Source organism: Temnothorax longispinosus, unplaced genomic scaffold (assembly GCF_030848805.1).
Source record: "Temnothorax longispinosus isolate EJ_2023e unplaced genomic scaffold, Tlon_JGU_v1 HiC_scaffold_16, whole genome shotgun sequence".
NCBI classification, from domain to species: Eukaryota; Metazoa; Arthropoda; class Insecta; order Hymenoptera; family Formicidae; genus Temnothorax; species Temnothorax longispinosus.
The window spans coordinates 190,202-262,290 of NW_027269970.1; the positions used below are offsets into that span (position 1 = coordinate 190,202).

General features: G+C 40.1%; 5 pseudogenes; 2 read left to right on the forward strand and 3 right to left on the reverse strand.

The window, feature by feature from the left end:
• The first annotated feature begins 32,890 nt into the window (after nucleotides 1-32,890).
• On the forward strand, nucleotides 32,891-34,561 carry LOC139823702 (uncharacterized; annotated as a pseudogene).
• Nucleotides 34,562-35,451: 890 nt separating this feature from the next.
• Nucleotides 35,452-39,677, reverse strand: LOC139823685 (uncharacterized; annotated as a pseudogene).
• An 8,863-nt stretch (nucleotides 39,678-48,540) lies between these two features.
• On the forward strand, nucleotides 48,541-52,527 carry LOC139823696 (uncharacterized; annotated as a pseudogene).
• A 2,297-nt stretch (nucleotides 52,528-54,824) lies between these two features.
• Nucleotides 54,825-58,131, reverse strand: LOC139823703 (uncharacterized; annotated as a pseudogene).
• A 7,556-nt stretch (nucleotides 58,132-65,687) lies between these two features.
• On the reverse strand, nucleotides 65,688-66,918 carry LOC139823704 (uncharacterized; annotated as a pseudogene).
• Nucleotides 66,919-72,089: the final 5,171 nt, after the last annotated feature.

The window sequence follows — 72,089 nt, forward strand, 5'->3', positions numbered from 1 at the left end:
CGAAGAAAACCTTTGAAAATTTGACGACGCGATTAATGAACGAGGAGGTTCGGCTGCAAAAGCAAGAAAATCCCGAGGAGACGACGGTTGCTTTATTCTCAAAGTCAGGATCGCGAAGAAACACGTCTTCGAAAAACAACAACAAGTCGAGACAAAAGGGACAATCGACAAAAGAAAAAGGTGTTGTGTGTTTTTCATGCGGACAGCGAGGCCATGTAAAAAAGGACTGTACGGGCTGTTATTCTTGTGGATCAAAGGGGCATATAAGGAAAAATTGTCCAAAACAAAGCGAGAAGACAGGGACGCAAAAGGAAGCAAATTCTACGGAACAAGATGGCGGAACGACCAGGCAGGCGTTTCTCGGAAGCAGTGGCGCTGCTGTAAACGATTTCTGGGTAATCGACTCGGGCGCATCAGATCACATGACAAGACGACGTGATTGGTTCAGTTTTTACGAAGAATATGAAAAACCGTTGACGGTAAGAGTTGGAAACGGAGACGAGATTCCAGCCTACGGGAGAGGTAACATTGAAATCGAAACTCTTGTGAATGAACAATGGATTTCGGGTGTCATTCAAGATGTTTTGTATGTACCGTGCTTAAAGCAAAATTTATTTTCTGTAAAAGTCGCAGCTAAGAAAGGCGTAAATTTTTCACTTACGGATCGTGGTTCACGTTTTGAATTAACTCGCGGCAAAAAGATTATAGCGACGGGCTCAGATAACGGTGATTTGTATAAAATCGATCTGCGTGTTTTAATACCGAAAGAATGTAATATTGTCAGTAAGTTTGGTAAAATTGATACTGTAAAATCAAATGCGGATACTTTGCAGTTATGGCATGAAAGGCTGTGTTATCAGGACAAGAGACATGTTAAAACTTTGTTAAAAAACATGGGTATTAATGTTTTAGTTGTAGATGATTTCTGTGACGGCTGTGCTTATGGCAAGCATCATAGGTTAAGTTTTCATGATAGAGTTGAACGTGCGACGAGGGTTCGAGAGGTTGTACACACTGACGTGTGTGGTCCTATGCAGCAGGAATCACTCGGTGGTAAAAGGTATTCACTAATTTTTAAGAATGAAAATTTTCGGGTTTTAGAAAAATTTATTTTTTGCGTGAAAAGTCAGAAGTTTTTGAAAAACTAAAGATGTTTTGTAAAGAACTCGAAAATCAGTTCGGTGAAAATGTAAGGGAAATTCACAGCGATGGTGGTAAGGAATATATAAATAAGAATGTTAACAGTTTCTTAAGTAGTAAAGGTATAAAACACGGTGTGAATGTTTCTTATACTCCACAGCAGAACGGCGTTGCAGAACGGAATAACAGAATAATTGTTGAAGCAGCACGATCGATGATATATGCGAAACCAGATATACCCTTATCTTTGTGGGCGGAGGCCATGAATACGGCAGTATATGTCATTAATAGAACAAGTCCGACTAAGCAATCGGAAGGAACTCCATATGAGTTGTGGTTCGGTAAGACAGCTAATATAAGTAATTTGAAAATTTTTTGAACAGAATGTTTTGTTCACATACCGAATGAGAAACGGAGAAAACTTGATAAAAAGGCAGAGAAAGGATTTGTAGTTGGTTACATTGAGTCTGCAAGGGTTATCGAGTATATATACCAAGTTTAAAAGATATAGTTTTGAGTCGTGATGTTTTGTTCAAAAAGGAAAAGGTAGTTCCTAATCAAATCGAAATAAAGAGCGGGGGAGAGCAAAATGACACATACGATTCTGGGATTCTTTATGATAAAGATTTACAAAAGGACGAAAAAGAAAAAGAGACACAATGTGATTGTGAGACAAAACCTGTGCAGTCTTCAAGTAGTGACAACTCAAATGTAAGACAATTAAGAGATAAAAATAAAATTAAAAAAATAGAGTTTTATGGTTCTCCAGTTTCATATTTTACTGAGATGCTGCCTGAAAATTATAGCAAGGCTATCAATTTTAATGATAAGTGTAACTGGGAAGCAGCTATGCATGACGAGATAGAATCGTTACTCGAAAATAAAACGTGGATGCTCGTAGAAAAACCAGAAACGAAAAAGATTTTAAAGAGTCGTTGGGTGTATACAATTAAATCGAATCCTGATGGTGCGAAGCGACATAAAGCTCGTTTAGTTATAAAGGGCTATTTTCAGACGGAAGGGATAGATTATAAAGAAACGTTTAGCCCAGTAGTACGTTTTGATACGGTAAGAACTTTATTGAGTATAGCGGCCCACGACGGATTAAATCTTGCTCAATTTGATATTAAAACCGCTTTTTTATACGGATCTTTAAAGGAAGATATATACATGTATCAACCCGAGGGTTTTAATGATGGAACGGCACGTGTATGCAAATTATTAAAGAGCCTATATGGGCTAAAGCAAGCACCAAGGTGTTGGATAGAGCATTTCACGAGTTTTCTCGAATCTTTTGGTTTTTCAAGGAGCATAGCACAGATCCATGTTTTTACATTTTTAAAAATGAAATTGGTAAAATGTTATTGGCCGTTTATGTAGACGATGGTCTTTTGGCTGCAACCAACAAACTGCTCTTAGAAGGGCTCTTCCTTGAGTTGCGTAAGCATTTTAAAATAACCGAGACGAAAAATGTAACGAGTTTCCTTGGAGTAGAAATCGTTGAGTTGCCAGATGGATCTATTTTTATTAACCAAGAAAAATTCGTTAGAAAAATGTTAGAGAGATTTAATATGAGTGACGCTAACATAGTTTCTACTCCAATTGAAACTGGTTGGGACTTATCCAGTCCATGTAAAGTAGAAAAAGAGATTCCGTATCGAGAAGCGGTAGGTAACTTATTGTATCTGCAGGTAATTAGCAGACCAGATATTAGTTTTGCGGTTAATATTGCGTCTAGAGCGTTAGAGAATCCTAGTATAGCACATTGGTCGCTTGTAAAGCGTATTATGAGATACCTAAAGGGTACTGCGGATATAGGGTTATTGTATTGTAAAACAGGTGGCTTTGAAGCATATAGCGACGCAGACTTTGCGGGTGATCGAGAGACTCGAAAATCGACGTCTGGTATTCTGTGTAAAAACGCAAACGCAGCGATTGTTTGGCAGAGTAAACGACAACAATGTATCTCTCTGTCTACTACAGAATCCGAATATGTTAGCGCTGCCTCAGCTGTTAAAGAGATAATCTGGTTAAAAGGCTTGTTGGCTGAATGTGGAGATTGCGATAACGAGGGGTTTTGTTTATTTATAGACAACATGAGTGCAATAAGATTGATTAAAAACTCTGAATTCCATCAGAAGAGTAAACATATCGACGTAAAGTTTCATTTTATACGCAAAATGTATGAAAAGGGTGTGATTAATGTAAAGCATGTTAGTAGCGATGAGCAAATCGCAGATATTTTTACTAAGGTTTTAGCAAAACCGAGCTTTATAAATTTACGTTGTAAATTAGGATTAATTAGTAAGAGAAATATTAATAAGTCGTTTTTGTAAAATGTTGAGTTTTAGGGAGAGTGTTGAAGGAAAGACTCCTCATTTCTAAACTCGCGCCTGAGCGCTAGGCTCTACGAGCGCTGCCTGACTTATGGGCGCTATAAGCGCGCTACCGATTGGCTTATAAAAAAGGCCGATAGGGGGTCTTACGACCAGCGTCACCACCAGCGTTACCACTCACTCTCGACCGGCATTCGTTTACATACACATGTGTAGCTTGTGATACTCTTAATAAACTTCTCAAGTATTATCGAGTTAGTTATAACTTATAACCTGAACATTAGTAAATATTGGTTTGCATACAATTGTGACCCCCATTTACTAAAATAAAGAAAATTTTCCTTTTTTACATTATTACACGTGTATTTACTGAGAAAAAAGTATACTAAAATAAAAAGAAAAATTTTCTTTATTTTAATAAATAGAGTAACAGTTGTATGCAAACTAATGTTTACTAAAGTGCAAAAAAATTTTTTCTCAGTGTCATCATTACATTTGAAAACTGATTTCCTCATTGCAATATGTAAATAGTAGGACCGCTCAATTAAACTATTTGTCGATTGATTTCATCCGTATTGTCAATTACTGGCAATATTTTATTTGGTGTATAATTTAGAAATTAACACGTAAAAATGTTTGTTTGCAAAATATCGAAAGACTACAGATAATTCAAAACTTTTAACACGATTGAACGTATTAACTCAATATACTTTTAATTTAATATGATTAAATGTATTAAATGACGTAATTTAATATGTAAAGAAACACATAAAAAGCACTACTGTATAATGTGTCATTTTTAGACGTTTATGCGTGTAAAAATAACACACTTGGATTGGTAGTGTACCAATGACCGGTACCTATTAGAATATATGCTATCATTTAGTCTATCTTCCGAATGTATCTTTAGAGTTTATTTTCTCCGTTTTCACAAACTTTGGGTTAGCCCATTATAACAACAAGCCCTTCAAATATCCTGATATACATCTGACGACTTTCTTCTTGTACAATTTTTAGAATTGTAAAATTTTACAAATAATTTTAAGAATATCTTTATTAGCATATAGGGAAATCTTGGAATGCAATTCACTTGTAATTTCTTTACGTTACGTATCCACAGTTTAGAGAAATAAACTAGAATTTTTACGGTCCCATTAAATTACCATACAAAAGAAACTTTCTTTTTTTGATGTAATGTTTGATATAATGTATACAAACCACAATTAATTACGAAATACAATGTATATGATTATCAAAAACTAACGTATGCGCATTTTGCATTATGTATATCATGCATAATCAGTTTTTAATGCATTTTTTTACTGGTACCGACAATTAACAAATCATATAAGGAAGCTTAATTTTGATATATCTTTGTATTTTGATTATACATATGGAAAATACTTCCGAAATACAAATTAGGATGTCGATGTATATCAACGTATACGTATGTACACATCGCTTATGGTTGGTCCCAACTTATGCCGAACCATAAAGATATATATATACACGACAATGCATCCAATATGATAAACGCTGCAGAAAATCTTCAAAATATAAATGAACATGTTAACTGTGCGGCTGATACCCTACAACTAGCTGTGAATGATGCATTAGCATATGTTATACAGAAAGCACGGAAAATTGTTGGACATTTCAAACATTCTACATTAGCAATGCAAGAGCTACACAAAACTCAAATAAAATTCAATCTGCCGCAAGAGACATTTGTTGGATATTATCTTGGATGTGCGCAGGTGTCGAGAAATATGAAATTAGCCGAATGATAAAGAACACAACTTTAATATAATATAATTGGAATCAGTATTACAATGTCACGCTCGCATGTCTTCTCACGAACGCTAACAAAAGACGAGTGTAATAGGCGGGAGTTTTTGGCGCGCTCTAAAAAGAATACCAACCGAAAAATACTACTACGAGACGTGCACGTATGGTTGTGAGCGCCGCTGCGCCCAAACTAATCTTATTGTATATAATCACTAGAAACGCGCGCTTATTTAAACACGAAAACTAAAATCTATAGAAACTTAACAACATTAATTCAAAGCTGTCCTACAAGACGGGATTCCACTTATTATATGTGTAAACGTTTACAAAAAAATAGAACTCCTATTTTGGCGGTATTAAATGATACATCTATAACAAAACCGAGGCAGGCTCAAAACTTAGAAATCACTGCAATTGAATGGTTGACTATAGAAAAACTGGTGACGCTTCTGCGATGAAACCTCTCCAATGTGCAACCACCGTATTTTGCTCTTCATCCGAAGTCACAATATCTTTGGTTCGTCCGGTAATACGAGGAATCATAGATAATCATCTGATAGAGAACGTTTTGGACGACGACTATATTTCGACATTCAAACAAATATTACGTCAATCACTGATTAGGCGCTTTGATATGGAATTACAATCAAACGAGAAAGTCAGCGTGCGTCAAATTGCAAGCTTCCTCGATCCGCCTCGCTACAAAGACTTAACAGCCGAACAATTCGAAACGGAGAGAATAAAGATAAAAGACTTTATCAAGAAAGAATTACAGGTAATATATAATATATGTGTGTGTGTGTGTGTGTGTGTGTGCGTGTGCGTGTGTGTGTGTGTGTGCGTGTGCGTGTGCGTGTGCGTGTGCGTGTGCGTGTGCGTGCGCGTGTACGCGTGCGCGCGCGCGCGCGCGTGTGTGTGTGTGTGTGTGTGTGTGTGTGCAATTAATTGTTCATTGTTTTATACGTACATTATGTTTGCAATGAGTAAGATAACGAAGAGAAGACTTATTTACTATAAAGAAATAGACTGAATAAAATGAATATTTCACTTTTTACAGACACTAGCTCCAATCGATATACCGGAGGAAAGAACTACACGTGTGGTTGGAAGTGCATTAGATTTTATTTTTAAAAAGAGTACTTCAAGTACACAAACTGACTGGCGAAAGCAACTTGACCATTATCAAATGGAAATAACCATTGATTATAATGACTCACCCCTCGAATGGTGGAAGTCAAGAGTTAATAAATATCCGACACTCGCCGAATTGGCGAGGAAATATTTAGCAATACCTGCAACATCCGCGAGTTCGGAAAGAGCGTTTTCCTCAGCGTGTAATATTGTATCACGAAAACGTAACTGTTTAGCCCCGGAAAATGTAAATATTTTAGTTTTTTTTGTACGAGAATAGGAAATATATATATAAAAAATAAACTTTATAATATTATACAGAGTGCTCCGGATTTTACCCGACAAACTGCGGGAGTATATTCTACAAGTGCAAATAAGAAAAAAATTTTATATGAAGTTTGGCTAGAAATGCTTTATGACAAAGTTGTAAATAATTATTGAAACGGAACGTGAAATAGGTAAAAATTATTATCTATTTTGATGACTCTTATTTTTTAAAGTTCCCCATAAGTAAAAATCAAGAGCGTTAAATTTGGCGATCTCCCCAAATTTAAGTCAGAGAAGGTCAGAGAACCATTATTACCTATTTCATGTTCCGTTTCAATATTTGTTTATAACTTTGTTTATAATAAAGCATTTCTAGCCAAATTTCATATAATATTTTTTTCTTATTTTTACTTGTAGAATATGCTCCCGCAGTTTATCGGGTAAAACCCGGGGCGCTCTGTATAAAATAATGATAGTATTATATCATATATAATTATATTACTGGTTTTAGAAAGATATATATGCATGTAAAATAAGAAAATATATAAAATTACACGTAAAGCAATTTATAAAAATTTCAAATATAATTACACACTGTGACGTTGCGGCTCGCCGCACCGTCGCGGCGCCCCGCCGCCGTCACAAGGCGCGGAATTTCGCGCCCAGGGACGGACCAGGGAGGCAACGACGAGATCTCCAGGGGTCGTATTTAATCGCGTTTCCGCATTTTGTTTACTTTTTTTGTTTCTTTTGCAATGTAATACGCGCGGCACCTCACCCACACCACGGCAAACCTTCGAGGGAGTATTTGGCGAAGGAAATCAAGGACGATCGATAACCCAGGAGGGGTGGCAAACGCGGAAGCAGCAGAGATCGCGGGCTGGCGAGAGCAACGCGGCAGGCGGGCGGCACGTACGGCAGCGACGGACGAGGCCGCCGATAGCGGGGCCCCAAGCGCTTGGGTAAACACCTGGCTTCAGCAAATGATCTCCACAAAACATCGACCTACGGGGTGGCTGGCCACCGCCCCAGGGTCAAACCGGAGGCACACCGGCACGAGCAAAGTTCCGTCCGCCGCTAAGGACAAAAATTTGAGGAGTCGCACGCCGCCGAGGGACCGTTGCCCGCCCCCGAAGGATCTCGTATCGACAGCACTGCGCCGGGACACCGCGGGCTTGCAAGCTCGCGCCCGATTAGCTCGCGCGCCCCTCAGGAAGGGGTACCGTATCGATTCCGCAATCGAGCGGGTTTAGCGTTTCACTCTCTGGTCGTCCGTCGGCAAGATACGTTTTGTAAGATACGCGATAGCCACCCCGAGTCGGGTATTTCGATAATTGTCTGGCGGATCGAGGATCGTTGGAGGAAGGTGACGGCGAGGAGCCCAGGAGGAGGCATATCACCGGTGAGGTTGCCCGTAAATCGCGTTATGTAAAGCCACGACACCGCCCTCCGGTGCACGCTCTCGCTCGGGATAACGCATGTTAAGATCGAGTGTAATTTCGCGATCGATAACGAGAGCGAAGGGCTTCGGGATGGTATCGTGGCCGCGGAACCGTGGTACGAGCGTTATGGCGAATCCCTGGAGATCGCGATAGGCGTTAATGAGTTCGATATCGCGAGTATATTGCGTTGTCCTCGCGACCTTGGGGTACGGCCGCATACGGGCCGGTGTTTCGTCAATTGCGTTACCGTTTCTTCGCGTCGGGAAATTCTTTTGTTCGAGCGTCGGTGTTAGCGTGTCGATTTGTGTTCGGATCTCGTTATTACGGGTGATAATTGTGCTCTCGCGTTGAGAAACTTGCGTCCGGTAGTAATCGCGTTACGTCCTATGGCGTCCCGGCTCGTGATAATCTCGAATTTTGCGTTGGAATGTCGATGGCATTGTTAATCGCGGTCGAATGTCGTTCCCGCCGATTGATTAATTATGTTAGACTTGTATTCGCGTTAAGAAATTACCGGCGTTCACACGCTTCGTGCGTTTAGATGTTACTCGCGTAGTTCTTCCTGGCGATCCGTGGTTATTCGACGCGTACTTCGAGTCAAAGGTGGTGTGGCCTTCTCCACACCTGGCGCCCAACATTATTAGCGATATCGCGACTGGCTTGGTTAAATGACTCGGCGCCTCCCCGTTGCGCCCGAGCCGAATATCTCGCGTTAAGTTAAGATATTGCGACAGAGTTTTCGTACGGTTTTCGACTCGAATTATTCATTGTGTGAGAATAGAGCCTTCAGCGTGTTTATTAGAGACTCAATTTCTTGATTTGTTTATTGAATTTATTTTCTCGACAACCAGTACTCAATAAATGTTATTTTCTTTGTTATCTGACTGAGTATGAAATTACCGTGTCACCCCGCCGAAAATCGCGCTGCCCTTCATTAACCCCGCCCGTGATTAGGTCAAGCTAGCCGATTCCCCGCACCTCCACACTTCGTTTTGCGTCTCGTTTAGGTTTTCGCGATTTCGTGGACGCGAATGTACGCGTCTGGCGCCCAACATTTGGAACATTTCGTGGAGTATCGGAGGTGCGAGGAAATCACTGGAGAGGCCAACCATCCCGCTCTCCTAAGTCCTTTTGATCCGGCACACGTCCCGGAGCGGTCCGGGAGTGTAAAAAGTCGTGACAACACATATAGCTATTTATCCACATAATGTGTAATGCATATTTAACCTTCCGTGTACGTACGGGTCTACGGCGTCCGAGCCAAAATAATATCTGCTCGTAACTGTAAAACTGGCAAGACTGCCTCTATTTCTAAAAAAGTAAGTGAGAAAAGGGACTCAAGAGGGACCCAGAGCTGTTACGAAAGATCAATATATCGCCGAATACCGAGCAAGTCAAGTCTCGCACGGACGTCTCAGACCCATGTATGCACTAGACGTAATATCTTTTTTGTAAGTAATAATTTTGCTAATATTATTGAAAGTTCATTAAAAATCAAATATTAAATAAACAAATGGTTATCAAAAAATTATAAAATTGTCAACTACAATGTAGACAGATGTTTTATAAATTTTTTCAGATTTTTTAAAATACTTTAAGGTAGGGAGCGTTGAACATGACAGACTCACGTATGCACTAAGAAGGTATAAAAAAAACGGAGGGTTAATATAAAAGCATTCTTTCATATATTTAATATATTCTTGAAGCGTGTGAGAATTTATATTTTATTACTTTGTGTGTCGGTCTCCCGACCACACAATCGGAACGGTACGCGCGCCGCGCGCGCGCCAACCGATCACGCGCCGAGCGCGTGGGCCAGACTGCGGCCTGCGAAGCTATACGAGAGAGCCGCCAACAGGTGGCAGACTTTCTCGCGTTTCATTTCCAGTCAGGGCAGAATAAAAGGCCACACGGCGACGGCTAAGCAGCTTTCGACTGCTCTCAGGCTCACAGCCAAGACCAGGAGAAGTCTTTTGAATAAGAGATCTAGCTACATCTCGCCGTCACCTTGCCGCCACCGAAGCTACGGCCACCACCGAGACGAGCTACGCCACTTCGCTTGCCGCCACCGAGACACCCTCAGCCATGGTGTAAGGATTACATGGTGTGCTCAATTGGTGTCTTTCTTTCTCTAAAATTGTTTCTCTCTCTGCCGCTCACGTCGAATTGTGTAAGCAGTGGTACCACCACTAAAAGTAACTAGGAAATAGGAAATTTGAACGGATTATGTTGCAAACTGCCTCCTGAAAATGTATTGCAACGATGAATGATATTTGAAGATACGTTGTATTTATTAGAAATTATTGAAAAGTATTATTGTTTAGGGCTTCAATGATTTCTCAACAAATGGAAAAGTATTAAAGAAGATTAAAAAAAATAATACTTGTAAAGCCTCATTGTACAAAGAATGTAATAGTATTAAAATTGCAATACTTTCTTTTTTCGAATGTTTTAATGCTTCTATTTTTTCCTTTGCTGGTTTTGAATGAATTAACGCAAAAAGACAGAATTATTGTCATCGATTAATGGCATGAATAAAGCCTAACCTTCTGCCCGATGATAATGTATATATTAAGTATAAAAGCACTCTAGTATCTTACTGGCTCAAAGGATGTGGCGATAACTTTCGAATGCAGGGGTCATACGTTCGAATCAATTGTTTTTTTTTTATTAATTATTTGTTGCCCGTAAAAGTAACATAACAATTATTAATTTTATATGAAATTGGCGTTTAAAAATATGTATTGGCGAAGTATAATATAACTAATTATAGGTATACATAATCAACGAAAAATTAAATTATTGAAATTTAATATAATTTATTAATTATTCCAATTTCATGTATTTTTTTATTCATTATTCTTGATTACATTTCTAATTTCTGTTTCAATAATTGTACCTATTTAAAATTAATTTGTTTACAACACAAGGTGGTACATTAATAAACCGCTTAAAAGGAAAGTCGATACACGAAAATCAGATCTTTGAAAAAAAATTTGTCACACCTTTTACATTTAAAATATTATTACTGATATTTTTGAAGAGAGAGAAGTGATTAATGTTTGTGAAAAGAAATGCAAAGAAGCAAAAATAATTAGTATAACAACTTTTATTTGTAACTTTTCTTCTGAAAAAAAGTAGTTGAAAATGTTTAATAACAAGAAATTTAATATTATATTTATATAAATATAATTTTGACACATTCTTTCAGTGATGTTAGAGTACGCAGGTAAGTACATTTTAGCCACAAACAAACTTGCTATTAATTAAATATTATTCCGTTGTATGTATATATACATATATATATAGATTTGCAGAAAGAGTATGATTATATATACATTACATTATACACATTACATTATACATTACATACACATTATACTCGTGCAATGACAACATTAGTTTAATTTACGACACTAGTTTCTTCATTTTCTTCTCCTTCTTTCTTCTCTCTCTGTTTACGTACGATTTTTTGGCATTTTCTTTTATTCGTATGTACGTACGTGTTCTCACCAGACACAATAAAACTTCATCAGGTAAGGAAACTTTGTACTCAGCATCCTCTTTTACTAATTTCATTACTTTCCTTATTACGTAATCTTCTTTTGAAAAATGATGTCCGTGGAAAGCTACAAAAATAACGTTGGCACAGCCGATGGTAGTAGGTGACGTTTCTTAACAGGGTCTTTCCGTGCTCGACCTTGATGAAAGGACTCTTGACTAAAATGAACCGAGCATATCCTTGCTGAAAATAATATAATGTATAAATAATAAAACTTAATACATTGTATTAAATATGGCTTTATAATTTTTATTTCAAATTAAAAATTTTTATATTTTGAATTGTAAAATATTTTTACTTATATACATGAACAAAGTGCTAATTTGTTTTTATTATTTTCTGTTCATATTAATAACATTTCATGACATTTTTACTCCATTTGTAAATACAAAATTTGAGGTTATGTTAGTAACTAAAAAATATTATTTTTTATTCATTTTTATGTTTCAATTAATATACTTTTGCACGTTTATGTACAATATCAAACTTACCAAATTCAACTTTTGGTGGTAAAACATAGCCTCCTATTTTTTTCAGCCATCCTTCCCGCATCACTTCATTTTTCGGTAGCTGAAAAAAATTCACAGTTTCCTCACGAATCCCCGTTGTTTTATTCCTACAACTTTTAACAATACACCGCACCATTTTTATTTTAAATTTATATATTGTCGCAACGCAAACAGACCCACTGTTTAACACAAAACAATGTACCGTACTTCTGAGTGGCATAAGCGGCATGAGTGTGACGATGCATGAACATGTGCCAATATTACAACACCAAAAATGTTTTACTTCTAGACGTTGGCTACTCTGTTTACACAATTCGACACGAGTGACGTCATTACCCGAATCCCCACAGGCAATTGAGCACACCATGTAATCCTTACACCATGCCCTCAGCGGCCCCTGGACTACCGTCCAGGCCACCCGTGGAAGCCCGTCCCGCTCCAGCTCTCGCCGGTGCGACTGACTCGTCCTCCACGCACACTCATCTCAACGTGGGACGTGAAAGTCCGGCGCTACACTCCTCCTCGACTGTCGTGGACGGTGCCTCCACTCCTGTCGCCTCTGCCGCCATCACCTACCGAGCGGGCACATCAGGGAACGCAGACCATCCCTCCGGCGCGCGTGCACCGAGGCGTGCAACACCAGCCTCCACGCGACACTCAGGAGGTACAAACCGACCAGGAGTGGGAGGTCACCTCCTCACAAGGGACGCAGTCCGACGAGCCCCCGGCACTAGCGTCGGAGTCCACACAGACCGAGGAGACGGAGCAGTCCCACACTCCACCGAGGACACCGCCGGCTTGGCGGAAATACAGCTCCTTCCGGAGGACTAAAATGCAGCTGAGCATCATTTGGCGTGAGCGCCTCCGAGAGTAGGAGACGAAGAAACCAATCGGCCCTTCTCAGGGCCACCGCACAAGAAAAACCCAAACGGCCCTTCTCAGGGCCTCCTTCAGCACACTGACACACAAACATATGTAATATAGGACAGTAAAATAAACGACCTATTTATTATACATCTGTCTCTCAGCTCACTCGACAATCCTTCTCACGCTGCGGCATCTCCTCTGCGAAGGGCACGCGACGCCCAAGCGAAAGTGGCATAGCGGCCACAAATTGGTGACCCCGACGTCGGAGAGGAAGACCAATGTCAACAGCGAATAACACCGTCGAGATAGAGAGCGACGACGAGTACAAAGATATGGAGGAAATCAACGCGAAGAGGTTGTCAATTCGACTTCCCCCTTTTTAGCCGGAAGAACCCGAGCTTTGGTTCGCGCAGCTAGAGGGCCAATTCGCCCTATGCGAGATCAAAGAAGACGATGCCAAGTACGCATACGTCATCTCGCGGATCCAGCCGAAACAAGCCAAGGAAATCAAAGATGTCATCACGCATCCCCCGGCAGAGCATAAATACGAGGCAATCAAGAAGGCGCTGATCCAGAGGCTCACGGACTCACAGGGGCAACGGATCAGGCAGCTACTAGAGCACGAGGAGCTAGAAGACAGGAAGCCATCGCAATTTCTCCGGCACTTATCGACACTAGCCGGGACCACCGTCTCGAGTGAACTCCTACGAACGCTCTGGTTAGGGCGACTACCCCCACAAACACAAGCTATCTTGGCTACACGAACAAAAAATAGACTGGAAGATGTAGCGGATCAGGCGGACCGAATACGCGAGGTCGACAGCAAGTCGCTCGTCCTGGCGACAACCGCGCCAACGCCCACAAGCACAACCGCAAACACGGACAAGGCACAAGGGGACGCGCTGAGCAAACAAATAGCAGCACTCACTCTGCAAGTGGAGAAGATGGTCAAATCCATCCAAGCACAAGGCAGAAACCGTCAGAGAAATCGCAGTCGAAGTCGCCAACGCAGCAAGACACCCCGCCGAGACGGAGTGTGCTACTACCACCGCCGTTTCGGAGCGGAGGCACAGAAGTGTACTCAACCGTGCACATTCAAGGCGGAAAACAAGGAGAGCAGTCATTGAAGGCGGCCAATGACAACAACTCTGGATCCCGCCGCCTGTACGTCACAGACCGCACGACCCAGAAGAGATACCTCATAGATACCGGATCAGATGTCAGCGTATTTCCTTACATCAGTACTCAGGGAGAGAGAAAAGCAGGAGTTTATCAACTCTTTGCGGCAAACGGATCCGTAATAGAAACATATGGATTCACCACTCTGCAACCAGATTTCGGATTGAGAAGAGCACACCCATGGCGATTCATCGTCGCAGACGTAACAGTACCAATAATCGGGTCAGACTTCTTGTCGTACTATCACCTGCTACCGGACGTTAGAAATAAGAAGCTAATCGACGGGCAGACAGGACTCGCGGCGCCCGGATCCACTGGCACGAGCAAGCTGACATCAATAAAGACACTGAGGATAGAAACGGGATATCATGATATCCTGGCCAAGTATCCAGGAATCATGAACTCCAGCACCAAGACCAAGATTGAAAAGCACGGCACCACACATCACATTAAAACAACGAAAGGTCAACCAGAGGCCTGTCGTCCACGCCGACTGGCCCCGGACAAACTCCAAGCGGCCAAAACAGAGTTCAACCTCCTACTACAAGAAGGGATAATAAGGCCTTCAAAAAGCCCGTGGGCATCACCACTCCACATGTACCGAAAGAAAATGGTACATGGCGAGCCTGCGGAGACTACCGCAGAGTGAACGCCAGAACAGAGCCCGACAGGTACCCAGTACCTCACATTGAAGATTTTGCGCAAACTTTCCACGGGAAGCGGATCTTCAGTACATTGGACCTTGTACGGGCGTACAATCAAATACCCGTAAACCCGGACGACATACCAAAAACGGCGATTACTACGCCCTTTGGCTTATTCGAGTTCCTATACATGCCATTTGGACTTCGCAACGCAGCACAGACGTTCCGGAGGTTCATAGACGAAATACTGAGGGGCCTCAACTTCTGTTATGCCTACATCATCGTAGCATCCAACACGGAAGAAGAACACAAAGACCACCTACGCTAATTGTTCGAAAGATTAGAACAGTACGGAATAAAAGTCAATCCTGCAAAATGCATATTCGGCGTGAAGCAAGTAAAGTTCCTGGGATACCTGGTATCAGCCGAGGGTACCACACCCCTACCAGAGAAAGTAGAGGCAATCCGGAAATTTTCCAAACCTCAGACTATAAAGCAGCTACGACGATTCTTGGGCACGATAAACTTTTACCGCCGTTTCATTCCAGGCGCAGCAAAGGATCAGGCCCTGTTGAATGAGATGCTCAAGGGGCCTCGGATGAAAGGCAAAATATCAGTCCCATGGACAGCAGAAACGGAGAAGGCTTTCCAGAGCTGCAAGGATAGTCTATCTAGAGCTACCGTACTGGCACACCCGGACCTGAGAGCAGAACTAGCAGTAATAACGGACGCCTCAGAGATGGCAATAGGAGCAGTAATGCAGCAGAGGACGAACGAGGGATGGCAGCCACTCGCGTTCCTGAGTAAGAAGCTCAACCGCGCACAGACAAAGTACAGCCCGTACGATCGCGAGCTCCTAGGGATATACACGGCGATAAAACACTTCAGGCACATGCTCGAAGAAAGGAACTTCGTGGTATACACCGACCACAAGCCTTTGACATACGCCCTCAACCAAGATCCTCTACGAAGCTCACCACGGCAGACACGACACCTCGAATATATTGCACAGTTCACCACGGACATACGTCAGGAAAAGACAATGTCGTAGCCGACGCATTATCGAGGGTGGATGCAGTACACCAGGCCATCGACTTCGAAGCACTGGCCAGATCACAGAAGGAAGAACCAGAAACGAAAGAGCTAAAAGAGAACAGCAAATCACTGCGGCTCACAGAGATCCCCGTCCCAGGAAGCAAGGCAACCATACTATGCGACACGTCCACGCCAACAGCCCGACCTTACGTGACAAAGCCATACAGACAGCAGGTCTTTCAATCCCTGCATGGCTTGTCGCACCCAGGAACGAAGGCAACGGCTAGGATGGTAGCAGAGCGTTATGTGTGGCCTGGGATCCAGAAAGATTGCAAGCAGTGGGCACAAGCATGCACCCATTGCCAGAGATCTAAGATTACAAGACACAACAACTCGCCAGTTGGAAACTTCAGAACTCCGACGAGGAGATTCGAACACATACACGTCGACCTGGTGGGACCTCTTCCAATGTCAAAAGAATACAAGTATTGCCTAACTATCATCGACCGATTCACACGTTGGCCGGAAGCAATCCCGGTGCCCGACATAACGGCAGAAACAGTAGCCGAACACATATTTAGAGAGTGGATAGCGAGATACGGCACTCCAACCAGGATAACAATGGACCAAGGACGCCAGTTTGAAGCAGACCTCTTTCAAAGATTAACACGCTTGACTGGGTCCAATCACATCCGGACAACAGCCTACCACCCAGCAGCTAACGGGATGGTAGAGAGATTTCATCGACAAATGAAAGCGGCTATAAAGTGCCATGAAACCACACACTGGACGGAAGTATTACATTAGTATTACCAGTAATACTAATGGGCATCAGGGCAGCTTGGAAGGAGGACCTAAACGCAACACCAGCGGAACTAGTGTTTGGAGAATCAATCTGCCTACCAGGACAATTCCGAAGCACGCAAGAGACAACAAGTAAAGCAGACACAGAAGACCTGATAACGAGATTGAAGCAAACAATAAATCGGCTAAGCCCGAAAATCAAACGTCATGGTCAGAGATCCACATTTGTCTTCAAGAACATGCAAACAACTCCAAGAGTGTTCTTAAGGCATGACGCGCCAAATGGAGCATTACAACCTCCTCCGTATGACGGCCCATACGAAGTGGCAAACCGAGGTGAAAAAACCTTCAAACTAAAAATTAATGGTAGAACTATCAATATTTCAATAAATTGCATCAAACCGGCCTACACCTTGGAGGAGGACAGCCACAGTTAAACAGCCAAGGAGGACGAAAACAAAACAAAGCGGAAGGATCAACCAACCGCAGAGATCAAAACCAGACCCGGGAGGACATCAAGGCCTCCGGTCCGATTCAACCTCGCCTAACCGGGCTCACCCTCAACCAGGGGGGGTCCTGTGGCGGTCTCCCGACCACACAATCGGAACGGTACGCGCGCCGCGCGCGCGCCAACCGATCACGCGCCGAGCGCGTGGGCCAGACTACGGCCCGCGAAGCTAAACGAGAGTGCCGCCAACAGGTGGCAGACTTTCTCGCGTTTCATTTCCAGTCAGGGAAGAATAAAAGGCCACACGGCGACGGCCTAGGCAGCTTTCGACTGCTCTCAGGCTCACAGCCAAGACCAGGAGAAGTCTTTTGGGATAAGAGATCTAGCTACATCTCGACGTTACCTTGCCGCCGCCGAAGCTACGGCCACCACCGAGACGAGCCGCGCCACTCCGCTTGCCGCCACCGAGACACCCTCAGCGGCCCCTGGACTACCGTCCAGGCCACACGTGGAAGCTCGTCCCGCTCCAGCTCTCGCCGGTGCGACTGACTCGTCCTCCACGCACACTCATCTCAACGTGGGACGTGAGAGTCCGGCGCTACACTTCTCCTCGACTGTCGTGGACGGTGCCTCCACTCCTGTCGCCTCTGCCGCCATCACCGACCGAGCGGGCACATCAGGGAACGCAGACCATCCCTCCGGCGCGCGTGCACCGAGGCGTGCAACACCAGCCTCCACGCGACACGCAGGAGGTACAAACCGACCAGGAGTGGGAGGTCAAGGGACGCAGACCGACGAGCCACCGGCACTAGCGTCGGAGTCCACACAGACCGAGGAGACGGAGCAGTCCCACACTCCACCGGGGACACCGCCGGCTTGGCGGAAATACAACTCCTTCCGGAGGACTAAAACGCAGCCGAGCATCATCTGGCGTGAGCGCCTCCGAGAGTAGGAGAAGAAGAAACCAATCGGCCCTTCTCAGGGCCACAGCACAAGAAGAACCCAAACGGCCCTTTTCAGGGCCGCCTCCACGGCCCTTCTCAGGGCCTCCTTCAGCACACTGACACACAAACATATGTAATATAGGACAGTAGAATAAACGACCTATTTATTATATACATCTGTTTCTCAGCTCACTCGACAATCCTTCTCACGCTGCGGCATATCCTCTGCGAAGGGCACGCGACGTCCAAGCGAAAGTGGCATAGCGGCCACAAATTGTGACGGCCACACTTTGCGTATACGCGTCTCCGTGTAATACGCCGCGCAGATATCTGTAGCATACGCTGTTATACCCGTACTGACGCGAGTATAACAAGTACCCGTATTGACACGGGTAGCGGGTACCCGAATCGATACGGGTACCCGCTACCCAAATTACCCGAATTACCCGGGTACCCGCGGAACCGGTCCAGATCCGTATACAACGGGTAACGGGCGAACGGGCGGGTACCCGAATACCCGGGTATTCCGAGCTCTACTTTTAAGTTGCTCTAAACGAAATTACTGTTGTCCGGTGACAGCAATATGATGGCAACTGAAGAGAAACTTAAGCCAAACACTATTTCCTTTTTATGCCAAGGAATGCTTGGCTATTTGGGTATATATATTTTATTTTAAATGAACAAAGTGCTAATGAATATAAGTATAAAGACTGTTAAAACAGTTGTAATTATGTAATGCAAGGAATTGTAAGTGAACTGTATGAATGATCGCGAGCGCATGGCATTGGCGCCTTTATTTTAAACAAAGACAGATTTTTCAATTTATTCTAATTTAAGTTATTTTTATTTATTCAAGATAATGATTCCCTTCTCGGAATACATGGCGTTTTACAGGGACGTACCCAACCCTTTACAATATTTCCCCTTTAGATCCTGGCCATTGGGCGGCCTCACATGCCAGCTAGTACCCACCCTCCCTTTTCCTTAAAGCTCCCAAGGCCTTCTTTTCCGCGACTTTCTTTCCTTCTCTTTTTATTTCCTCCCTGATTTCTTGTCCTATCTCTCCTGACTCCTCCATTCCTCCTTAAATCCTCTACCATCTTCCTTCCCTTCCTTCCTACCGGCTCCCTTCCATCTGCTCCCTCCTTCTCCCCTCCGTACCTGCCTCTCACCATAACTTCCATTTCCGCTTAGCTTTTGCTTCTCTCTCTCACTCACGCGCTCACTCACGCACACCTGCCCACACGCACACCAACACACTCCCTCTCTCTCCTTCTCTCATTTTCCCCTTCATAACTACGCTGCTCTAAAAAGTTACTTATTAACCATTCTATGCGAGCAACAGAGCCACCTGTGTATGTGTGTGCGTGTGTTCGCATCCGCAATGCACTGTGCTATATAAGCAACGCAACGTTAACCATGGTCCTGTGTAATCCTTCCTTTGCACCTTATCCTTTCTCTAACATTTTGTGAGACCTCCACTACAACCGATCATTTTTTGTACGCGTACTAATTACCAGGTTTTATCATACCGAAGTCTCTTATAATTTCTCCTCTACTTAACTATTTTCTGCGACCTTTCCTTTCCGCTATATTACAATGTTACACTCTTGTTCCGCTAGCACCATTTAATCTGTTCGTTCTTAGTTCTTACCCTACCGCAATTATTTCGCCAATGCTCGCTAAGTTACAATAATCTTCTACATTTCACGTTCTTCTATGTCCTTATTACCTTCTTTTTCTTTTCACTTTCCTTTTGCTCACGCTTTCCTTATCTTCCTTGCCTTCTTCCTCAGCTTGTCTAGCCTGTTCCTCTTTTTGCTTCCTCTTCACATTTTCCTCTTCAACTTGTCGCTGCCATTCCTTGTGTCTCTTTTCCTTTCCCAGGTAGCAAACACAAGTCATTTTGACGTCAAATTTTGGTCCTTTACTAACCATTCCTGACGTCACTAACTGGCGGCATAAAGACGTTAAAATGACGGTCTAATGTCACAGACAATTGACGTCATCGCGGATACGTTATTTTGACGTCATTTTCTGACGTCTTATTGACGGCAAAAATAGGTCCATTGTACAACATACCGGTTTCCAAAAATGTTTTTTATGAAATTAAAATTTTAAAATGTCTACTTGATAAACGTTTATAAAAAAATGTTCTTTTTCTTTATCTAAGAAAAAAAAGCTTTTTTAACTGTTTCGTTACATGCCATGTGCGTATAGCCGCTCTCAAGGCGGTCACCTATCCTAGTACAGTACCGCGCCCGAGTCGCTTGACTTCGATGATCCAGTGGACAGTGACGATCTTCTCACCCTGATGCTTCCTTATTAACTATGTACTTGTCTATAACAGGTATGTACATCTTTAAAGTGTTCAAAAATCTTGTAATGATAATCTTCTTGATAGCTATAACACTGCATGAAATAGTTATCATAAAACTATAATCACACGCAACTACATCCACTTATACCATAAATTCGCCACTTCAATCATAAAGTTGCGAAACAAACATATTGTAGTTAATTTTGTGATTTTTATTTTATTATTACTTTATTATACAATATTAAGAAGTAAAAATAGTTATATTACAAAAAGACCTTATTTGGACGACTTTAAGACGTCTTTAAAATGACGTCTTTAGATGGTCTAAGAAATGACGTCTTATAAACGTCCATTATTAGTCGCCGATGTCATAGACCAAAAATGACTAAAAATAGACGTTATAATGACGTTATGGAATAACGTCAGTATAATGTCATTTTTAAGGACATAGTCGCTTTTTGGTCATTTGACGTCATTTGTACAAACATGACTAGTATTTGACGTCAAAATGACTTGTGTTTGCTACCTGGGTTTGCTCGCTGTTTTCACCTTCTCTCCGTCTTCGTCCTCCACCTTAGTTTCATTCCACGTGCTATCGCCGGGCTTTCCTCTTTCTCGCTCGACTCATCATTTGCTGCCGCGGCAGTCCATCTCTCATTCGTCGCCGCTCGCGCAGGCACCGCGAGCCCTGTATGCTGCACCTCGACGCCCCGCAGTGATGCCAACCCACTCTTTTGGTGGAGCCGGCACCCCGCGCCGTCTCGGCCCCACCTCGACGTCTCGCAGTGATGCCAACTCACTCTTTTGGAGGGGCCGGCACCCCGCGCCGTCTCAGCCCCAGCCGGAGCCCCACCATCGCCTCGCCGCTTCCACGCTGCCTCTCCGGCTGCCCGTGCCGCGCGCCACCTTCTGACGTCATCTTCCTCTTCCTCTGTGCCTCACCTTCAACGTCTCTTCCCCCTCTTCCTTCTTCCTCCGTGTCCTAACCTCCAACGCTTCTCTCCGAAATTCCAGGATCTTTCTCCATCCACTTCCCTCTCGGAGCCTCCTCCATTTATTCCGTTTCCTCTGCTCTTCCCCCCTCGGTTCCAACGCATTGCTCCATTCTCCTTGCCTCACTCCTTTCCCCAAAAACTTCTTTTCCTCTCCACTTAATTCCCGGCCACCCGCACGCTCCGAAAGGCTTTCCCCTCTCCGCCTTATTCTAATTCAAGTTATATATTTCAAATAATTATTACATTTGTCTTTCTTTTCTTTATAACTCTAGTAACAAGTATTATAATAGTGGACATGATTCTAGTTCACTGTCATGTATAAGGAAAAAGGTGACATTAAAACGTGAGAACAAGGTACCTACAAGCGATATCATGTGAAAAAAGAAAAAGAAGAGTCATTGGACTCAATAACAAATAGTATTAACACCTTTAAGAACATAGCCAATAATTGTATGTCAGAGCTATCAAGACAAAGAAAAAGGAACTGACATGGACACATTCAAAGTTGCACTACAATTTATTCCTGCAGATTTTAAATTACCATTCATGATAGACGTATTGCGCATTAGTGATATTATATCGAAAAGGCAAACAACTATTAATATCTGAAATTGATAATATAAAATAATTTTATTAAATATAGATACGTTAAGCAATATAAGTATTCAGAGAATATAGTGTGACGTGACATAGTCACGTCCCCTGCCCAGACAATAGCTCGACCGGGGGGAACGTCCGGGATGTCGTCTCCGCCGGAGCGGGGCGGGGCGACAGCGTTAGAATTCGGTAAACATTAAATTATTTCCGAGAATTTCAGGTGTCGAGTAGATGGCCAGAAGAAAATTGTAACGACTTGAGTCGCGCCGTGGGAGTTTACGGGAGGCGTTCTACGTAGGAGTTGGCCGGCGGGCGGGTCATAATTGGGCCCATTAGCCGATGTTGCTTGGAGCGTCTTGCAGGGCGAGCGCATCAGCCCCGATGTTCGCCGGAATGAAGCCTGCCGAATCGCGAAGGAGGGAGATCGCTACGGAACATTGCCTACCGGTCGACAGAGCCATGGCTTGGCCAGCCTGGACGTCGTACACCGACACCAGAGTCGCGGCCCGGTCAGCCGGACTCGAGAATAGGCTTTTCAAACCTGCCGCCGGCGAGCGAGGAAGCCACGAAGGGCGTCGACGGGAGCGGAAGGCGCTCGGCTCGCGTAGGGCTGATCGGCAAGGAGGGCTTGCAAGCACGGCGCGCGCAGACGCGGGCCCGACATGATCCCGCCGGGCTAGAGGATCGTCACTACCGTGTCGGCGTGGCGAGAGACAACATCCCGAGAGGACCGGCAGCCGAGCTTGCGGAATTTGTAAGGCCACTACTCGAGCACCTCATAACCCACGTTCCCTTGGCAGTGGTTTTGCTAGATAGTAGATAGAGACAGTGGGAATCTCGTTAATCCATTCATGCGCGTCACTAATTAGATGACGAGGCATTTGGCTACTATAATGAGAGTCATAGTTACGACCGCACCGGGGGGTCTGGGGGGGCGGTTAGCCCCCCCAGAATCCTCCCCGTGGTCGGAGTGCGATCAACGTCAGCAGTACTTCCGTTCACGCTAGAATCAGAGCCGACACCGGGGATTTCTCCCTTACAGAGCCCATACCTGACGATTACGTACTCCCGGACAAGCCGACCCTTCAAACGTAGGGGCACGTTTTCCCGTAACGCACTCATGACTCACTATTGTACCTGTGGTGTTTCCCAGGTAGCAGGGTTCCTGCAGCGGGCGTGATCCACTCGGATTAGATCAGCCCAAACTGACAGGGTTGGGGTGCCATAACACCCCCATTATAGGTAATGCGCAACATAAGCTTCATAGCGTGACCCACACTAGGCCCTCCATGCCGCTCACTCGGCTATGCAAATCCTCTGCCCCTACGAGTCCGACACCATCTGGTAGGGCACCGGTAGCCTCCCGGCGGGGCTCCCTACCCCCGTAGTACTCGTGTCGAGCGATCTTAGCTCACGTTTGACGAGTCGCTGTCGCTGGTGCCATGCCACCAGCTACCACGTAATCGCACAAGTCGCCCCGTACTATTAACGCGTCGTTCATCGGTTGCCCGGAGATCCGGGATTCGGCAGCAGTCGACGCGCCTTAGGAATATACGGCACGTGGTGCGCCATATACCCCGCTCGTATTGGGCACCTCCCACGCACGAGCACGCCGTGCTCGCCTCGCGAAACGCTACCCTGTTCAGTACTACCGGCTGCATCCGTTACCCAGCTGATAGGACCTGGGATTGGACAGCACCCCAGCAGTTTTATGGGTAAAGGGCACAGGGTGCACCGTTTACCCGCGCTTGCTTGAATTTCTTTACGTTGACATTCAGAGCACTGGGCAGAAATCACATTGCCACGATAACTATATCAATTGGTGGTGGCGATGAAGGTGATGGACTTTCAATTTTTTTTCTAAGATTTGTACCAAAACAGACTTTGCAGTCTTATATATTTGTCCATCTAAGTGGCACATGGACATTGGCACTGGCGTAAGAAGAAATGTCATGACTTTCGCAACATCAATTTAATGGTCCATTGAAATCCCCAGCATTCGTCCAAATAGATCCCTCTGTATCCTCACTTCTTGAACTTTATTACAGATTTTTACTTTCTTTTTTACACATTCAGAAGTGAAATTGATTACAGCAGTTTGTGATATGCAATTTTCAAATCTTTGAAGATCTGTATTGCATTCAGAAATGAATATCTCTCGTGAACGATTTCCAATTTTTCCTACATTGAGTAGAAAATCGGCTGTAGAGTCTTTTGCTGCTCTCCCGGTGGCAATATTGAATAGGAAATTTTTGTCGAGATCTTGTTGGAATGGGTTCATTTTTTTTTCTATTGTACTCATAAATTTCTCCAAGCAGACAATTTGTTTCTTCATTTTATTTGGCTCTAAGTTTGCTGTAATGTCTTGAGATTTTGTAAATCTTGTTACTTTATAAACATGGGATAAAAGATCGAATACTGTGACTTCTTGCCCAGCGTTGGCGCGCAGATATTGAATTGGTAAAATGTGTGACTCCAGTCAGCCTTCTCCCTGCATCAGCATTAATTGTCTGTTCTAATGTGAGGTCAATGGGCTGAGGTCAGTGAGCTTGAAAATTGTTTCTCTGTTCTTTTTACACCGAAAGAGCCTTTTTTAAATTCATCAATTAACCCAGGATGAGTATCATTGACTTTCAGCAAATCGTCATGATATTTCATTATCCAACGCGCATAATTCTGGTGATTTATAGCAAAAAACAAATTTACAATTTTCGGCAATATGTATCGGTACAATTCGAAATCGGCAGTTCTGACGCTTCTAGACAGAATGTGATAGTAATCGATTAGCTTGGTGTACAAAATGTAGAACTGTGGTGTTTTTCCAAATTTGCCTGTCAAATTGTCTTTATACATTGAATATTGCGCTAGTAAATTAGAAAGTGGTCTATCTTGTTCTATCCCGGTAAAATCTTTAATTCCTTGAATTTTATGAAGCTCTAATACCACTTCATCAGAAACTTTTATTCCCTCATGTCGAAGAAAGGCTTGGAAATGTAAAAGTTGAAATCCTAATGAAATAATTGGGTGCAATCGTGTTCGTATTTGCTGGTCCGCACTGTACGCGTCGAAACGCAATCTCCCGGTCGGAGTCACTCCGCGAACGAGGAGAGGAAGTCCAAATTAAACTGAAACGTCGTTGGTAGAATCTCACTTTATTTTTACAGTGTTCAGCTTATAATCGCTCGATGTGTCGCTCTCGTGGTTTCTAAAGGCTCACTGGTCTCCCGGAAGGAGCAAGCAAACAATCGCGGTCGAAGCTCCGTGTTATGCCTTTTGGAAATGTGACGATAAATCGTCTTATTGGCTTTAAACTGCCTAGCGACCATGCTATTGGACGAAATACTTGCGCTCACGCGGCTGTCACGCGCTTCGCACCTGCGAGCCGTTTGCTCGAGAAAAGAAAAGAAAAAGGGGGAAACGTAAATATACGCGTTTTCAGACATTTCGAGCGTTCGAGAACGATCCCTGCTTTCACTTTCCAATCGTCAGTTCGCAACAAATATTATTTCGGAAATATTCGAGCACACGTTCTGCATGGCACCTGCGGGGACGAGCTTTCAACAAATCGTTTACATCGATTGAAATGTTTGCCAGTAATAAAACCATTCACAGAGCCACTGGCCAGTAGATTGCTGACCCAAATGGATAAATATATTATTGAATCGTTCTCTTTCCGTAGATTTGATTTGGAATGCTATTCTGGCAATACCTAAGTCATATGTTATCTGAATATATTTCTGAGAGCATTCTTTTGCATTTTTCTGACTTTCAAGCATTGTCTTCAACACGACTTCCTTCTTATGTTAGTAGGAGACTCGTTGATAGGAGTGAGATACGAAATCTTTTGTTGCAAACTATTATCCTTCAATAGCCGACTGTTGAATCCAACCCACATAGGCACGTTCTCCATTTTTAAAGCGTGCGAAAACATCCACAGCAAATCAAGTTGAGCCACCGATGCCAAACTTTCCGGAATTTTATCCCTGTTTTCGCTGTCTGTTGGCAACAAACTGTCCACCATTCGAGGTTTCTTAGGGTACGACGGTAGATCGTCAGAGATAGCTTCATAAGTTCTCCTTTTTGTTCTCAACCTTTTAGGCATACTTGCAGATACTCCTCCTTGTTGCTCATCAAAAACTTCATTATTTCCACCTCCAGACAATGTATCGTCTCCATATTGAGGTATTTTTGGTTCAATAACATCATTGATTAGATCTTCAGGAAGTTCGTTATGGTGTGTTTCAGATGTTCCTGGTTGTGGCTCAGTGAACACTCCATCAAATTAATCTTCTGATCCGTCAACACTAGGCTCAAACTGGAATATGATTCCGACGGTGTCATGCAGTGTATCTTTACCATTTGTAGTTGCCACAAATCTGTCGAAATTATCGAATGCTACTCCTGTGCTGAGGTGTGGAACTAACGATATTCCTGCTAGGCAGGCCTGTGAACGTTCGGTTGCAGCATACGTTAATTCCGTTTCAAGCTTTTTGATTACATTGTAGCTGCAGCAATGCCCATACTTATTCAGAATATCAATGACTTTTCTGCTGCTGGTCAGACTTTTCAAAGTTATCCCAAGAGTCATATGCTTCGAAGTTTTGATTTGTTCTCTTGAAACTGCATAGATGACATCTTGAGACAATGATTGAACTTTATTCGAAACTTCTGGGCTATTCCTGCGTCGACGAGTTATACCACCCATTAGAGTAAGATAGAAATCTTGAAGTGATTCTGGTATCGAACATTCACCTTTTATTACGTCTTCCATTTTCAAATCAGCAGGTAATTTTTCTTTTTTTATGTACAGTAAGTGCAGCTCTTTTCGAAATATCTTCTTCTTTCAATGTCGAAAATATCGTGTCTGTTATATCTATACCATCTGCACGAATAACGATTTTTTTTACGCATCGTTTATTATATCAATTCTTCTATAAATCTTTTTTTAAATATTTTCTTCCAGGTGCTGCTCACAAAATGATTCCTCGTTACCTTTCGAATTCCCATTAGTTATTTGGTCCAACATTTTCTTTGAACATGCTGCATAGTAAGAAAAAAAAAATAATGTTCCGGTCTTTGATCATTTGATTTTCTATGTATGCACTCAGGTCCTCGAAGGCTTTTTTATAATTTGATCTTGCAATGTGCTAGGAAGTTTCTTCGGTTTTATCAGCTAATTTCATTCGATTCTGATATGCCACTCTGCACATAACTCTGATATAATACTTTATCAGATACTATATTTTCGATTTTTTGTAGCATGCCCAACTCATTATTTTTCTGAGCGAATTTTTTTATATCGCAAAGTGAAGATCTTTCACGATAAAGAAGTTGTAATTCCTTCTTTTTGTATTTTTTTTCGTCGTTTATCACAAAAAATACACACATTCAAAAGCTGTTCGGGGAGTATTAAAGCTTCTCGGGGAGTATTACTTTGATCCAAGGTTGGATAGTGTCTAGTTAAAAAGATAAAAGTTAAGTTAAAAATTTACGTGATTGCTCTAATTTTCGCAAATTTTGAGATATCGAGCTTAATTTTTTTTTTTATTAACTTACTCAACCCTGCTTTGATCTGAATCTAATTGTGAGGTTAGGTTCTTGACAGGATCACGATATTTTTTCATAAGGGCCAAAAAGTTATTTCGACATTTCGAATGATAACCATCAGTTTCATTTGGAATAGCAGAGGAAGAACCACATCTCGATATTTTAGCCTATGTGTAATTCGCTTGACTTCAAAACAATTCGACACTTCAACAATGTTTCTTCAGAAAAGAAGACAATTATGGACCGCACCACCACTATCTTCACAAATAACGCTGCGCCAGCAAAGCCATTTTTTTATTTTCACACACTATTTATTGTTTATCAAGCTTTTCAAAAATTGATACGATAATGATAGTTAATAATACACGTTTTTAAAAACTCATGGACGCTAAAAACAATTGAGGCCATCGTCGGACCTCTCCGCCGCGTGCGGGCTTTATGCATTTTTAATAATATTTTTAGAGATGTTGCCACCAAAATTTTTATTTGGATTTTTTTTGGTGGTATGTGTTAGCACTATACTTGTTACTAAAAAAAAACCAGCTTTTATAGTATGACTTAAAAATAATTATTTTTAATTATCTATAATTAAGTCTGGCGACTAATTCCTCCGAGCAATCAAACTGGCAATTTATTTGCATGTTCTTGAATGACCAATTATCAATATCCGATAAAAATTGAGACTTATATTATGACTTGAAAATCTGTTTTTTCTCTCACCTGCGTACTTCTAAACCTCTCAGGTACGGCCAGCCAGGTGTTCGAATTATCGAAGGAGAGTCGTCCACGCAGGTTAAAACGAAAAATCGTATTTTACAAAATCACTTGGCTAAAAATGTCGTCAGCTCTTGAACTATATCAGCTATGTTCGGCGTCTGAGTTTGTCGTTGTTTGTCATATGTTACGTGGAAGTAGATTCAGTCAAGCTCTTGTTCGCGCGGCCATACTTAGTGGCAACTATATTTCAGATGGAAATAGTTAATCACATGGTATTGTAATTAAACAATAATGAACTTACATAAGTGGTCACGTTAACAGGTCTTATGTTTTAACGAACGTATTTCCAAACCAATGTGTTTCGTATCGAGAACGTACTGCTAATGCGAGGGCGAAGTATATTCGATGGTCGACTCCGTATAGTCAATGTTTATGTTTATAGCTAGATAGTTCACTTAGAATGTCAAAGTAGACCCTGTCCAACGATTCGGTATCTTTGTTCAAATTAATTCCATTGGTCTGTTCCTTTATGTGGATCATCTCAGAAATAATTCTTTTTTGATAATTACCCTCATAATCTAGAATTCGTGTTTTCTCCCAATTAAACGAATGGTTAAGCGGTAATGTGTTCCGAGACTATCGAATGCTTGGATGGATCTAAATTGACATTGTATTTATGCTTCCGCAGTCTGATATTTAGCTGTCTTTTAGTCTGACCCACGTATGATGCATTACAATTGTTGCAGCAGATTTTATAGATTACATTATTGTTATTAAAATGAGGATTTCTGTCCTTTTGGACCCTAACTAAATTGTTCAGTTTATTGATAATTCTATAACCTATGGACAGATTCTTTTTATCGACCGATGCCGCAATTATCTCAGAAACAGATTTTAAGTACGGAAGGGCGATGTATCTCTTTTTCCCCCTTCCGTACTTTCGCTGTCATCCATATTACTCTCATCCGCGGGTTTTTTTTTGTTGAAATGGAGCTTTTTAATTCTCAGATTGATTTGTCTGAATATTAAGTCCACCGGATATCCATTATCTAATAAAATGTCAACAATCAATAATAGATTTTTTCTGAAAAACCGAGGGTGAGACAACAATATGGCTCTGTCCACGAAACTGTATATCGTTCCTAATTTTTGTTGTATAGGATGGCTTGAAAAGAAGGATAAGCATCTGCCTGAAAAAGTTTTTTTATGGAACCAGTTTGTATATAATAATCCTATTATTACTAACAATTAATTTCAGATCCAAAAAGCTAAGAGATCTATTTTTTTCATATTCAATCGTGAATTTAAGTCTCTCATGATATTTGTTGAAACGATTGTTGAATATGTCAGCAATGCTTGTCCTTTGTGCTGCAAGTACGACATCATCTATATACGTAACGGCGGTAAAATGGGATTCGGAAGTTTAGTGATTTAAGCACCTTCTCCTCCAAATCCTGCATAACTATATCTACTGTGTCGGGAGATAAGGGGGTAGCCCATGGGAGATCCGAATGTCTGTTTGTATATAATGTTATTGAAAGTAAAGAAAGTGGAGGTAAGAATAAATTCTATTGCTGAAATAAATTCTTTGCGTGGTAGTTTAGTTTCCCTTTTAATGTGCCACATTAATAAAATTTAAAAAAAAAAAATTTTGTTTAAAAAATTATTTTTAAAAAATATTATATTAATGTTGTTGAATAGAGGAGATTTTACCATAAAACTTTTATTTGAAACATTTTTTGATATCTCGAATACTTTTCGAAATATATCAAGAAAAGCAAAAAGCCGTTCTACATATGAGGGGTGGTTTCACCCCTTAAAACCGTTTTTGGGCAGCTACAAAAAATATCTAAATTCATCTTTTTACTCCCCCTACATGTGTGGAAAGTTATATTAAAATCAGAATTTTCCACTTCGCGAGGTTCCCTTGTGAGTATGGATTCCATTTTTTGGATGTACTCATCTTTATCTAAAGCTACCGTCACATTTCCCTTGTCCGCTCTAGTGAAAATGACGTTCGGATTTGTTTTTTTTGGAAATGGATCAATGATTTGTATGAAGCAATTATATTATGTTCAATAGGGCTATTGTGTATTTTGTTGTTCAAAATTTTAGAAAATTGTGGGATTGCTACGTTACGTATTTTGATTTGATTCTTAATGATGTGTCTCCTGTAATTACACTCTAGGTCTTTAATAAATTCATGGATCGATTTTTTTATGTTGACCGAAAACGGAAGACTGAATTTCTCTCCTAGTTGCAATAAAGAAGACACATCTGTGAGAATTTTCGTGTTCGAAAGGTGTTCGAAAAATTTTTATATAATTGTTGATAAGCATTGCGAAAAAATTTTGCGTAAGTCAATCACTATCCAACCAAAATAGCATTTAAAAAGACATTTGTGTTCCAAATAGTGTATCTATCTCGCGAAATATTTTGTTTAACTCCAAATGAAGATGTCTGCTCGTACACAATATTAAATGTTACTAACTGTTCGCAAAATCGCTGATTAATCCCGGCGATGGAAGCAGGATGAGAAGGACGCGCGTGGAAGGTGTTAATTAATTATTCTGTAATATAAAATGTAACTCAGAACACAGTCTGAGCCGTCTTTAATACGAGAATAGATATATTCAGTCTGACCTGAGAGTGGTGGGCAGTCTTTCGGAGTTCACTAAACATAAGAAGTCTTTGTATAAGAAGTCTTTGTATATCGTTCGTGAGTGGGCGAGGCAGTTATATTAATTGCCCTCCTCGTGATGATTAGCCCGTGAGCCGGTAAGACACGTGGCGGTCGGCACTCGCACACATGTGAGCCTGAGTCGACGTGTTGATGTACCCGAGTAGAGCTGGATGAGCGGTCGCTTTACATGTTAATGCAGTATCTCGGCAGCTGTAATCACTGCGGTGGGCACTTCAATGTGTAGTCACAATCAAAAATGCACAGAGCACACGTCGTGCGTCTGATCACTGCGCGGCCATTTGTACGACTCTGAATATCGCGAGGAAGACGTTGGCGATGAGCGCGCCCGTGCGTGCGCAAGCTGCCGCGGTGATCTGGCGTCGATACCCGATCGATGCTGCCATCTGATCGGACGGCGCAACGTTAACGGAATCTCGAACACTAACAATAAGTAAAATTTCTGTATTTAATTGCTGGAATTTACGTATACTTTAATTCTTACATTACAGTCCATATTATGCATTGGAGGACTGCTGCTGCGAGGAAAGTAACGAATACGAATTTGTCAACCGCGATAATGTAATCGGTAACTTTTTAATGTGTGCTTAATGACAGCGCTAATTTGAGCACGACTTTGACCTTGCTTGCGTGACGCATCACCGACGATGACTGGATTCCCTGTTCACTTAGTTACGGATAACTATTCAACGTTTGTGGAACAAAGTTTTCAAACATTTTTATCCCGATCAGGAATACGGCATAGTACGACACCCTCTTACTTCCCGGCCACTAACGGTGCAGCAGAGAACTTTGTGGACACAATTAAAAGAAAAATAAAATGTTTGATGAGCGATGGTTTCACATTACATGTAGCAATGCGAAAATTTCTGTTTGTACGTAGGAAGTAGAAGTGAGCGACGGACAAGTTTGGAAACGTCACGTTGATCAGCTCATTGAGCAATCGCCTAACAGTGGCAAATTAGTAGTAGGATCAGGAGCGAGCGACGAAGTAGCCGTTCCGCAAGCACGACGTTCAGAACGTATTAAAAAAAAACAATTCGAAGCTCGCCAAAACAATTAGGTGTAATTAGAACAGTAAGATTAGTATAAGATATATATTGTAATCGAATCAGAATTTATTGGATTATAAAGATGGGAGACTGTGGTATCCCCACCTAAAGGTACATGGTACCTAAACGCTTAATATCGAGTCGACGAGTCAGTCGATCGTGAGCTCGTCTCGACGTCTCACGGAGTCACAATAAACGCCAGCGTTTCCCCGTACGCGTCTTCTCAGTTATTCTCCTATCCCTTAATAAATGGGTTCGCACCAGATATAATGTAAAATGTAGTGAGAAATAAAAATAACAGCATTTTTATACTACAAATTGTATTATTCCATTGTTCTTTTACATGTTACATAGTCTGTCTATATTATATTTCTTTTTCTTTTAGTAACACATATTGCTCGGGGGGCGGTAGAGCGATCCCCGGATTGTGATTAAACGAGACTCGAAGGACCAGCGGGGGTGTCTCGGTCCCCGCGAAGCGATTGTACGATAAAGTACGAGCAGCGAATAGTATGCTAGCAAAGGCGACTCACCGTTTCGTTGCCCGGGCCCTCTCGTCGGTGTACTCGAGTCGTCCGTCCCCCCAGGCGGGCAAGCTCTCCGTGATAGCGGGAAAGGTACGGCAGGCAACAAAGGTAGACGCAGGCGGCAAGCAAGAGGCACACAGAGTAGGTAGGCAAGCAAAACGCACATAGCAATGGCAAGCAGAGTGCGGCACGGCGTGCGAGCTCAGTGAATCGGTTCCAGCACTGACTCGATCACTTCCAAGCGTGTTGATACGACGACTTCCGAAGCAAGAGTGTCCGCTCGCGTCGCGCTCCTGTTGAGAACCGGCGCGAGCGAGTATTTGCTCCAATAATTGGGGATGACACCCGCGGGCGGGCAGCACGAGTCGGGTAAGTCGCGCGAATATTGACTTAAATCGCGATCCGCCAACGTTTCGCGCGAGTCCCCGACGGGGGGTCTATTTATCGACGGCGTGACTTTACCGTCAAATCACGAACACGACAAATTACTGTAACGCGAATGATCGCTAATGCTATTGCGGACGAATTAACAATTAACACTAATATGTACAGCTATGTACAGGGGCGAGCGCCAATCACATATACATATACCTTTTGAAAAGATACCTCGTAATTTATTTTATTAGATTACATAAGAGATAAAATATTTATTAGTTATATTTTTTTGATATATTATATATATTAATATTTTTGTACATAGTTTAAAAAATTTTTACATTTTCATTTTACAATCTTAATTATAAACATACATTGCCACCGACGAGGTATCTCATCGGTGACATTGATTACGTGATTATTTCCTATTTGAATTTCGCGCGTGTATTTGGACCCAAATTTCATTGGCTAATTTTATCGTGCGACCGCCATATGCGCAATGCTTCACCTTGTTTCTTTACACCATGGGCCCGCCGGAATCGCACCGGCTCCCCGCGCCTGCGCGGTAGCGTGCCGCCTGTAGTGTCCGCCTAGGGATCTTTTAATATGGATGGGACAAAGCCGCCATTAAGAGGGCATATACCTTTCTCGGCTTCAAAAAATCGATTTTTTTATTGCATATTTCAAAAGAACAACATTTCAGGAATGTAAATCCAAAGCCATTTAAAGAAATTCGAAAAATTGAAGAAGTTACAGCACTTTGTACTGAGCGCCGTCTGAGCGCTAGCAAAAGCGAACGGATCTTTGGACAAGTACGAGCAAAGCTACAATACCTTACCTGACGACGTTTTGAATGCAATTCGCCCTATATACGAAGATCTTTCAAATGAGTCGTTATTGAAACGTTGCCTTGGCGGATATACTCAAAACACGAACGAAAGTTATAATAACTTGATCTGGGGGATAGCTCCGAAAAATACAAACAGTAACGCTCGAGTCGTCGAAATTGCGACTTTTCTCGCTGTTTGTTTATTTAATGAAGGAACCTTAGCTCTTTTGAAAGTAATGAGTACAATGGGAATAGCAGTTGGACGAAACGCAGTATAATTTGCTGCGTTGAGTGACACTCGCCGCTATGATCAAGCAGACGTCCAAGAGCAGAATGCAACACGGGAGGCCCGACTACAGCGCCGCCTTGAAAAAAACCATCAAAATGATGAGCACTTTGCCCTGGAGGATTCCCTGTATGGCCCCGGAATAGGTGAGTACATGTAAGTCGTGAGAAAACAGTTATCATAGTGTAAACTTGTTCTGAAACTTTAAACGCGTTTTTCTCAAAATCATGTTTTTCAAGTCGGTACCATAAATATCTCGGTAATGGATCAACCGATCTATTTAATTTTTTTTTTAAATAAAAGTTCATAAAATTTACCAGTCCTTGACCCATGCTTTTTGAAAAATTTTGATTTTATATATATTTTTTTAAACAAAAAAGATTGAAATTTTTGTCGAACATTGATACCTAAATTTTGACAGTCTGCCATTTTATTAAAAATTTGAATTTTCAAAAAAGGATGGGTCAAGGACTAGAAAAATTATCAAACTTTAAGACCTTTTTTTATTTTTTGTCTTCAGATGAACTAGCTCGAAGATTCCACCGGTACCGCAAAATCCTACATGACAAGCAGGGCCTAGAGCAAGGGGCTGTAGGGGAAGAAGTTTCCATCACTAATAAAAAACAAAAATCAGGAAATGCACTTTAAAATATGTACTTTTATTTGCGAAAAACCCAATCCTCGTATCTTTTATATTTTCGCCGGAAAAAAAATTGTGAAATATGCTGTTTTTTTGGTCCGAGAAAGGTATATGCCCCCTTAATGGGAGCAAAAGTGACGACAGGCATTACGCGTCATTTTTGAATAAAACAAAATAATTGTATTGAAAATATGTCTTATTGTAATTAAATTGAAGTAAATAAATAAAACTTAATTAATTGAAATAAATTCCGTAAATTAAGAAATTAAGTGTAAATAGTAACAAAAAATAAATACTAATAAATTTAATTTATCACAAAAAAATAAATGCAGTAAATAATGCAATAAATAATTTTTTTGATAAATTTAAAAGTTTTTATATAAATTGAGCAAATTTGTAAATTTAATAAATGAAAAAAAAACAGAACAATTTTGAAAATCATTTTTATACTAAAAATGTGTTGACGCGATAGTCTGAGCTTATATTCATCAATATTAGTTAATTTGATGATTTATAGTTAAGGTTATGTATTCTCCCCCACCAGCACACGCACGCCGAGAAAACGTCCGGATAACGTTCGAACCCGCACCGTTCGTAAACAGTTTGGAAGTGCGACCACAAGAACGTTCATTTGACGTTCCAACGTTCAGAGAACGTTCCTTTTTAACGTTTGGAGAACGTGCAAGTAAACGTTCGCCGAACATTCGACTAAAACTGTTATCGGCCGATATCGAGTTAAAAGAAATTAATAAAAATAATCTTTTAAGGTTTCACGACTTTATTTTGTTTTTTTTTATGTACCATATGCATGTGAAATAAAAAATTAAGCTACCAAAACAATTTATTTTATAAGCCACTAATAATATTGTTCTTCCTGAAACATCTTTTCTTTTAACCACTCCTTTATCCCATCTTCTGCTTTTCCTGTGTCTAGCTTGTCTCCTCTCAATTTTTTAACTGCCGCTGAAATAACACAAAATAAAAGAAGTGTCAAAATCCCAACAAAAAATATCAGTGAAAAAAATAATGTAAAAAACATAAATTTCACAATTTCACTTACTGATTACTGTTTCTTTTAAATTCCAGCTTCCAAACGGCTGCTTTCTTTTTCCGCCTTTCCAATTAAAAAACGTTCCTGTGTGATTTGTCATAAGAAGAGCCATAACTTTCTTTGAGAAATCCTTCTCACATTTCCCAGAGTTTGCAAACATTAATTTTTTTACTAGAGATTTAAAGAAATAATGTAATATTTCAAGTAACAAAACATATAATGAATAAATTATAGGTATCTTTCAACTTACAATATAATCCTTTATGGAAGGGTTTTTATTTGAGATCTTTAGCAGTTTTAGCATCCTCTAACGTTGGGAAAGGCAGACTTGGTAAGCCCTTTGGATGGTGGAGCACTTCTGTCCTATTCAATAAAAGCTGGCGTATTTCTTCATCAGTCGTTTGGAGCTTTGTGTACGCCTTTTCGAATCTACTGATTTTTTTATACTGCAGCCTCATGATTTCTGCAAAGTGACAAAATAAATTAAAAATAGTGTTTAATACTTACAAGAATTACCTATTTAAAAATAAGAAAATATTATTTACGAATAGGTGAAAATTTATCAATCTGCTCGGCAGGTTTGCTAACAGTCGTTTTGTCAGTTGTTTCATTTGTTGTCTCTTGCCCACTTATTGGCTCAATCGCTGGCAATTGGCTGACCTCATCAACAAAATCAAGACTTTTGTGGCTAATTGAGTCTACAATTAAAAAGAAATCGATGAGTTTACAGAAGAACATTCATTTGTAAAATACCAAACAGTTATTAACAAAACAATATCTCACCATCATTGGAATGTGGTTCATAATCTGGGTCCTTAGCGTAATCCTCGCAAGAACTGTCAGAGGCAAGGTCATGTCCTCGTGGGGAGCTTGTTGCTCGAGGGTCCATCTCCTCAAAATTATCAGTATGAGTGTTATTTCCTGGAAACAAAGCATAGGATCAAAAGAAATGTATCCAAAATTATCACGATATTTTGTGGTTTTAGCATTGTTGCTAAAGACTGATACATGCAACTTGGAAAATGCAATCATTAACTTTTACCATCATTTTTATTTGTTGGAAGGGCACTTGAAATAAAGTTTGAGGGACTTTTACCACGTTCCAACAATAAACTCGAGGTAAATGAATTACTTCTTTCTAATTTTTCATTGGTGTCAGCAATTCCGAGAACAGGTCGTTGAGATTTATCTGCTGTTGCTGTAAAATAATTAATAAAAAATGATTGATGATAACATGAAAGAAAAAAAGCATCGTCAGACACTCTTATTTTTGTCTGTACCTTTTTTTATTCTCTCTTTATTTTATTTTCTATTTTTATGTTTACTGATATCAGAATGTTTTTTTGCAGACTTTTGAAGTTTTCCTACAACTCCTGCAACGAATTAAATTCATTTTACGTTGTATAATTTGTATTGGACAATAAAAATACTATTGCAAGAAATCATCATAATTCCCATTACCTTTATCACTTCTGACCTTGCCCTAGTTAGATTGTTTTTCTTTAGTGCTGATACTGGATTTGGAAACATTGAGAGATGATCTGCTGCTCTGATTTAATTCTTTCTTGCTACTGCTGGAGCTCGGCTGAGAAACTGATTCTTTGTTGTTACTGCTGGAGCTCGGTTGGAAAACATTAGGAGATTGTCTGTTGCCCTGATTGGATTTCTTCTTGCTATTATTGGAGCCTGGCTGAGTAACATTAAGAGATAGCCTGCTTGTTGCATATGAGATACAACCATATTACAGTCCCGCCATCTATTTGAAGCTCGCGCTGCCGACTCTCGTTCGGGCTCGCGCATCGATAGATCGATCCCCCCCCCCCCGGTTTCCGGTCGCTCGCTCTCTGACGACGTTTTCGAGCCGATCGCTAGACGCCAGTTTCCCGCTTATATATTGTAGTCACAAATAAATATACTCTTGTGTGTTATACTCTTCGGCTTTTGCTACTAATCTCCTAACTCTAACCCGAATACACAACACTGCTAGATAAGGCTAGATAAAGAAAAGAAAAAAGTAATTACTGAAATCTTCAAACCAATATCTATATCTGAGAGTTTCAAGATACAATTAAAGAAATATTTTTGGACATACCAGTCATTGTCTTTGATGTACCACTAGAAGGAGGTGTTGATGAGACCGTAAAGCTCTTCTGGGACTTAGTAATGTCACTTCTAGTACAGTCAAAATCCAAGCCGTTATTTTTGGTCTGAGCATTTATGCTCTGTGATTTAGTTGAAGGTAAATTATAGTCTTTATCACTTGAACGACTAATTGTAGTAGCCAGATAGGGTTCTGAACCTTCATTGGTTTTCCTGAAATTTTCTGCCAGAACAAAAATAATGTAATAATAGTAATCCTTTTAGTGCAGTCTCCAAATAAAAATCAAATAGCAATGGAAAAATTTTTCATTATGTTTTAAAAAACAAAAATCGCTGAATGGACATTTATAATTTGAAATCTTTTAAAGTTTTTCTTAGGATAAAAATTGTAAGTTATAAATAAATGAGGTAAAAATATTTACCTCTTTCTCCAGGTAAAGGCGAGAAAGTGAATGTTGGCAAAGCAAGAGTATTGCCCTTCTGTGAGGCAAGTTGAGACTTCCCCACTTTTGTCGGATTTTCATCGCCTTCATCTTCGGATGACAAATGTTTTGTTGTGCCTCAAGGATGGGATGTGCCGGCACAAGGTTCTTTTAGGATTTCGGGTCGGAGAACAAATAAATCACTATGTATAAATGAGTGAAATATATTTCCCTTTTACAAATTTAATGCGGTTTCCTCTCTGTTGATCCCGGTATTCGCGTAACAGAAAATACTTTCGTGTAGGACGCACGATTCTCGTCTCGTTACTAGCTGACGACCGACTGCCCGCCACTCGTCGGAAAAGCGAGCTCTTTATCCGCTCGGTGTTGCTGACTTCGTTGTCAGCGGTTTTGGCACCGTGGTCAAAGTCTAACGGGCGGGTGATGTCCGGGATGACCATATTTGGTCATTCCCGGACTTAGGCAGGTCTTCGCGTCAGCGATCCTCGTCGCTAGGGTCAAGTTACCGATAGGAGGCAACTCGGAGTTGCCAAGTGCGATACTTAATCTATTATTCGTTGTGCGCTCACAACATCCCTTCCCCCGCGGAAAAAGAAAAACTGAGGTTTACAAAGTTTTTCGTTATTTATTTTTTTTTTGTTTTTCTTTTTCTTGAGGGATTACAATCTGGTTTACTTATATGCTAATGTGTATGCTATGGTTTCCCCCTTTAAATTTTTAATTATTCCCTTTTTTTCTTTATTACATAAATAATTATAACTGTGATGCTTACTACGGTTACGATTACGGTCGCGGAGCTTATTGGATATATAATATTCTTATTTGTAAAGGCGCTTGCCTGGTTATTTTCCACTTTCCTCTTGATTTCATCTAAGCTTAAACTTAACTTTATTAGTTCCGACGGATCTCGGATTACTGGTTCTAACTTGATTTCTTTTTAGAGTCTAATCTGTTGTCCAAAATTATACTTTCCTCTAAAGTATTAGTTGCATTAAATTCCGGTAAATACATTTGTATCTGTTTAATATAAATTCGGTTGTTTGTTTCTAAAAGTATGTCAGGCGTAGTTAATTTACAGTTCTTGCGCAATGTAATTTTTTCTGTTTTTTTCGATTTTAATTTTATTTTCGGGAAGTTTGTTACATTGGATCGTTATCTCTGATTTTTTGGAGTGGAAAATAGCCATGTTTGCGGTTCGGTTAATGCTATCCAAAACGTTACGTTTGAAAGGATATGGCGTTGTCTACGGTTTTCTCTATATTTAGGTGTTTTTATAAAAAGTTGCACTTCGCTTGGCGCATTTTCAGTTATACGGTATACAGGGAAATTTTGATCGCATACAACTGTCGTGGTTTCACGCTTACATCTGTTTAGTTCGCTGTCCTTTAATATTAGATAATTGTGATTTTCCCGGTTTATTCCTAACAACGTGTGTGAGGGTTCTAGCAATGTGAATACATTATGGTTGTAGTGTATCGGTATGGGAGTAATTTTTATAATGTCATATATTGGGTATGCTACTATGGGAAACGCTAGGATGGTATACACGTTCGCCTTGTCGTAGTACGCGCTTACGTCTATATATTTCTATATAGTGTTCCAGTTTTCGATCTGAATTTTAAATGGAAAGTTCAATCCTCTGGCTAGGTGTACTGTTGCTTCCTTTAATTCTGTGATTATGTTTTCTATGGGAAGTACGCGTATAATTAAGATGTTACTTTTTGCGTATGTTAGATGTTACCTCGAAAAAAACAAAGTGGTAGTATTATACCTCCAAATAGCTTTACCTGTACATACTGTTTATAAAATGCGTAATACTACAAAAGGCGTGATATCCGTACAAAATTACCTTTTTAAAAAAAAAGGTAAAAAAAGGCGCCAAGTTCACGCATAGTAGTGTACCTATATGTTGTTACGTCGAAAAATAAAGAAAATGGTAGTATTATACCTCAAAAAAATTTAAGTAACAAGTGGTAGACGTAATCTTTATATCTCGAAAAATCTCGAAAAAATCTAAGCAGTAGTATCTTTATTTCCGAAAAATTATAACCCAAAGTGATCTATCAAGACACATCACAAAATTATGTTACCTTATCAAAAAGAAGAGTCGCGCTTCAAGTGATCTATTACAATTACAAAAAAGAAATGATATCTCTTTAAATTACAGCGCCAATTACAGAGAGAACATATATATTGCCTCAAAAAATAATTGTTGCACTACTTTGAAAAATCTTTAAATTGTGTTTAAATTTAACAAGGGAATACAAGATATTTAAATACAAAGTTTACATGTGTATTTTTTAGTGGTCACAAAGAATTACAGAGGTAACAGTACAAAATAAAAATATTTTATTAAAATACATAAATTTTTCTTGTAAAAAAACTTGGCGCTGCTAGACCTCGAAATTTTAAATAAATAAGGACAACAATAAATAAAAATAATTCAGAGAAGAATGCGATAAGAGTAATATTAAATGATTATCAGCGTGGATGTGCGAGTGAGTGATATGGGTGTGCGTGACGACGCGGACGGCGGATAATGCGGCTTATAATTAAGTAGAGGATAAGTTTATTAATTTATTTAAAATTTCGAGGTCTAGCAGCGCCAAGTTTTTTTACAAGAAAAATTTATGTATTTTAATAAAATATTTTTATTTTGTACTGTTACCTCTGTAATTCTTTGTGACCACTAAAAAATACACATGTAAACTTTGTATTTAAATATCTTGTATTCCCTTGTTAAATTTAAACACAATTTAAAGATTTTTCAAAGTAGTGCAACAATTATTTTTTGAGGCAATATATATGTTCTCTCTGTAATTGGCGCTGTAATTTAAAGATATATAATTTCTTTTTTGTAATTGTAATAGATCACTTAAAGCGCGACTCTTCTTTTTGATAAGGTAACATAATTTTGTGATGTGTCTTGATAGATCACTTGGGTTATAATTTTTCGGAAATAAAGATACTACTGCTTAGATTTTTTCGAGATTTTTCGAGATATAAAGATTACGTCTACCACTTGTTACTTAAATTTTTTCAAGGTATAATACTACCACTTTCTTTATTTTTCGACGTAACAACATATAGATACACTACTATGCGTGAACTTGGCGCCTTTTTTTACCTTTTTTTTAAAAAAGGTAATTTTGTACGGATCACGCCTTTTTGTAGTATTACGCATTTTATTAACAGTATGTACAGGGTAAAGCTATTTGGAGGTATAATACTACCACTTTGTTTTTTTCGAGGTAACAACATAACAGGGTAACAACATAATACATATACACTACTATGCGTGTACTTGGCGCTTTTTTTACCTTTTTTTAAAAAAGGTAATTTTGTACGGATATCACGCCTTTTTGTAGTGTTACGCATCTTAATCTTATAAACAATATATCTTATAATCTTAAAAACAGTATATACAAGGTATGAAGCTAAAAGTATTACGGACTATTATTTCTAAAGAAAACAACAATTTAATATTTTGCTTAATTTTTTAAAAATAATAATCTGTAACCCTTTCAGCTGTACACCTTGTATATATTTTTCAATTTCAACATAAAACATAATCGCAATATAGCATGATTAATGTTAATAAGTCGTTAACTGTAAAATTCTTTATTTATTTTTATTCGCGTGTCTTACTGAATGTTGTTCGCAACTGTATATGTACCGATATCTTCAGGTATCGATATTTTTGATAATTACAGATGGACACCTGTAACACGTGTCTGAAATTTACCCGATTTGTTTATTCTTTTATTCCCTTCAACTAATCGCAAATTAATTCTATTGGATAAAAGCAATTCTGTTAAATTTCTCATACATAACGCATCGTTTATAATTTTCTATTATAAATATTAAATAGTACGATATATATATATTCGTACTCACATCCTTGAAAATTATTTCGAGAATTCGAGCGAATGTCACAACTAGATAAAATTATCTTTCATATTTTGACAGTTGAGTATGAACATATTTGAGTTGGCAAAAAATGATTCTCTGAAACCGCACGTGTGTGTGTAAATAATTCAGTAGAAAATATATAATCTTCATTTCAAAATACATTTGCACACTACGTACCAAAAATATATAATATGATAACGTAGTTTTTGCTATTCAATTGATTGAATTTCAGAAAAGAAAAATATTTAAAAGTATATAACTATGTCAGTCAATAAAGAGACATAGACGCAAATTGAATCATATATATTTAATTGCCTGCTCATTAAATATAAAGTGCAAACACATAGAAATTGTATATTTTTCTATACTTAAAAGCAATAGGAAGAAATAATTAAACAAGTATCCTTGCATAGGAATATTGTGCATAATTTTTACAAAACAGAGATTCGCGCAATTAAGATATATAATAAAATTAATAACGATTCTATAAATCTTAGTTATATGTTAATAATACGACATGATCTTTTTAATCATGAAACTTACAAACTAACGGAAAAAGATTCGTATCCTAAATCGAAAACAAATTATGTGTACACATAATAAAAATTGTATGAATTAAAATTATGTGTATACACATAATAAAAATGCGGAATTATTTTTGTCAGACATAATTTTAATTCATCCAATTTTTATTAAACATAATTTTAATTCGTCCAATTTTTATTATGTCTAGACATAATTTTAATTCAGCGAATTTCTATTATGTCATGACATAATTTTAATTCTGCCACTAGGGAATTTGTAAGTCGATTCTTATGAATCAAGCTTGAATTCGATGTCTAGGTGTCCCAGGTTGCCAATGACTAGGTCCACATCCAGTATCCAGGTGTATTAATACCTTGAATTCGATGTCCACGTGTTCCAGGTTGCCGATGACGGGTTCCAGATAGTGCGCTTTATAGTTTTCGGTGTCCAGATGTAATAATACGTTGAATTCGATGTCTAGGTGTCCCACGTTGCCGATGACAAGGTCCACATAGTGCGCTCCGTAGTTTTCGGTGTCTACGTGTATTAATATTTCGAATTCGATATCTATGTGTCCTACATTCAAATTTAAAGTTAATAATACACCTAGACACCAAAAACTACGAAGCGCACTATGTGGACCTCGTCATCGGCAACCTGAGACACGTAGACATCGAATTCGAGGTATTATTACACCTAAACATCAAAAACTACGGAGCGCGCTATCTGGACCTCGTCATCAGCAACCTGGGACACCTAGACATCGAATTCAAGGTATTAATACACGTAAACACCGAAAACTACGGAGCTCACTATCTAGACATCGTCATCGGCAACCTGGGACACCTAGACATCGCATTCAACGTATTATTACACCTGGACACCGAAAACTACGAAGCGCACTATGTGAACCTCGTCATCGGCAACCTGGGACACCTAGACATCAAATTCAACGTACGATTACACCTGGACACCGAAAACTATGAAGCGCACTATCTGGATCCCGTTATCGGCAACCTGGGACACGTGGACATCGAATTCAAGGTATTAATACACGTAGACACCGTAAACTACGGGGCGCACTATGTGGACCTCGTCATCGGCAACCTGGGACACTTAAACATCGAATTCAACGTACGATTACACCTGGACACCGAAAACTATGAAGCGCATTCTCTGGATCCCGTCTTCGGCAACCTGGGACACGTGGACATCGAATTCAAGGTATTAATACACGTAGACACCGAAAACAACGGAGCGCACTATGTGGACCTCGTCATCGGCAACCTGGGACACGTAGACATCGAATTCAACGTATTATTACACCTGGACACCGAAAACTATGAAGCGCACTATCTGGACCTCGTCATCGGCAACCTGGGATACCTAGACATCGAATTCAAGCTTGATTCATAAGAATCGACTTAAAAATTCCCTAGCGGCACTTTCTGCCAAGCGTAGAGAACCTTCTTTTCCGTTGACTCAATATATATTATATATATACCTAATTTACCTAAATAGAAATCTTCCTCCTGACCGATAAGTCTATCGACCTAATTTCGAAATACGCGCGCGATATCGAAACTGACGATACCTGCGCCGCCAGCGTCGAAAAAGTGAAAGGCACGTTTCTCTGATAATCATAATAATATTGAGACGTCGGCGTTAGAAGGAGGAGGAGGAGGAGGAGGAGGAGTATCTTAAAAATAAATTTTCACATTTGGACTAGGGCACGTAGCGGAATATTATAAGAGAAACCCCCCCCCCTAATTGGACCCCAAGCTATCGATCAAGCCTACTTAGAACTTGATCCGTTCACTCGTTATCGAGATCTCAACATCTCGGGTACTCGCAACCCGTCGCGTCGCGTAAAAGAGTCACGGTCGGTCTCGCTCCGCGTGTACTTGGCGCGAGACACTACCGTGTCTCTTGATAATCGGTTATGTCATTTATGTCCGTCGTGAGGTCGGCTATCATAGCGGTTATCAGTATTAATTGTTCGTCTATTTCTTCTCTGTGTATGAATTGGTCGTGTAGTTTTCTGGTGACGTTTGCCAGTAAATTTTCGTTGTGGGATAACGTATGTTCCAATTTTTCCATGTGTCCTAGCGTGGAGTTGATGATCTTCAGCTGGTTCTTTGCTGCGTGCTGTAGCGTCTCTTGCTGATTATTAAGCAGTTGTAATTGCTCGTTAATTGTTTTTGCGTCTTCAGCATCCATGGTACCAAATAGAGTTTTCCTTATCTCTCCAATGGCATTGATTAACCCTCGCTTAGATGCGGGTGACTTGTAGATTGTTTGTAAATGTTCTATGGCGCGTGTTGTTTTATCGTTTTCTCTCTTATTGGTCTGGAGAGCAATCTGGCATTTATTTTTGGCGTCTCCAGTGGCATATTTGCAGAGTTCCTCGGTGTTCTCTAAGTATCTCTGAAGCTGTTGGTGTCTGCTTTTTAATGCGGCTACGTCTATGCGTATCGCTAATTTCCACGTTACTTTCGTCTGCTGCAGGTGTCCGATTCTTTCGAAGTAGATACCGGGCTCGTTGATAAATTGTATCACTTCGTATGGTGGTGTGGGTGGTGCTCCTGTTGCGAGGTGCTGGTAGAGGATGAGCGTCGTGATCCTGTAATAGGAATACTTATCTTTACTTTGGCTGACATAGCTGTCAGTGGTCGCTCTCTTATGCTTTCTCTTGCGAGTTTTATTTAGTCTGCTCCTGGTCGTGACGCAGAGCTTTTGTTTTTCTTCGTCCAGTGGTTATTTCGCCTTTTATTATAATGCGTTGTTTACTGTGTAATAGTTTTTTCGCGCCGTCCACTTGCGACGCTTGTTGGCGGAGTTACTGGCTGGGGGCGGCGCGTGCGGGCGCAATTACTATTCGTGCCTCGCCTAGTGTGCGTTCGACTGAAGGGCCTGTTTCGTCCCCACCCCCATATGAAGAGGTAGGCCGCCCTTATTCGCGGGAGCCTGTTCTCCCGCTGAGAGTGACGGTGTCCACCACCACCGGTCGGCGGGAGGTTATTGTTATTCGGCGTTTGTAATTTTTGGTAAGACTTACGCGAGATTTTGGGTCTTATTTTGCTACTGCTATTAATTGCTTTCGGTGGATATTTTATGTATTTTTACTCCTGTCTTTTTTTTTGTGTGTAGTGTTCTTAATTTTCAATAAAGGTCTTTAGTCTGTTTGCATGTACGCGTAACGTTTTTCGTCTTTTTTAAATTATGTAATTTACGTTGTTGATTTTTTCCATTACTGTGTACGGTCCTATCCATTGCGATTCTAGTTTTTTTTATCTTCCTCGCCGAATCGTTTCGTCATATAATAATACTGGATCTCCCGTTTTAAATGTTTCTATATTTGTTTTCTTATCGTATTGTTGTTTTGCCTTAATTTTTCCTTGCTTAGTGTTTTCTCTCGCTATTTCGTTCGTCGCGCGTATTCTTTCTCGAAGTTCATTTGCGTAATTGTCGTAGGTATATGTCAGTTTTGGCGGTTTCGTTAGAGCCGTCGGTAATATAGCTTGATGCCCGTAAACTAACTCGAACGGTGTAAATCCTGTCGTGGTGTGGGGGGTTGTGTTATATGTGAACATCGCATAGGGTAGCTATTCATCCCAGTTCGTCTGATCTTCATTTATATAGTGTCTTAAATATTCGGCTAATGTGCGGTGCGACCGCTCCAATGCTCCGTTACTTTCTGGATGGTACGCTGTCGTTTGTATTTTTTCAATTTTTAATCATTTACACACGTTTTTGAACATTTCGCTAGTAAAATTTGTACCCTGGTCCGTGAGTACTTTCTCTGGTATTCCGTGTTCTAACACGATTTTAGTAACAAAAGCTTTCGCCACAGTGGTTGCTTCTTGATTTTCTATAGGTATTGCTTTACTAAATTTCGTCAGGCTGTCTTGGAAAGTCAAAATATATTTGTTTCTGTTATCCGTAATAATTAATGGTCCTACAATGTCAAGGGCGCATTTTTCAAATGGTCTTCGTGGGGTATCCGTAATAGATAAAGGCATTTTAGTTTTTTTGCTTAATTTATTCTTTTGGCAGTATTCACATTTATTTATATAATCTTCGACATCTTTAGTAATTCCATTCCAATTGTGAGTTAGTCGGATTCGATTTAAAGTTCTTGTGACTCCCTGGTGTCCTCCCATAGGTGAGTCCTGATACTCGTGTAATAGTTGCAGTTTATCTTCTTCCGAGTATTCGCTCGGTCTTTCTTCTTGATGAACGTTGTTTATTTGCGAGTCCCCTACTATCGGGTTTCGACTCAGTGCGTCAGCGTTCGCATTTATTTTGCCTGCCTTGTGGACGATCTCGTAATCGTACTCTTCTAGTTTAAGTCTCCATCTAATTAATCTGGAGCCGGGGTCTTTTACGTTAAATAACCATATTAATGGTCTATGATCAGTAATTATCTTAAATTTCGTTTCATACACGTAAGGTCTGAAATGTTTTACGGCCCATACGATAGCTAACAATTCTTTTTCCGTCGTATTATAATTTTGCTCTGCGTTATTTAATACCCTACTGGCATATGCTATCGGTCTGTCTTGTCCTACTGTCCCTTGAGATAATACGGCTCCGATTGCATAATCGGATGCGTCTGTAGTTACTAAGAACTTCTGAGTAAAATCGGGATAATTTAATATGGATGCCGTGGTTAATTTTTCTTTTAATGTTTCTGTTGGGAGAAGACTTTGAACGAGCAATAAGTTCCCGCCCTTCTAGAGGGCAGCTCCCGGTTGGCGGCGCGACTCGGCGCGCCACGCGTGCGTGCGGGCATCAGTGGTGCTCACAAGAGTCTCGATCACCGTCGTGTTCAGACGTGTTGGTTACGGTTTAAGTTACAGAGTGTGATATACTTATATATAATAAAAACAATATTCAGAGTGTACAAAAACCAAGATTGTTGTGTTCCCTGCTCATCTCACCACATTTCAAGTCGTCCCTGATTATATTTCCAATAGGTTATGGGCCCAGGGCACGATTCCCCTGCGTGAGGAACATAGCACGAAAGTGTATATACGAAGTGTGTGAGACGCCGGCGAAGGGCATAGAAAGAGATAGAAGCATCTAGAAGATTAGAGGGTAAGTAAATAATATTCCTCGTTGCTGACGAGCAAAACGAGAGAATTCTCAGTTAATAAGAATGTTCGTTCGATAAATACTGTTACAAGGAGATAGATGTTTTTGCCATTTTTCTCGAGAAATAGAAATAGAGGTAATAATGGTAATAAGAGAATTAGAGAATAGATGTGTAAAGTGTAATAAAGAAGTAGAGAATGATGAAGGAAAAAGAGATAGAAAAATGCCGCTTGGTAGCAAGTCGGCGATGTGCGCGTGCAAGTCCGATCGTGAACGGCGAGAGTCATTTCTTTTGGCGCGCGGAATTTTTGGCGCGCGGAAGTCCGATCGTAGACGGCGAGAGTCATTGTTTTTGGCGCGCAGAACTTGTTGCTGGGCGCGCACAAACACATAATCGATTTCGACTAACAACATGGCATCGATGCTAGATGGCTAGATTACGATACATGTAAATGTATGCGTATGCTAGATGGCTAGATTGCGATACATGTATATGTATGTGTATGCGTATGTATAAAAACTCTATATGACTCTATATGAGTTTATTTTTTTTGAAATCGATATGTATCGGGTCGGTAATTGAGCATGACTTGCTGTGCGGTGTAGCTTGATTACTGTTTAGGGAAGCCGCGTAAATTTGTAAGGGCCCCGTGCGTGTGCGTGATCAACCCGAGCTCCCATAGATCTTTTCAGCAGTGCTGGGGATCGCAACGGACAGTGATGTGCGCGTGCGGATAGCCCTGCAGAGGCGCGTGGTTTTCTCGCTTTGGGGTTATTGTGAATTGCAGTGCGTTCTATATAGCCTCATAAGCATTAAATTTTTATCGCTGAAAGAGATCTAGTGATAGAAATTGTAAATTATTATTTGTCAATACGAATGTTGGTTTATCTTGTCAAAAGAGGAATGCTAATGTTCAATTGATATTTAAATCCCGATATAGATGGAAGAAGAAGGCCAAGATGCGCTGGTCGACTACGACAGCAATAGCAGCTTTATCACGGTAATAGATAGAGAAGCAAAAAATAAAAACGAGGAGACAGTAAGAAAAGATAGAGGTAAGAGAGTATTTTTTTTGAAAATAAAGTAGTCCAGAAGAATAATATATATATGCATTCAGAGAAAATAAAAATAGTAATTTCAAAATTCCGTATAGAAGCAAAAGATAAAAAGGAGATGGAAAGAAGAGGTGCAATCCCGAAAAAGAACTTGCCTAAAGTCAGAGAGAATATAGATGTGACCAAAGCATGGGAAGAGAACCGTCCAGTACTGCCAATTGGAACCAAAATATTATATGAAAAGCAAGAAAAATTGGTCGCGAAAATGGACAATTCGATGCAAATGCTGGATAAAATAATGACGAAGGCCACCGAGATGATGGAGAATATGGTGGAAGTCTCCCGTTTAAACTTAGAGAAAGAAAAAGTTAAACTTAGACGTTTAGAGGTAAGCAATAAAGATACCCAAAGTTCAGTAGAAAACAGTAAACAAACGGTTAAAGAACTAGAGGTAGAGTCTAAAAAGAGAAAATTAAATGAAATAACAGTCTGTTCAGCCGAAAAAGATAGGAGTTTAGAGACAATGAAAAGAGCTATAGAATTGGAATTGAACAGTCAAAGGTTGCATATTAGAAGAGAATATAAGCTGACGCAAAGATCCAACTTTGATCTTTGGATGGATTATTTAAAATCTGAGTTAATGAATAACTAGTTGTTAGACGTAATAGATTCAAACATTGAAAGTCCAGAAAATCTCTCCGAACTAATAGTTGCTAAGAGAAAAAGTCTAGTTAGAGATATAATAATCAATCATTTAGATGAAAACTATCATAAAAGGATTCTACATGAAAAAGATCCGAAAGAAATTTTGAAGAAATTGAGAGGATATAAAAAGAGTGAAGTAAACGTTACTCATGCATCGGTACGAGCTAAACTCTATCAAATTAAAATGAGAAAAGACGAAAAAGTAAGTGATTTTTGTGAACGCTTCGATTCAATAATTAGAGAATATGAATCATGTGAAGATGCGGTACCCCTCGCAGAACAAGAGATTAGATCTGCACTTTATCAGGCTGTGTCAATTAATGTACCAGAGCTGAGGAATGTAGATTTAATTAGAAGACAAACTAATCTTAAAGAAATGAACATAGATGAAATAAAGTCTTTTATGATGCAGTTAGAAGCAGAGACTAAAAACGAGAAAAGAGAAAAATTAGAGAAACCCGAAGTCAGGGTACAGAGGGCTGCTGCAGAAGAGAACATGAAACAAGTGAAATGCTACAGATGCAACCGAATGGGTCATATGGCGAAGGACTGTCCACTAATAGAATTTGGTGCCTGGTTTTGTTACTACTGCCAGGAGATACGAGGTCACAAGGGTGATAATTGTCCGAGTACCGAAGCTCAGGCGAACAGAGCTAGAGGAAAAAGGTATTTAAATAAAACTGTTAATAAAAACATAAAGAAAAAGGGTAGATTTGTGCAAAAAGGCACAAAAAGAGTAGATAACAAAAGGAAAATAACCAAGATACAACCAGCTGAGAAACCTATATCAACGAAAACAGCAAATGAAGGAGAATCAGAAGAAGGTAAATAATACATGGTTAAATTAATAGAAGATAGAGATAGTTCAAAAGAGGTAGTCAATTTTACTGCAGATTCGGGTGCTACGGATCATATTGTGAATAAGAATTTTATTCTGTCAAAGTTTGAAAAATGTAAAGATAGAGTTATTAAATGCGCGAATAAAAATGAGCTTGCAAACATTTCAATAGATGGTAAAGGAGATCTTACGCTAATAACGAATGAAAAAGAAAAGAGAGTCATTAAATTAACAAATGTAATTGCAGCAAAGAAAGTATCCAAAAATTTACTATATCTAAGAAAGTTGGCTGATGCAGGGTTCAGTATTTATTTAGATGATAAAGTGTTTAAAGTTTACAATAAACTGACAAATAAAATAGTTTTTAAAGAAATTTACAGATGTAGAGCAAAAATTGTTCCACATAGTGAGCTTCCTGAACAATCGCAAGCAAACATTCAGACCAATGAATTATCAATTTCGGAGGGAGAGTGAGATGAGAGAGATAATGTTGGCTCTGCGATTGGGAGGGAGAATGAAGGAGAGCTTACAAATGTGAACAAAAACGAAAATATAGAACACAACAATGCTGAACTCGAGCAAGTCATTAAGTTGGAGGATATACAGACAATAGAGAATATAGAAGAAATGTGTGAAAACTCAGTAATTGAAAAAGTAAAGAAACTAGAGAAAATAAATGAGGCGATGTTAAGGCATGTTAGATTAGGTCATGCATCGTTAAACTATCTAAAACAATTACAAAAACTAGAAAAGAGATTAGAGAATGTAAAGTTTGATAACTCCATATTAGAGTGTGAAGTATGTATAATGGCAAAGATGGCAAAACTGCCGTTTAAAGAAAACAGAAACAGAGCACAGAGACCACTACAGGTAATACATACGGACATCATGGGTCCAATAAAACCTACATCCTATCCAGGACAAAAGAGGTTTATAATCACTTTTATAGATGACTATTCTAGATTAGCAAAAGCCTACTCTCTGAAGAGAAAAGATGAATCGGGAGAGGCTCTAGAGAAATATCTTATATCCGCCAGAAATCTACTAGGAAAAGAAGAAAAGCTATGCTATGCAAAGTCAGATCAAGACAAGGAATTTACGGGAGGTGCTTTTAAAGAGGTATTAAAAAGAGAAAAGATAAAAGCCATATTTGCATCACCGTACACTCCAGAACACAATGAAGTTGCAGAAAGGTTCAACAGAACGTTGAAAGAGAAAGTAAGAACATATATCGACTCGGGATTACTAAAGAGTATGTGGGAGTTGGCAGTTGACGCTGCTGTGCATGCGTACAACAGATCTCCACATAAGACTTTAGAGTACGAGATCCCGTTGAAGAAGTTTTCATCAGAAACAAGTTGTCATTTTGAACAAATAAAGAAATTCGGATGCATTGGATATACAAGAGTACCAAAGCCTACGTCGAAATTCGACAAGACAGCTATTGGTGTGTTGGTGGGATATACTGACACTGGATATATACTATATACTCTGGTATCCAAGCACGAGAAAATTTATAGAGTCATGACAACAGAGCAGCAAGAAACTGCACTAAGAAGGATAGAAGTCACAAACTTAAAATGTTTGATGACGAAGAGGAAATAAAGAAAAACTTAGAAGAAAAAGAAGAAACTGGAAACAGAAAACATATGGATGACACTCATGGAGATTTTATCAAGCAGTGTGTTGATTAAGGGAAGGTAAAAGTCGAATGGATTAAGACCAAAGAGAATTTGGCAGACATTATGACAAAACCTTTACCTCTAGAAGCATTTGTGTATCTGAGAGATAAAATAATGAATATAGAGTTTAAACAAACTTAGAGATTAATTTTAGTCGATAACTAATTCTTGTTATGTTTCAGATAAAGAGGAAACTTAGAGAGGACCCGTGGATCGCTCGCACAAAGGGAGGGAGTGTTGGGAGAAGACTTTGAACGAGCAATAAGTTCCCGCCCTTCTAGAGGGCAGCTCCCGGTTGGCGGCGCGACTCGGCGCGCCACGCGTGCGTGCGGGCATCAGTGGTGCTCACAAGAGCCTCGATCACCGTCGTGTTCAGACGTGTTGGTTACGGTTTAAGTTACAGAGTGTGATATACTTATATATAATAAAGACAGTATTCAGAGTGTACTGTTTGAAATCAACGTGTAAATAGAAAGAGAGAGAGATTGTATAAGTGCGGCAACCAAGCGTTCGTATAGTGGTAGGTCGGTACGTTTGGATATGTATGCGAAAAATAGATCCGACCGCGTAGTAACCCAGGCGCTCGAGAACGGTCGAGCGCGGGCTTCCCGCGCGCTTGCGTAAGGATATCGGGAGGGGCGTGCAGCCCGGGCGAGCGAGCCATTCGTTTCCCAGATCTCGTGCACGATGCTTCGTGCACTGTTGCTAAGTTCGATAGAATTGCGTCATACTTTTATTCTCGAGTCATTAAGTTGTGAATTATCTCTACGTGTTTCGTATTGTAATTAATTACTTTAAATATTTTACTCAACGAGATATTCGTTACTCTGCGATCGTCACCGAGAGGAATCCAGGGATATCCGTCCCGGCGAGCCATGCCGGCACATGGAACAAAGGAAGGAAGCCATTTGCTGCAACGTACGAGAGAGTCTTGTCTACAGGAATCACGAGCCCTTTCGAAGTCATGAATATACGAAAGAGAGAAGGATTGAGCCTTTTATGTATATATATTCATTGTGTGAACATTCGAGGAGATGTTATCGTCTATGAAAGGTAACCTGTTTAAATATACTTTAGTGGAAACGTTAGACTTTCGTCTACCGTTACAGAGAGGGAACGTTAGACATTCGTCTACCGTTACGAGAGAGATCATCAATCCTCTCAGAGATCACGAGAGCAAGTAAGAGGAAAGCTTCCTCACTTTTTTTGAACAGGACGGTAAAAAAGTTATCTCGAGTCTTATTATTATACTGAGCTCAGTCTAAAGTAAAATCATTAATTGTGCGGTTGCAACCATTTTCGTGATAAGTAAAAGAAAGACATTATTTCTTATTTGTACGATTGTTCCTTTATCATTAATCAGACAATGTTCTTATTGTTCATTATGTTACTTTGCGAACATTCTTTACACTTACTCGTAAGAAGTATTAAATGAAACTGCGTTTCTTGCGAAACATAAAAATCGTCTCTTGCGTGATTATCAAACTACTGATTATTCATTTCCGTGCGTTTCTATAAGAATTGTTTCTCCTTGATTTAATAATTGTTCTACTAAGTATTTTGCGACTTGTTTCTCATTGATTTGATGATTATTCTCATAAGTATTCTGCGAATTATTTCTCATGGACTTGATAATTATTCTACTAAGTATTTTGTGAATTCTGACTGATCAAATATTTCGTTTATGCTAATATGAATTAATGTGTCGATCCAAACGATAAGGCCTATGAATAATATATATTGAGAAATGCTTATACTTTATCCTTTTTGTATTGAATACATGATTTTGTTGAAAGAGAATTCTTTGTTCTAGAGCAAATTTTGATATATGATAAATTGTAAAAGGCTAATGAAAATTAATTGATATTCAGAACTCAAAGATTGATACATTAATTCAATAACTATTTCAATTATGTTTGAACTGAACTTATATTCTGATTGATTTGATTTATTTGTTGAACAGTCCTCTCCTGAAATTACATGCTCCCTTTTATTTTGACTACGTCAATAGAAACTCTGAGATTACGTACTATAAATATTTCCTTTATGATTAACCTGATTCTATATCGAGGAAAAGCATCAGTGAATTCAACTTTTATTTCGTCATCAATACCAGGAAAGGACTGTACTATAATAATTATTGATTTGTTTCCTTTGCGTATTTTGTGCATTTGTTGTATATTCATTATATGTTATATAATCTATGTAATAACCTGTTCGCGAATACTGGGAAGGTTTTCGGGCAGTTTCCCTTCTCCTATGCAACGAATGTTGGTATTCTTTGTCTAGTTCTGCCCATTCGAGTCATTTCACAATACTTAAATTTATTAAATGCAATCTCTCTCTCAATAAACGAATTCTTATTATTTGTTCCTTCCTCATCTAATTCTAGAGTTCAGGCTTGTGCGCGAGCTTGTGCAAACAGTGTACAAAGACCAAGATTGTTGTGTTCCCTGCTCATCTCACCACATTTCAAGTCGTCCCTGATTATATTTCCAATAGTTTCGAAAGCTATTTGTTGTTCGGTTGTCCAAATAAATTTTTCCCCCTTTCTTAATAATTTTGTTAACGGTTTTGCGATTTTAGAAAAATTGTCGATTTCGATAGTATCCAGCGAGTCCAAGGAAAGTTTGGACATCCTTTGCTCGTTTAGAAGTTTTATAACTTATTACTGCTTGTATGTTGTCAGGGTCTGACAGGCTGGTAGTATTCCGTTTTCCGAAATAATATGCCCTAAATATAATACTTCTTTGCGCACTTATCCGGTTGAAGTTTGAAACGATATTTTCGTAATCTTTGTAGTACTTCAATGAGGTGTCTGTTGTGTTTGGCCAAGGTCGCTCCGTAGATTATGATATCGTCGAGGTAAACAAGACATTTGATACCTTCTAGCCCCATTAGTGCTGCTAATATAGCTCGTTGAAAGGTTCTTGGCGCGTTTTTTAACCCGAAAGGCATTCGGTTAAACTCGTAGTGTTCATTTGGCGTGGAAAAGGCTGTCTTCCTTTTATCTTCCTCTTGCATCGGTATCTGATGGTACCCGGATGCGAGATTTAATGTTGTAAAATATTTTGCCTTTCCTAGTTTATCATGTATTTCTGCGATATTTGGCAATGGAAATGAGTCTCCTATTGTAAGGAAGTTGAGCTTGCGGAAGTCTATAACGATTCGAAGTTTTACTTTTCCTGAAGCGTCAGGTTTTTTTGGTACTACTAGTATTGGGGAATTCCACGGACTCGTGCTAGGGCGGATAATTCCATCCTCTAGCATCTTGTTAATTTGTCGGTTTATTTCTTCCTTATGTTTCTCCGGCAAGCGATAAGGCCGGACGTTCACCGGCGCGCTATCGGTACGCGTCGGGATCTCATGTTTCACCGCGGGGATGCACGTTAGTTTGTCGTTCTCTAAATGAAATATGTCACAGAAATCATCGCATATCTGCTCTAACGTTTTTCTTTCCTCGTTATTTAGATGCTCCGTTCTTAGTTTACTGCGTACTTTTTCGCGTCTCTCCGTGATGGATTCGCGCTCTTCTGTCGGCTGTAACGTGAGTATATCGGCCGTGTCGGTTGCCGATGCCTCTTCTAGAGTTACGTGCAGCGTGATAATTTCGACGGGCTTTTCCGTAATATTTACTATGCTTATTGGGCAGATAAAATCTATCGGTTTTACCATGCAATTACCGATAAATACTCCCGGAAGTACCTCTTCGCCCCTTACGATACCTACTTTATTTGTATTGGTTATCGCGGATATTATTGTTTCGCTACGCGGTGGTAAGGTAAACTTTCGGTACGGCTGTAATTTAAATGTCGCGGTACCGATTTTTTATCGATTTTCAGCGTGATTGGGTACGGCTTGATGTTTCTTCAGGAAATCTATTCCCAGGATGCCCTCGTAGTCCATCGGGAAATCGTCTCGTACTACGTACATTGTATGCCGTATTATTTCTTTGCCTATTAGTATTGATGCTTGTATTTTCCCGAGGGTGTAGATTTGATGTCCGGTTACGCCGGTCAGTGCTATCTTCTTTTCTCGTATTTTGGTCTCGTCCTTTAATTTTCCTACCTTAATGAAGGTGACGGCGGCCCCGGAGTCAAGCAAGAAATTCAGTTTTCCATTAGTTGCTTCTCGCATTGGGAGAATGAAAAGGTCTAGATTAGAATTCTTATCTGCTTTACCTGTCACATGAGCTACTCGGTATTCGCGCGCGCGTCGCGTCTTATGCTTTCTTCGTCTCTCTTGTTTGTCGCTACCGCTGCTGCGGCTGCTGCTACTGCTGTCGCTACATGACGTTTCCTCGTCTAATTCCCGTGCCTTATTTCCTTGGCTCTTTTCGGTCGTATTTACTTGTTTCCTTTCCCGCGGATTATATTTAGAGGGGTGAGCTCGTTTTTTCTCGGGTCGTCCGTTTAAGCGTCCAGCAGTCCTCTCTTTGGTGCCCTTCTTTCTTGCAGTGTGAGCAATATTTTTCAACGGTGTTTATTTCGCTGGGCTTTTCGGCTCTCGGGAGAGAATATCTAGTGGCGTATCGGCTAGTACGGCATTCTTGTCCGATGTGACCTAGCTTTCCGCATTTATGGCATTTAATTCCGACACTTCGAGCTTATCGGGTTTGCTCTTGGCTATTTTTACTTCGGTCTGTGTTATAGGTCGCGCGCTGAGAGGGTCCTTTTAATTTTTCCTCGGACGTAGCGCCTAAAATTGCCGCGGTGAGGTTAGCGTAATTTCGTGATCGCACGATAGTTTGAATGTCTTCTCGAAGTCCTAGAAGGAAATTTTCTAACGCTAGTTTCTGTATTGTGTCTAAGATTGCTTTTCGTTGCTCTGAGGAATGTCCACGGCCTTCAATCATAGATTGGTATAGTTCCATTGATAATTTGTCTACCCGGAGTCCGTAGTCTCTCGCGCTTTCGCCTGGCTTCTGCCGGAGCATATTAAATTCTTGCTGAATGTGCGTGGTGCTACGTTTTGCCAAGTAACACATTTCTATTTCCTGTTTCAATTGCGCGAAAGAGTGTATGTCTCGCGTTTGGAAATTGTACATGGCTTTTCCCGTTAGTTTTGTGCAGAGTATAGCCTTTAACAACGATTTTTCATCAGCAGGATTAATTTCGTTCATCGCATAAGTGCTTGCGTTTAAGAATTTTTAAACTTGACTGCGCGAAGTTCCGTCGATTTCCGGAATTATGTCGCGGGCTTCTTTTAATTTAATGTACGTATTTACTGGACCGTGTTGGTTTCTAACGTCTTCCAACGTTCGTCCGTAAGTTACATCGAGTGGACCGTTACTGAAGTCACGTCGGACTCTGTTGTCTTCGCGTTCGTAATTCGTGGTCTCTAATCTCTGCAAGCGATTTTGTATTGCGCGTATCTCGTCTAATAGTTCGCCGAGAATGGAGTCTTGCGTGCCCGGGCATGTTCGCGCGGGCTCCGGGTTCACGAGCGTCCGGTGGGCTCCCGTCCTCAGGCGGTTTATCTCTGCGTCCACCTGTTCTGGCGTTATCGGCGGGTCGTTGACGCCCTCGCGGGACGTGCTCGCGTATGCCGCTTCTCCCCACTGGTTCATTCTTTCGCCCAGGGGCGTATAATTCTCTCCGTTTGGATCGAACACGTCGCTATCATACGACGTCAATAAAAATTCTTCTCTCTCGGAGTGATCGGTCGGTATACTGGAACGTGCGTCACTTGTTGTGGGGTCCAGTCGCAGTACGTCACTGTCGTTTTCGCTATTATTCGCGTTATTCCTTTCGTTAGCGGCGGTATCGCGAGGTCCGTGATTATTTCTGAGTAAAAGACTGTTGTCTAAGAAAGCGAATTCTTGCTCTAGCACGATGTTGGGGTCTAATACCGGCGGGTTGTCATTCGAATATTCTAGACTACGTCGCACGCTTTCTGCGATGTCGCGAACGGCTACTTCCACGATACGAACAGGGCCTATTGGGCTGACTCGCGTTGTCCTTCGCGCGGGCGCACTCTCGGCCCTATGTAACCACGACGGATTTCGGGCAGAGCATTCTCGCGATTCACTATCCGACATCTAAGAATCACGGGCTCGATTTTCGCTCGGCAGGACGTGTCGCTGTCCTCTAACAATTACCGCTTTATTTCGTCTTACAGTTAGACATGTTACAATTATTTTCGACTTACATTGATAGTCGCATGTTGTTTGCTACTGCGCTGGTCATTGACCGTTGCTGCGTGGCTTGGCCGCGGGGCTGGCGAGCCTTCGTTGTGGTAGGTCGCGCCTTCTCCGGTGTCGCTGAGCCGCTACCGGGCGCTTTCTTCTGCTGGGGCGGGCTGCTACTGGGGCTTCCTTCTTCTGGAGCGAGCTGCTACCGGGTGCTTCCTTCCTCTGGATCGGGCTGCTACCGGGTGCTTCCGTCAGGGCTGGTTTTCACCACTTTCACTGTTTCGCTCTTTGATTTTAGGCGAACACTCGCGGCGAGAACACTCGCGGGGAAACGTTCTCCGATTTTCCGAAATCCCACCGCTGCCACCAGTTGTTGTGCCTCAAGGATGGGATGTGCCGGCACAAGGTTCTTTTAGGACTTCGGGTCGGAGAACAAATAAATCGCTATGTATAAATGAGTAAAATATATTTCCCTTTTACAAATTTAATGCGGTTTCCTCTCTGCTGATCCCGGTACTCGTGTAACAGAAAATACTTTCGTGTAGGACGCACGATTCTCGTCTCGTTACTAGCTGACGACCGACTGCCCGCCACTCGTCGGAAAAGCGGGTTCTTTATCCGCTCGTTGCTGTTGCTGACTTTGTTGTCAGCAATTTTGGCACCGTGGTCAAAGTCTAACAGGCGGGTGATGTCCGGGATGACCATATTTGGTCATTCCCGGACTTAGGCAGGTCTTCGCGTCAGCGGTCCTCGTCGCTAGGGTCAAGTTACCGATAGGAGGCAACTCGGAGTTGCCAAGTGCGATACTTAATCTATTATTCGTTGTGCGCTCACAACAGTTTTATCTTACGAAGACCTCGATTTGTCTTATCTTTCTCTGCATTAGATTCTAGATCAGTTTTCTCAACAGCCCGTTCCAGCTTTCCCCTTGCTTCCTCATATGTCATTATAGAAGTAAGAATAAAAGGTGTCAGTGTTCATGATTAAAGAAGTAAATAGCCGAGGAATAAGACAGAACTTACACAGATAAACAAGAATAGTACATTATCTTGTCATTTTCACACAAGTAGAAAAAGAACAATGAGAGAAGTTATCTTACCAAACCAAGCACGAATAGTAACCGGATATGTGTTGAATTTTGCAGTGGGCTCCATGCATTTCTTGGCCGCAATGCCTTGTTTATTAGGGGCTAAATAAGTAGGATAAAGACAATTTTCTCCGTCTTCATTCATCCAATTGTGCGCTATTACGCACACATCCAAATACTTCTCGTCACCAAGAGTAACCTCAAGTAGAGTCCTATATATAGAAAGAAGCGCGATCTGTGCCGCCTTTTCTGATTGATCGACGGGATCCGCCATGTCGTTCCCATGCATGGTATTTAAACTGTGGTCTGGCGGGAGATTTGCGGTATTAAGTGAGCGATATGACAGAATCGGACAGAAGAATTCTACAAGAAAAGTGAGTATTAAAGTGTTTCCTACATTTGTGAGAAAACCTGACAAATAACATAAGATTTATTTCTTTATCCTTTAGTTAATATACTGTATCAAGTGTTTTGCATTAACGTTTGAAATTGAGAAAAATCGATTAGTGGTTAAACGTAATGTCAATTTGGCAAAATATCTTTGCCACTGCAGTTCATGAATATATATACGTGTCTGAATTTTGCAGATGGTACGTCGTTGTTGTACCCCGAACTGCAAAAGTCGGGATGGGCAAGGAATCACCCTCTTCTCTATCCCCAAGGAGAAAGATCAAAGAGAAATATGGATCGAAGTTATACGCCGCGTTTTATGTAATCCCAACTGGAACCCACACTTAAAGAGTTCTCTGTGTGAGGTGGGTGGACATTTAAGGTCATTAACTATTATGGCCCTTTTTCAGACATCTTATATGGCTTATGCATTTCTGATGTACAGACTCACTTTGACGGGGACCAGTGGGAGGTGCCAAGAATGGACGGTTCGCGGAAGTTGCGCATCTCGGCTGTCCCAACTTCTTTCTACGAGAACAGTATTCCGAATAAAACCTCCCGCAGACCTTCTAAGCATCAGGCTTCACATTCGGACCACCTCTACTCCTCCACTCCTTTGTGTGACTCTAAACAGAGGATAGGACGAGGTGACCACCCATATTCTGGTTTCAGACATAAAACTTTCCAAGATATCGGAAATGTCAGTATTGTTGGTATGGATGAGTCTATGGGTTCCTTAGCTGATCCATCGGATACCACTTCTATAATATGTGGTGACTCTGGTGTAGGTAATGACGAGAGTGCAGCGAGTTGTGGGGTATGCCCCTTACAAATAGCAATGAATGCTGTGATCATACATTGGCTGTGAATAGTGGTGGAAACTCGCCTCCTCCTGTTGCGCCATGTGAAATTGTGGAATCAGAATCTCTTTTTTCTTGTGAGAGTCCGAGTGTGTCTAGCTTTGCAAGCGATGCAAACGTTGGTTGTGATGCTGGAAAGACTCTGAATGGTATTCATGACAAACCTGATACTGCAAGTGACATAGAAATGCTGAAAGAGAATATCCGCAGCAAAGAAGAAGCCTTTCAGAAGTTGCAGCAAAAATTGAATCTTCTGCAGGCAGTCAACTCTAAGCTGTATATTATATACTTGAATATGAAAAAACTTCAGAAGATTGCAAACAGGGATCTCAAAAGATGCCAAGAAAAGAATATAAATAGTCATATTGCTCTTCAGACTAGGTTGCGCAAGGATCAGATAAGGGGTTTAACTGGAAGAAGTACTCGAGGTATGAAGTGGAGCTCAGCATCTGTTCGTGAAGGTTTAATCTATAAGATGAAAATGGAGACTCGTGCATACAGTGACTTTGTTAAAGCTTATCCGATATTCCCATCTATATGCTCCTTGCAAAATAAAGTTAAGAACTTCAGATTTGATAGTGATATTATAGATGAGGTATTTGACATGATGCAGTGTAAAGTCCCATGTATGCCAGACCCTGACAAGGACTGTATATTAGTTATGGATGAAATTGCAATTAAAAAAGGTGAGGTGTATGATACAAAACTGAAGAAAATAATTGGCAAATGCACTTTTCTTACCCATTCTGGACTTGCTAGAAAAGCATTAGTGTTCTTGCTTGCAGGTTGTTTCCTCCGCTGGAAATTTCCAGTTGCATATTACTTTACACGTAAAGTAGATGAAGAATTGATTGAGGTGGAAAATGCAACAGGAAAAGCTATGCAATCAATAGTTCTGCAAATTCTGAAGAAGGCAGAAGGTATTGGGCTTAGGGTTTGCTGTGTTATAAGTGATATGGGTTCCGACAATAGAGGTATGTGGAAGGCATTTGAGCTCAAAATTGCCTTTAGACTGAAAGAGAAGAACCTTCACTGTACCAACAATTTTGCCAAAATGAAGACAAGTACGAGCAGAGCAGTGTTCTGCAGACGGACTGAAGTTGGTCTTACTCTTTTTTCTTTACATAAAGAAAAGGAAACTTACAGAACAACGCCATATTGAGTCGGGTTGGTCAACCGTTGGTTAGATTTAATGACAAACCGTGGAAAGAAGTTAGCCCTTAAGGGACCATGAGGCATACCAGGCAGCTTTAGATCACATCAGGAAAACTGCATATGTGTTTCAACACATGAAAGTCGGTGAGTTGGGTAGATGGAAGCCCGTCCAAGCTGCTGTTGTGATAGCAAGTACAGCAATACTTCTGCTTCAAAATTACTTCTTACAGAAACGGGGCTACATTTTTCTTTTGACTGGGAGATTCACTCAAGATTGCCTTGAGAGTCTCTTCTCGCTTTTGAGATTCCGCCTCCCAACTCCAAATGCTCTGAACTTAAAAGATAATAGGTTATAACTCTTACTCAACTGTGTCAGCAAATAAAAGTTCTAACTATGACTGATTTGTCAGAGAAAGAGGAAGAGCGAGTGAGGAAAGATTTCTTGGCTTTCTCCAAAAAAATGGCTGCTACAAGACTCTCTACCCAGGAAGTCAATGGGCTCATGGAGGTTTCAAGTATTCACGTCCCTCTGCTGTCTGATGAACACATGCATCTTATTGATGAGTGGGAATGGCCTGTTATATACGACGTGGCTGGCACGGTCATTCACAGCATAAAAAAAATGAATATGACGGTTTGTGATGCATGCTTTCAGTCTGTCCTGTGGGAGGGTGATGGTTGCCATCCTTATGGTCATGTTGTTGAGCTCCGGAAGTACACTGAGAATGCCCTGTATTCTGTATCTGACGAATGTTTCCGTGCTATAATAAAGGCTGAAGTATCATTTAGAGAAACAAGAAATCTCCTCATTAATGTAGAAAATTATGATATAGCCAAATTTATGGCTGAACAACTGCAGTGTGTGTGGGAGGGCACCAACATTCCCTCAAGCCATGATATCACAAAGAAAATTCTATATCAATTCTACACTATGCGTTTGAAAATGTGCACTTTGAAGGAAAATGCTGATCGAGCTGCTATAGTTAAAGAGTATTGTTTCAGCAGTAAGACAATGGCCATGCATGCGGCTGTGCAATAAATTAGCTCCTCTGCCTGTCAACTGCAATTAATAAGTTATTTTTATTTTATGAGTTATTTTTTATTTTATAAGTTATTTTTATGTATATCTGTATGGCTGTCGCTGAACACATGTTGAACTTTTTTTTACTTGTTTTTGTGTCTCATTCAAATGTATTTATGTATTTTCTTATAGTTGAATGCTTTTAGTTGAAAGGCATACTTTACTCTAGTACAAAGTTGATTTCTAATTGGCTGTATACTGTATATTTATGCTGTACTAAGTATTATTCTACTGTGATATGTAAGCAATACACTCTATAAATTGACTGAAGAAAAATATTATGATTTTCTCCTGCTTTTTTCCTAAACCAAAAATTCCAGGACTGATTTGCTGATTTAAATAATTACAGAGGAGTGTTGACCATAAATTTATTTCACTTCACATATACACTTTACCGTTTTCGAAGTTCGCATTACAATAAAAACAAAAAGACGCTACATTATTAAAAGAAAACACAGCCTATGTAACCGTTACTCCAATTTCAACGCAGAGCCGCCATAACCTAGTCATAACAAACAGGCGCTACAGCCGCTACAGGAGGACGAGTTGGGAACAAGATGGCGGGTGGCGGGAGTAAAGTTGGCGCTTCTCTTATAATATAGGACTCTAACCTCAAGGTCCGCAATTGCATACTTCTTTTCTAAAGAAATATAAACATGAAGGAGGAATTATCACCTCAAGAAGGAGCACACATTCATTTCAGTATGAGATAACCAACAATATCAAATATTCTTCTCAACATTTGCATGCCAGTTTTATAAATATAAGAAACAACAAGCAAACTTCCAGCAGATGACATTATTAATAAAAAAAATTATAAAAGTATGTGCATCACTTAATTAAAAATAAAATAACACCATATATACCAAAGAGAGCAGAAAAAGTTATACAAAACAAAATCAAGAAAAATGATAGTCGATGCAGTGGTGACCTGATATTATTATCTCGTTGAAAAATAATTTAAATATAAGATATCTTGATCTGCGTACTAATAATAATAATCTCAAGTATTTCGATCACCTTCAAAATATGTAAGGCTGAGAGAAGTTAGAACCATACAACCATATATATAGACAGCACAGATAAAGTAATGAAAAAAATATTAATTCAAGTATTGCAGTTACTCCTGGTCTGTAAAGCCATGATTCTGTCTGTTACATTTTACGAACAAGATTGATCATATGACAAGGTATTATTCTTCTACGTGCGACTTTCACAAAATAAATCATGGGAAGATACGTTTTATTGTTGACAAAGCAAACATTAGCGCCACACAACCAACAGGAGAAGAAAAAAGTGGGGGGGGAGAGAGAGAGAGAGAGAGAGAGAGAGAGAGAGAGAGAAATATAACGTAATCTGTGACTTTATTTAAAATGAATGCAGTAGTGGGATGGCAATATTATAATTCTTGTAAGGTAGAACAACATACTTGGTTGTTACTGCATCAACTGGGATGACAACATTTGTTTGAGTCCACTTCATATCACCCAGATTATAAATTCCAAAGTAACTAGACTTGCATGGATAGTCAAAAAATTGTTGTTTGTATCACAAATATTGGCAATGATCACAACATCACCAGTTTCCAACTTTTGGATAGAGCGCACAGAGACAACACCTCCTTTATACTGGAAATAGCTATCTCGCTTGTGAACTGAACTTAAAGTGAACAGAGATGATGTCAATTTCTCATAATTGTTGGTGCCATGCACAGCATTCTTAGGTTTCAGATGAGACTGGAAATCAGCTGCCCTCTGAGAAACATCATTCAAAAAATTTCTTTCAGCTAGCCTACGCAACAGTTGTTGGGTTGGCTTGGTTGGAAATCTTAGCATCTGTTTGAATATTCCCAAATAGCTTTCAAACGGGAATGCACTTAAATTTGAGATTTCTCCATACCTTTCCACATCTTCAGGGAGATGCAACAATCCGTGAACATTGTACACACAAAATTTCTCTTCAAATACCTCTTAACTGAGTTATAAGATCTTTGGCAAATAAAAAATAATTTTCATCATCAATAAATTTCTATACAGAAAATATCATAATTGCTATTTAGAGCATTAAAAATAATTTGTAGAGGGTATCATCCACAACGTCGTTCAATACTACACACCCTGCATAGAGCAGGAAAAACCTGAACTGGGTTTCCTTCCATTTTCCTAATTGCTCCAATTCAACTGGTTTGCGGGCAAATTCCACTGGAATGTGTTTTCGCAACTCTACCAGTCTCCGAGAGATCTCAAGAACGCTTTCACCTCTTACTCGAATTCCTGATTTTGTGCCCTTTAAAACAAAATTTAAGAACTTTTTTACTACACCTTCAAGAACTAAATGGAATGGATCAATAACAAACTGAGAAACAATTTTTTAATTTATTTTTAGGAGAGGTAAAACCCCATTATGATGTTCTGGGTCGGACTGATGGATAAAGTCCTCGTCTGATCTGTGCCCAATAATTCTGGTAGCATAGCATATTCTGTTAAAATTGTAATCCCTTGATTGCCTATACCTTTCACAACCGTTATAAGATGTATGCCCCACAATACATTTCACATATTGTCTAGCAGGTGCATCACATATAAAACATCTAATATAAATGTCATACTTGTCTTTACCAACAGTCAAGCCGTCATTTAATATCTGCAAATACTCCTCTACAAATGAATGCAGGTAGTCCTCAAGAGGGTTAGGTTTGCCAGTACCAACAAAAACCCTATCACAAATGGCCTGCTATCTTTTAACTCCAAAGAACGACATAATATTGGCCAGATATCTGTAATTGTACTCTTTGACATATTTATCCCATCAATATTTGTATCTATTCCTATACGCATATTGCCATCAATTTTTAAGCCACTTTCCCTTGTACGTTTCTGTAATCCATCTATCAAACCAACATGGACATATGAACCATTTTTTAGATTTTGAACTACTGTTTCTCTGGGAGTGCAATTAAGTGTTCTTGGATCTAAAGGCAATTCAGGATGTGTAAGAGGTGGAGGATTTTCAGCAATGCTCTACAAGCATCTAATGTTATGTTGTACTGCACATTCCATAAGCGCAGTTTCTGAGCCATATATAGTCTCGGTCTGATCCTCTGCATCACTCTCCTCATTTGTGCTAGAGCTGGAAGTTTCAGAGCTGCTGCTTCTATCAAATAAATCACGCCTGACACGAATCACGCTCTCTTCATTAATATTATCAATTTCCATATCGTTATTATTTCAGCATTGCTTAGCCCATAATTTGACAAACAAAGCTCGTCACAATTATTTGAATTATTATCCTGTTGGTTAGAAATATTTAGAAGGTTATTCTGTTGGTTATCTTTATCATTATTTAAGTTTCCTGAAAGTAAGTCATCTTCTGGAAAATGAAAAGAAGTTGATAAATCTACTTCGTTATCTAAAAACTGCAAATCACTCTCAGTGATTCCAGCAAACACTGCTGAAGATTCTTTAACCTGCCGTCTAATCTTACATACAACTAGAAAACTCAATTTTATCACATTCGAATTAGTTTTACACTTAGGGCACGGGTTCAGCTCCAGATAAGAGACGCACAAACTAAGCAAGCTGGAACAAAACAATTAAATAAACTTAAAGTATAGAGCTGTAGTACATTTTATAATGTTTAAAGTATGAGTTAAAATATGAAAAAAATTGTAAAATCAACAAAATAAGATTGTAATAGTTAAGGAATGTAGAAAAAGGGAGTCTGACGCCAGCAACTGATTCCATCCAGATTAAATAAAACAAAGTAAAATATGAACATTGATTTCAAAAACAGTTGTATCTCTCATAAAGTGACGAAAGATTCAAATCAAATACCTCAGTCCAAAGAAAATTGGTTTGCTCTTAAAATGTATGAGAACATATGTTGGGGTAATGCATCTTTCCTAAGATGAATTCAGATTACTTTTGTTTTTTTCGCGTTTTCTACCTCTAATACTAAGTTTATGTTGCGCGCGCGGTAGATTGTAACTAGCGTTCCGACGCCGCACTTCCACGTGTGGCGCATACACATTAGGTCACTAGCCGACACCAGGCGGCGTGCCTCTTCCGGCTACCCAGCGCCGCGCTCTCGATACTCTCGATCGTGTCGATCCTCAGATACATATTGTACGCGACGCAGAGCACACACAACTATTGTCGAGCGTGATATAATAAAGACTATCGTTTGCAAAGAAGACCTGTTCATACTGCATCTCCCGACCTGCGGTTCCTCAACAGGTTATGGGCCCAGGATAACGCCACTGAACGGTCTAAAAAGCGAACTGAGGAACTCTTACTTGTTTTGTGAAGAGCTGAAGCGAAGCCCGCCATCTCCCTGAGCATCGTCCTTAAACAAGACGAGGAAGCAAAGACAATTAAAAAAGGCCAAATTTCGAGCAATAATGGGTGTATAAAATTTATATATTTAAATTACGAATTACAAACAAAATGGTTTACGTTTCGGCCATACTTGGCCTTCCTCAGAACCGCAATTTCATAAATACGTCGAATACAAATAAAGGACTCGGATACGATCCGGCGCTACGATTTATTGTCGAATGTTAGTCAAATTTAACGCTAAATCGGTCGTCCATTACGTTGCAATGCTTATGTGTGTCCCTGAGGTTGGTGCGAACGAAAGCCGTTGTCGCCAGACCCTCTTAGTGGCAACTGAATCAAATTTTGAAATTCCGTAGGAACACGCGAATTTAATATTTGAGTTTGACTCGTAAAAGTGGACTTACATAAGCGGTTGGTACCACCGGAACGCAAGAGAATTCTTTCCATCGTCAATTAGGAGCGAGTGTTCGTAGTTAAATATCGCAGACGACCGAGGAAACATTCCCATCGCAAGGGCAGAGCAACGGAACGCAAGCGAATTCTTTCCATCGTCAATCAGGAGCGGGTGTTCGTAGTTAAAGATCGCAGACGACTGAGAAAACGTTCACATCGCAAGGGCAGAGTAACCAGTAATAATTGTTATTAGTATGTTTATTTATGACAACAGCCTCAACACATCAAAATAAGCCTCGTGTAATAATTCTGTGTCTTTGTTTGAATTTATGCCGTTCGGCTGCTCTTTGATGTGTATCATTTCTGCCGTCAATCTTTTTTTATAATTATGCTCCACCTCTAAGACTTCCACATTGTCCCAGTCGAAAGCATGATTAAATTTGGTAATGTGCTCTGAAACTACCGAATGCTTGGACGCATCTAATCTAATATTAGCTTGATGTTCTTTTATTCTAGTACGTAGTTGCCTCTTGGTTTGGCCGACGTAAGAGGCATTACAATTCTTACAACAGATTTTATAAATAACATTATTCTTCGACGATTGAGCGCTCTTATCTTTCTGGACTTTTATGATGTTGTTTAATTTGTTTAGAATACGGTATTCCACGGAATTTTCTGATTTGTTGACCGCTGAGGTGATAATTTCAGAAGTATCTTTTAAATAAGGCATAACAATAAAACTTTTCACTTTTTGCGAACGTTCAGACTCATCGTCTATATTATTGTTCTTAATAGATTGAAGTTTCCTCAGTCTTTTATTGATATGCGAGAATAATAAATCGATGGGATACCCATTTCCAAGCAATACATTAATGACAAATATTAAGTTTTTGTTGTAAAAACTAGGATGAGACAATATAATTGCTCGGTCGACCATACTATAAATTGTTCCTATTTTGTGTTGAATAGGATGATTCGAATAGAAGGACAATAGCCTCCCAGAAAAAGTTTCTTTATGAAACCAATCTGTTATAATTGTGTCATTTTTAACGATTAACAATAAATCCAGAAAGCTAAGTTGGCGGTTAACTTCGTACTCAATTGTGAATTTAAGTCTGTCGTGATAATTATTAAAGTGATCCAAAACATCCTGAACGCTATTCCTAGGAATCTTCATAACAATATCATCCACATAGCGTCTATAAAACGACGGTCGGATATCCAATGCGCCCAGAACCCTTTCTTCTAAATCCTCCATGACAATGTCAGCCACTGTCGGAGACAAAGGGGAGCCCATTGGAGAACCAAACGTCTGTTTGTAGATGACATTGTTAAATGTGAAAAAGGTAGAAGTCAAAACAAATTTTACAGCAGTGATAAACTCCGCACGAGTTAACCCCGTCTTGGTTTTTATATACTTCCACCTCTTTTTTATGCCCTCCACAACCAACTCGGAAGGAACGTTAGTGAACAAGGACACGACGTCCAAAGAAACGAGAATCTCAGACTTCTGCAATCTTATCTTCGATAGGTCAGTGCACAATTCAAAACTATTGTTTACGTGGCTCTTAGGTTTTGGTATACTATCAGCTAGAATTTTCTGCAAATACGATGCGAGATTATATAAGGCCGTGTTAATCGAAGAAACTATTATTCTAAAAGGACAATTCTTTTTATGAATTTTTGGAAGACCATAAGCTTTGGGAAGTGTAGAATCGCTGGAGTGCAGGAAGAAATATTCTTTCTTAGAGATATATTCTTTCTGCAACCATTCTTTAATTAGCGCATTTAATTCTCTTTCAATTCTGGCTGACGGATTTCTTTTAATCACTTCGTAGGTATCTTTGTCACTGAGCATCATTTCCATTTTTTGAATGTACTCATGTACTGGTTTAATGCTACAGTGACATTACCTTTATCAGCCCTTGTAAAGATAACCTCCGGGTTGTTTTTTTGGAATTGAATCGCGTAATTATACCTTGCAATGAGACTACGATCGATCGGTGTAGTGTGTGGTCTTTTTTGTAAGAATCTGGAGAACTGAGGTATCGCCACGTTATGAATTCTAATTTGGTTGTCAATCGTATGTTTACTTCCATTACTTTCCAAATCTTTAATAAACTCATGTATGGCTTTCTTCTTATTAATAAAAAACGGTAAACTAAAATTATCACCGAGCTGTAACAACGATGAGATTTCGGTGGGAATATTAACATGAGACAAATTCATGAACCATTTGTTGTTAACAACATTTAGCGGATTAGTAAAGTTATTCAAAAATTGAATTGGCTTAATGGAAATATTGATATCCGAACCAGAATCAGAAAGATCAAATTTAATATTGTTAATTTTCTCCTTTCCAATCTCTGCATCATTGCACGAGAATTCAATAGGTTTAATTTTATTATAGAATTTCATTTTCTCCGATTCTAACAACCACTCGAGTTTCTTTTCGTGTAAGGATGTTAATTTATATTTAAAATTTTCAAACGCTCTAGCGTGATGTGAAATAATCGGTTGCCAAATATTTATAGGTAAACAATTATAAAGAAAACGAGAACAGGATAATAGCTTTCTTTTAAGGTCATCCAAACATCTGTGAGAATCAAATATCTCGATTTTTAAACTGTCCGTTCTAAGAACGTGCACTAACCTCTCGATTCTTCGCACGGATTTGTAGTGAGATACTCGCAAATTATTCCTGAACATATGTATAAGATGCGATGGAAAGACATGGTGATTTTTACAGCGTAATAGAAATTGTAATTTAGCTTTGTTCCTAATAATTTTGTAGTTTAAATCTATCCAATCCTTTAAAACAAAAGAAGTCCGTTCACCAAAGTTACGACTAATAAAATTAAAATTATAAATATGAAATCTATATGGAAGGACATTCGCACGCATTGTCAGGCCAGCGTATATTAACAAATAACGAAAAAATTACGTTCGATGAAGCAAACAGCAAAGACAATTAAAAAAGGCCAAATTTCGAGCAATAATGGGTGTATAAAATTTATATATTTAAATTACGAATTACAAACAAAATGGTTTACGTTTCGGCCATACTTGGCCTTCCTCAGAACCGCAATTTCATAAATACGTCGAATACAAATAAAGGACTCGGATACGATCCGGCGCTACGATTTATTGTCGAATGTTAGTCGAATGAAGACGAGGAAGATTAGCGTTCGTTGCTCTCTGACGTGTTCTCGCGCTCTGAATCAAGTGCTCTGTCCGAAATGTCCGAAAACGTCGACCTACGAAACATCACGAAATTCGATGGATCGAATTTCCAGCTATGGAAATTCCAGCTCCGGACTGTTCTCGTCGCAAACGGCCTTCTCGAAATCACAGAAGGTACGATGGTAAAACCCGAGCCAACAGACAACATGTTTACGGCATGGTGCACGAAAAATGCGAAGGCCATGTGCATCCTATCGTCGTCTATGGAGTATTCACAACTCGAATGCCTCATTACTTGTGAAACAGCTGCCGAAATGTGGTCAAAACTTAGCACCATACATGAACAGAAAAGTGCTTCCAACAAGCTCACGCTCATGACCAAATTTCACGAGTACAAAATGGCGGCCACCGACTCCGTTGCGCAGCACGTTGCCAAGATCGAAAATATGGCACGACAACTGAAGGACGTCGGAGAGGAGATGTCTGAGGTCACGATCATCACCAAGATTCTGGGGACCCTCCCATCAAAATTCAACGCGCTGGTGACTGCCTGGGATAGCGTTCAGGAACGGGATCAGAGGAAAGATATCCTTACCGAACGTCTAATAAAAGAAGAGAATCGACTCACCGCCATGGACGAAGCCACCAACGCGTTAGCGACAATCAAGGTACAGGATGGAAACATAGCCTCCCGAGAAAATGCGTTGCGAAAACATCGAGGTAACGAAAAGGCGTCAGGTAAAAGTAAGAAATTCAAAGATTTTACTTGCCATTATTGTAGTAAGAAAGGTCATATCGCTCGAAATTGTTTTAAGAAACGCGATGATTCGAAAAATAATAAAGATAATGAGAAAGCGAAACAAAAAACGAATGGCGATAATTCCGCAAATTTAGAAGCGTTCTTGACTTTAGAATTTAATTGCTCAACTCGAATTTTAAATTCTGATGTAAAAGATGTGTGGCTTTTAGATAGCGGTGCTTCAAAGCACATGAGTTTTCGTCGCGAATGGTTTATTGATTTAAATGAATCCTATAGGGAAACCGTTAGCTTAGGAGACCATTCAACTTGCGAAGTAAGAGGTCGCGGAATCATTCTGATCAAAAGATTAGTCAATAATGAATAGCTTAATCGTAAACTAGAGGACGTTCTATACATTCCGTCATTGCGTAAGAACCTTTTTTCGACCGGAGTACAGCGAATATTATATGTAGGTTGCGTTTTAAAGAGGCCAACGACGTAAGAGTTTATCGAAATAATATACTGATGGCTTGCGGTATGAAACAGGAAAACAATCTATTTAGAATGATGTTTAAGGTAATCGAAGGTACAGAGGTAAATTTAACCTCACTTAATAACCTTGAGACATGGCATCGGCGCT